The sequence below is a fragment of the Symphalangus syndactylus genome, chromosome 16 (assembly GCF_028878055.3).
Source record: "Symphalangus syndactylus isolate Jambi chromosome 16, NHGRI_mSymSyn1-v2.1_pri, whole genome shotgun sequence".
Taxonomy (NCBI): domain Eukaryota; kingdom Metazoa; phylum Chordata; class Mammalia; order Primates; family Hylobatidae; genus Symphalangus; species Symphalangus syndactylus.
In genome coordinates this window covers 76,576,737-76,648,825 of record NC_072438.2, presented here as the reverse complement: position 1 = coordinate 76,648,825, position 72,089 = coordinate 76,576,737, and positions in this window count along the sequence as shown.

Genomic DNA, 72,089 nt, shown 5'->3' with positions numbered 1-72,089 from the left:
AAGTATAAGAAATAACATGTATTCTATACAAAAGAGAAAAATTTTAAATGATATAGGAATGTGAGAATAAAAAATCACAGAATAAATAAATAAAGATAAAGGAGAGAAGTGGCAAATAAACAATCATGTAACAGGCACCATTCTATCTTGTGAAAGAAATAGAAAAGATGCAAGAATGTTGATAAAAAGAATAATTCACCAAGATGACACAGCAGTCACGAGTTTGTATTTACCCAATATAATAGCTTTACATGTGTAATAGAAAGGGCCAAAAAAATTAAAATATTTGTTGAAGACTGATACTATACCCCCAGAAATCAAGACATAAGGTGGAAAAAAAGAGTATGCAAGGATTTAAATACTACAATTATGAAAGTAACCCAAAGAGCTATAATACTCTATACCCAGTAAAAAGAGATTAAATATTTTTTCAAGCAAAAATCATGATTTACCATATAATTATTTATATTTTCATAAATAAATCACTATAAACTTTCAAAAAAATCTATAATGAAAACCATGTTTATTCTATAAAATAATCATTTTTTAACTTCTATGATAAAATTGAGGAAATAATAAAATACTTTACCTAAGCCCATATAAAACTATTTCTGAATAATTCTTTATTAGATGAAACATTAAAACTAAATGAACATAGCTTTTCACTGAAATGATCACAAATGATAATTACATTAACATAAATAAAATGTGAAGTATAAAATGTTACAGAATAAACAGAAATTTAATAACAGAAACAATTCATCAAATAAACAAATCTAAAAGAGAGGGACCATAGAGTAAATTAAATTTAAAATAAGACAGTAATATGAAAATATAGATTCAAATATTCACATTTATGTGACTAAAATGGAAAAATTTTCTAAAGCCTATCAAAAACCAAAATTGGCTCCAGGAATTATAAAATATTCTTAATAAACCAAAAATAAATGAAAATACTTAAGAATGAAGAATGTAGCTGTTGAAAAATTATTCAAAGCATAGAAAACCTGACAAGCTACCTAATCTAATGCATTTGAACATACTTATGTAACTCAATTACCAAAATGAGACAAGGTCAAACCACGAAAATTTATACACAGATACACACACACACACCCACTCATACACTTTCACTAATTTAATATCACATAGTATTTCCTAACAAGCAATCACAATATGTTAATGACAAAAAGCAATAAACCTTTATTTCCAATAAATCTGTGAGTTGGCTGGTCAATTCTTCTGAACTGGCACAGGCTTGCTAAGCTCAGCTGGGCTTGTTCAATTAGTTGATGGGGCCGGCTTGTCAAGACAGCCTAACCTAAAAGGGCTTGGACACTACAGGTGGACTCAAATTCCAGCAGACTAGTTCAGGCATGTCCCTGTGTTAATCTGTTTTTATGCTGCTGATAAAGACATACCCAAGACTGGGCAATTTACAAAAGAAAGAGGTTTAATGGACTCACAGTTCCACATGGCTGAGGAAGCCCCACAGTCATAGTGGAAGGGGAAAGGCGCATCTCACATGGTGGCAGACAACAGAAGAGAGCTTGTGAAAGGAAACTCCCCTTTTTAAAACCATCAGATCTTGTAATATTTATTCACTATTACAAGAACAGCAAAGGGAAGACCTGCTCCCATGATTCAATTACCTCTCACTAGGTCCCTCCTACAACGTGGGAATTGTGGGAGCTACGATTCAAGATGAGATTTGAGTGGGGACACAGCCAAACCATATCAGTCTCCATGGTGAAAATCATAATGGGAAGGAAAAAAAAAGATAGCATTACCTAGCACTGAAAGTGTTTTTTCTAGGACAAAACTTAATTGGTAAATTTTTTTATGTATTTTAATAAGAAGCAGATAGGATTTATTTATGATGTTAATGCAAGTTGTCAGGAAAAAAATGAATCAAAGTTGAATCTCAAATTTTGGCTTCAGAAAACAGATATTGACAAAATTTGTGGTAGAGTAGGAGAAAAACAGCTTTGGTGATTTGGTGGTGATGGCAAAAATAAGATTTTGTTTCACACATGTTAAGTGAATATATCAATAAGCCAGTTCATTAAATGAGTCTAGAAATCAAAGTTAATCCTGAATGAATTTATGTGAGAATCACTGTATTTCCATATTAAATACAAACTAAAAATTAAATAAAAGGTCAATGTTTTGGTCAGTTTCTTTAGATTTGTAAAATAAGAAATTTGTAAAAATTTAACAGGTAAAAGGAAGTGTCACTACATCCTTATTATCATCATATTTTTGGAGATAAAAATAATAACTGTACACTGCAGATAAGAATATGGGTGGAAAATAACTACAAAATTATATTAACACAAAAATTATTATTCCAACTGAGTTCAATTGAATTGGATCTCTATAATATTGATATAAGAATTCATATTTATTGAAACCTTGAAACATAAGGAATCTTAGCAAAAAGCAAGGGTTTTTATTTTATTTTATTTTATTTTTTGAGATGGAGTCTTGCTCTGTTGCCCAGGCTTGAGTACTGTGGTGCGATCTCAGCTAACTGCAACCTCCACCTCCCAGGTTCAAGTGATTATCCTACCTGAGTTTCTGGAGTACCTGGGACTACAGGCATGCACCACCACACCCAGCTAAGTTATGTATTTTTTAGTAGAGGCGGGGTTTCACTATATGTTATCCAGGCTGGTCTCAAAACTCCTGACCTCAGGTGATCTGCCCGCCTTGGCATCCCAAAGTTCTGGGATTACAGGCATGAGCCATCATGCCTAGCCAAGTGTTGGTTTTTATAGAAAGCTTAAGTGCTGGTATAGCCTAGAACTAATACGGTAACCACAAATAATACTATACCTGAAATAATCAATGCATAAATTGCATTAAATGGCATCCTTAGACAACTAAAAATAAGATTCTGGATCATATCAACCTATGCCAGCAAAGAAGCTTAACCTTTCGTAGAGGCAGTGTGGTATACCGGGAAAAATAACTACTGTGTAGAGATAAAAAACAGTGACATTTTCAAACTTGGGGTCCTGTTAGCATGTTACTGAATTTTTCTGAACATCAATTAATGCATGCACACGTCTAACAATGGGAAAAACAATAGTTGTTTAACCTGCTAATGTTGGATTTTTTCAGTCGCTTATGTTTTAATCTTCTACATGTTAATGTAAAAGCTGCTAGAAAAAGTAAATACACAAGAATATCTAACAAAAGCATAAGATTCTTTCCAGTTAGAATTAGAAGGCTGAAACGTCTTGGAGACAACTAGCTAGACAAGAAGTTATCCAGTTATTGAAGCAACTCAATAGCAAAAGAATGTGCTTCATTTGTTCTTCTGGAAACTAGACTCTGTGGGTTTGTTCTCCTGTTTTGCAAGAATGAAGTAGAATACTGAATACAGCAAATACTAAGGAAAAAAATTTAAAACTATTCTGGAACTTTATCCATAAGGGATATAGATGTAACTGATTCACAAAATGTATGAAGGTTACTCTAAACCAATGAGAGCTGTAATCAAGAAACCATTTGCAGGTATCTGCAGCTGGGATGACACAATAATCTTTCCAACATGTTTATGTAAATAAAATATAATCACTATCTGTGGGAAGTGAAAAACAGTTTGGGGGAGGAAGTAGACTAAATTATATTTTGAAGAAACACATGGGCATATTTTTTTTACTGATTTATTGCCACCATACAGATGGTCTGAGATGAATCATGGCAAAAAGAAAAAAAAAAAATTATAGCATATCCTTGAAGTTCCAGCTATTTTTTTTCCATTTTGATAATTAATTGTTCATGTCCTTCACGAAAAATAAATACAAAAATTCAAAAAATATTTCCATCCATAGCATTAAAATCTTTATAATATTATTATATTTGTTTCAATTGCCCTTGCCTGAAAGTCAAGGTGAATAAAAATAAAACATGCTTAATAAACAAAATTTAAAATTGGCATTTTTAACTATTATAGAAAGAATATTTCAAAGGAAATAATAATAAACTATATTCACAATATTAAATAAATGATATATATATGAACACATAGGTGTATATACTTATATAAGCATTTATATTTGGTGTATATGTACACATGTACAGTATATACACTATATACATATATAAAATTTCCAACTATATATAAAGTGAGAGCAATGTATTAGCTTTTTTTTTTTTTTGGTTGAGGGAGGGGGTGCAATAATGGTACTGTTATTAGGGTTTTCTTTTCAAGAAAATAAATCTAAGAATAATGTAAATTACTAAGATAACAGAAATATTTAACTGTATAGGTTATTCTAAACATTTTTTTCTGAAACTGAGGCAGAAGAATAGGGCCCGGAGGTGGGGAACATAAGGCTGATCCATGCTGACTTTCTAGAACTAAGTCAAATGAAAGCACTTCAGCAATGACAGGAATGTGAATGGCTTTGTAACTTCACGTTCATCCTCTCTATTTACATAGACCACAGACACCAAATAACATCTTCTTTATTTACACTTTGTAACTTCACATTCATCCTCTCCATTTACCTAGATCACACACACCAAGTAACATCCTCTCCATTTACAATAGGGCACTTTCCGAGTAAATGACCCTGTGACTTCACTTCATTCTCTTCATTTATATAGACTATATGCCAAGTAACCAATGGGAAATCTCTTGAGTATTAAAACCTCAGAAAATTCTGTAAGCAGGGCTCTTAAGACCTTATGCTCGGGACTGATACCACACTGTGCAGTGTACTTTCATTCTCAATAAATCTTTGCTTTTGCTTTTCTCGCTTTGTGCATTTTATCCAGTTTTTTGTTCAAGATGCCAAGAACCTGGACACCTTCTACAGGTAACAAAACTACTTATGAGTACAGAGAAATGTTATATTGGTTTTTACTATAAATATAGAATATATTAAATTGAAGTTAATAAACTTGTATAAATAAACCAGTATGCATGTGTAAAGACATAGTTTCTTAAATAATATTGTTTTAATGTATACAGCTGTATTGCTTAGATTCCTTTGGAAACTAGTGACTCTTAAAATTGATATGAATTTCATATTTTTAGAGAAAATAATTCATGGACATTATTTAATTTTAATTTTTTTCTGGATACTTTCAGCTTAATAGTTTTTACATATGATCTCTTGAACTTGTCACAAAGTGATGTGTAAAATATTTTCTAATTTCTTTCTTTAACTGAATTTTATTGTCTCATGTAAGCACGCATTTGTAACACAAAATCATATTGAAAAGATGTTGTGTCATACGGTCTTGAATGTTCTAGTTCAGGGGTTCCCAAAACCCAGGCCACAGACTGGACTTGTGTGGATCCGTGGCCTGTTAGGAACTTGGCTGCACTGCAGGCTGTAAGCAGTGGGCCAGTGAGCAAAACTTTGTATTTACAGCCACTCCCCATCACTCACCTGACTTGCCTGAGCTCCTCTGCCATCAGATCAGTGGTGGCATTAGATAATCAGCTGCATGAACCCTATTGTGAAATGCACGTTGGAAGGATCACAGCTGCATGCTTCTTATGAGAATCTAATGCCTGATGATCTGCCACTCTCTCTCATCACCCCCAGATGGAATAGTCTAGTTGCAGGTGTAAACCCCAAAAATCTGAGACAGGTCCCATTTAATTCAGAAAGTTTATTTTGCCAAGGTTTAGGACACGTGTCTGTGACACAGCCTCAGGAGGCCCTGACTGTAAGGTTACCCGAGAGAAAGGGTGAGAGAGAGAGACCCAAGGTCCGCAAGTAAGTTCATTAGCCTGTGGGGCTGCTCCACCACTGTCAGAGGAGGCAGCCCTGAGCTTACAAAATGAGTGGTTTGTATGGGAGAAAGAGACCCTGGGGTTGTTCGTCAATTAACTTTACCACATATCCTCTCGTGACTGGCTTACAATATAGGAATTTACTAGAGGGTGTAACTTAGGTTTATCCATGTTTCTCATGACCTCCTCCATGCCATTGGAGGGCTGTAAGCAAGTCTGGTGACCTTGCTGTAGTGCCTAGATAAGGGTCCAAGAATGCAGCTGCAGAGTATTCAGGGTAAGGGTCAGTGGCATTGAGTTGGCAGAAGGTGGGGGGAGTGGGGTGTCGGGGATGTCCTGGGGAAGCTTGTCCCTAAAACTGACAACCTGTGCCCAAGATGGTCATAGCACAGTTTGGTTTTATACATTCTAGGGAGACAGGAGATATCAATCAACATATACAAGATAAACATTGGTTCATGCGGTTGCTGTGGCTCAGGCCTGTAATCCCAGCACTTTGGGAGGCTGAGGTGGGCGGATCACAAGGTCAGGGGATCAAGACCATCCTGGCTAACACAGTGAAACCCCGTCTCTACTAAAAATACAAAAAAAATTAGCTGGGCATGGGAGTGGGTGCCTGTAGTCTCAGCTACTTGGGAGGCTGAGGCAGGAGAACGGAGTGAACCCAGGAGGCGGAGCTTGCAGTGAGCTGAGATCCTGCCACTGCACTCCAGCCTGGGTGACAGAGGGAGATTCTGTCTCAAACAAACAAACAAAAAAAATGAATCATGATACCTATTAAATGCAAAAGCTAGTGTCAGATCAGTTTTTTAAAACAGTTTCGCTGTGTTGTATTATGCAATTGAAACATTCACACATTGTTGGTGGGAGAGGATGTTTATTTAACCATTTTTGGCGACTTATCATGTGTAATAAATCCAAGCATATACCCACCCTATGCTTCAACAATGCCACTTTTATATCTTCTCACAGGAGAAATAAATGTATGCGGTGACAAAATGATATGTAGGATGATTTCCTAGCATTTACACATGATAGTCTCACCACTGCACTCCAGCCTGGGAGACGGAGCGAGACTCGGTCTCGAAACAAACAAACAAACAAACAAAACATTGGTTCAGTCTGGAAAGGCGGGACAACTGGAAGCAAAGGTGGGAAGACTTGAAGCAGGGAGTGGACATCCAGGTCATAGTTAGATAAAAGAAAAATGGTTGCATTCTTTTGAGTTTCCGATTAGCCTCTCCAAAGGAGGCAATCAGATATGCATTGATCTCAGTGAGCAGAGGGGTGACTTTGAATACAATGGGAGACAGTTTGGCCCTCAGCAGTTCCCAGCCTGACTTTTTCCTTTAGCTGAGTGATTGGGGCATCGAGATTTATTTTCCTTTCACACAGGAAAACAAGCTCAGAACTCTCATTGATTCTCAATTATGGTGAGTTGTATAATTATTTGATTATTTATTACAATGTAATAGCAATAGAAATAGAGCACAATAAATCTAATGCACTTAAATCATCCAGAAATCTTCCCCCACCCAGGTCTATGGAAAAATTGTCTTCCATGAAACCGGTCCCTGGTGCCAAAAAGTTTAGAGGCTGCTGTTTTCGTTGAATAAAATGGCTTATTCTAACTAAATCATTTAAGGAATGATTAATTACAAAAAAAGATAAAAACTTTGAAATATGCTAATTGGTTGAGAAGCCAATTTCTTGAGGAAAAATGAAGGCAATCTCACGCCTGTAATCCCAGCACTTTGGGAGGTCGAGGCGGAAGGATCACAAGGTCAGGAGATCGAGACCATCCTGGCCAACACGGTGAAACCCCGTCTCTACTAAAAATACAAAAAATTAGCCGGGTGTGGTGGCACGCACCTGTAGTCCCAGCTACTCGGGAGGCTGAGGTAGGAGAATGGTGTGAATCCGGGAGGCGGAGCTTGCAGTGAGGCAAGATCACACCGCCGCACTCCAGCCTGGGCTACAGAGCGAGACTCCGTCTCAAAAAAAAAAAACCAAAAAAAAAGAGAAGGCAATAGAGGTTGTGCTAGTACAGAAGTACACACCTAACCACTCTATATTTTCATCCAGCTACGCATAAGAAACAACACAAAGCACTCAACCAGGAAGGCTAAGTAACCTCTAAGCTTAATTTAATGAAATACACAGTGAAGCCTCTTTCACAAGAGAATTAAAGTTGTTTGTTGCATAGCTAATAATGATGCATGAGGGAAAAAAATAAATTTAATTAAATCAATGATAACACTTTTGGATATTTTGAAGAGTAAACGTAAGAACTATTCATTATCTAATTTTTCCCTCATTTTATGTTACATTTTCTTTTTTGGAGTGGTAGAAACTGTGTTTTTATTGCAATATAAATAACATACACCTGACTATTTAAATCATTTTTAAGTGTACAGTTCTGTGGCAATAAGTACAATCATATTGTTATGTAACCATCACGAGGATCCATCTCCAGAGCTTGTTTCATCATCCCAAACTAAAACTTGCATGCATTAAACATCAACTCCCCATTTGCCCCTCTCCATCCCCTGGAAACTACTGTTTTACTTCCTTTTAATGCAGCAATCTTATTTTGTATACCCAACTTACATACATGAACACACACACAGAGGCACACACATTCCTACGTAGATGGATAAATCTATTGTCTACTTGCATCTCTGCTTTAATTTTCCATAAGCAATTCAACCACAACATATTCTAATGAACCATATTATCCGTGTTGTTTACCATTTATATGTATACCCTGTCTAGGAAAAGTGCATTGACACCTAATTAGGTGTCAAACCATTGTTCTTGGTGTCTTCTGAGCTTTACACATACAGCCAGAATCTTTCTCCCTCCCCAATTAGTATGTTGAAACTGTAACTTCTAGTATCTCAGAATATGACTGTTTTTGAAGGAAGGACCTTTAAAGTGGTGACTAAGTTAAAAAGGACATTTAGGGTGTGGCCAAATCCAATCTGAATGGTGTCCTTATATGAAGAGGAACTTTGTACGCCAAAAGTGATGTTAGGATTGTGCATGCATACAGAGAAAAGGTCATCTGAGCACATAGCAAGAACGTGGCTATCTGCAAGCCAAAGAGAGAGGCCTAAGAAGACACCAAACCAGTTGACAGCTTGATCTTGAATTTTCAGCCTCCAGGACTGTGAGACAATAAACTTTTGTTATTTAAGCTATATAGTCCATGGTATTTTGTTATGGCAGCCCTAACAATCTAATACAGTAGATTACTTTTATCCCTAATAATCAGCAAGTAAAGCTATTTCCTCATGCCTTTCAAAGTCATATCTTCCTGCGAAGGTGCCACAGTAACCACACTATTATAGGATTACCTCACTGGACATCTGAAAAACAGGTGCCATTTATTAGCTTTCTTGCCTCTAGTATCAACCACCATTTGTCACATTGCTCCCAGAGTTATCTTTTGATGGTACATGTTTTCTCATTCATGTCTAATCAGAATATTTCAATGATTCTTTGTCTACTGTGAAAACTAAGTATCTTAGCATAAGAAGAGAGCCTCTCAGTTATTATGGTTAGTCAGGAGGCACATCTAACTTTGAACTTGTTTCAAATATAATCATCTGATTATACCAATCACCTGAGACACATATTAAAAGCAGAATTCCCATGCCTCATCCCTGGAGATTCAGCTTCATTAAATCTGAGTTGTGTATTGGGAATCTGTATTATTAGCAAACTTTCCAGTTGATTTGTATTATCAGCCAAGTGTATAAGCCATAAAGTATAATATATTCTTGTAGTACATTTCCAAACCATGTTACTTCACTGAGAGTTATGTAACTTTACGTTTTCTAAATCGAATTGGTCCTTATTGAGGAATGAAGTATTTTCTTTTTTTTAAAGCAAAGATAACTTAATGCACTTACCTAGATATAACATAAATGTCATTAATAAGACAAAAGCAAACTACATTAACATTGCTAAATATTAGAGTTAATGTGTAAATGACCCATTAAATTTGATTTGAAGGGCTGTGGTCAGTAAAGATGATCAGTTAGCAGAGGCACTGCATAGAAGTAAAAGTAAAAAGATAATGGGGACTTCTCGGCTCTATTACAATAGCAAAACAGTCTTGAAGATTAAAATATATCAAAAGCTCTTAAATGTAAGTAGTGTTTTCTCCAGTTAAAATTGAAATATGGCTGAAGAAAATGAATGTGTTTGTGCCTGTGTGTGTATGCCTTGCATTAACATGAAACTTAGATGTTTTTCTAATTCTATAAAATCAAATTACATTCAAAATACAAACTACGTTCTGAGTATTTTCCAAGATTATAAATTGGTGAAACTAGTTTTAAATCTATTGCTAAATAATAAACTCATGTTTATGAGACTGCTTATTTTATCTTTAAAAATTTAATAAAAAGAGGATAACATAGTGAAAGTTTCTCTACTAAATACTCTTCTTTCAGAAGGGAATGATGGTTGCATTTTATCTCGTTATATTAAATCTTGAAAAGTTATTCTCACACCTAAAATGTTAGAAAAGTATCAGAAAATACAACGATTATATTAATTTCTTAAAAATGTCACAGAAATCCAATTTGTTATTTGAGAAAATTAAACTGGAATGTACATGCTCAAACTACAATAAATAATAAGATACAAAAATTGTGCAAGTACAAACGGGTGCAACAATGAACGTAATATAATATTAAAGCACTGGCAGCTCTAAAACATTAAAGGTCATTATGAAAATGTATATAACAGTGAAAAGATAAGTGAATAAAATGTGTTTGTACAATTATTATGTTTTTAATGTTATTTTTAAAAACTGTTGATCAAATTATTTAAAATTCTAAGTCATTGTTTTAGTCTGTTTTTTGCTGTTACACAGAATGCTATGGAGTGTGTAGTTTATAATGAACAGAAATATATTGGCTCACATTTCTGGAGGGTGGGAAGTGCAAGATCAAGGGGCTGGCATCTCATGAGGACAGATTTGTTCTGTAATCACATGACAGAAGGGAAATAGAGGGCTAGAGAGAGCAATAGGGAGCCAATCTCACCCTCTTATATTGGCACCAACCCACCATGAGGATGTATCCCTCAGGGCCTAATCACCTCTTAATAGTCCCACCTCATAATACTGCTATGATGACAATGAAATTTCAGCACAAGTTCTGGAAGAGACAAACATTCAAACAATTGCAGTTGCGCATATTGAAATGTTTGTACAACTGGAAAATAGGTTGTGAATATGGAATTCAAAGTTCTTGTTTAATATTTCCCTTTATTACATACATCTGGAGGCATATATTCGTAATATTTTAATTCTGGAATTGTTCAAAGTCACTTGAAGGGCTCATACAAATGTAGATGCTCAAGTTGTATTGTTAGGTAGTGAGACAGACATTAGCAGCCAGAGGGGCTAGCAGAAGAGAGCAGAAATGCTGCCACTAAGACAGCCCCTGGCCCATCTAAGTTCAGCCCCAGAACTGCCCTAACTCTGCCCTTACTGATGGAGTTTGTGTTAAGTTCTGTGGCCAGCACATCCTGTAGAAGGAGAAACAAAGGTACAGATGGACTTTCCCTAATTGGCCAGTGCCCAGTAACCTGAAACTGAATCTTCCAGTTGACCCTAAGCTCATTTTACCCTCATTATAATAAGCTTTACACGTAGTTTTGCTCCCTGAGTGGGCTTTTCTTAATGAATTATGTGTAAAAACATGCGCGGTTTAACTTTAGTTACATAACTGCCAATCAAATAACATCAAACTGTCACTCAGACACAGCCTGAATCTTAATTTCTCCCAACAAATCCCATAAAAGCACTTTGAGCTCCGTAAATTGGTGCTGATTTCACTTCGCAGAAATCAGCCCGTTCTTCCTCTGAGAGTGCATTACTGTGCTTCAACAAACTTTGCTTTGAACTTACACTTTGGTGTTCATCTGCAGTTCTTTGCTCACTGTCACAAGAACAGAGATTGCTGTTTCAGAGCTCCAGCTCTGTTGATCTCATTGATTAAAGAATCCATTAAACGCAGAATTCCCGGTAACAGTATGACTACAATTAATTAAACATAAATGTATATCTAAGTTTTCTTTAAAGAGATTCCTCACTAATTGTGCAGAACGATATTTTAAATAATGCTTTTTTTGTACATATTAACTGCCATTTAGTGTCCATTAACCAATAATGTATCTAAATGAATCTGGTATAGCAAAATAAATAATTCTCCTAATAGCAATTAAGTTGAGCGATTTTTACCACCTGCAGTAGCTAAATTTTATAAAATAGGTATTTTTAAAAATCTAGTATATTTAATATATTTTTTTTTTAAATAAACTATTACCGTATCCTGGCAAGATGTATGCAAAGTGTCAACACAGTTGATTACTAGGTGGTTTATTCTTAGCAACTCTGTCCTTTTTCTAGAAAAATTTCTCATTTGAATATAACATTCAATGGGTCTCATTATTATTATGAGTATTCAAGTTTCACTGTAAGACAACAGAGTAAATTACATGTAACTATCATAAATTTGATCTTTTTAGAATTTGTGGTTATTAATAACACAACAAATCATTATTATCAATTTGATTGCAGGCATCAAAAGCTCACTTCTAATGGTTAAAAATATCCTTTGGTGTTTTAAATTTAAAGGCCCAGTAATCGAATAAACTATCATGGCAGCTAAATAAACAAGTAAATAAAGGCCCAGGAATAAATCCTCAGTTACAGCCAGATGTAGGAAACATTACCTGGGAGTTTCCATTCTTGGCTCTGCCTTAGTTGTGTTTACTTTCTTTATTATCGGAAGGCCAAGTTAACCATTCATAACTCCATACTTCTATCTTACCTTCCCATTATAGTACCACATTCCATTATAATACTACATTGTATGATACTAACTCTCAATATAAAACAACAACAAAATGCAACTTAACTTTATGTGTTCTTACTGGCCCAGCTTTATCACATGATGATTTCTGAAACTTATCATTGTAGCTCAATGAATACATGCCATAATTGGCCAAGGATGAGGCTTATATTCAAACTGCAGCAAAGATTGAAGTCATCTCTATGTGAACGTGGATTGAGATCAAGGTGTTAGTGTAGAAAAATGCAGCCAATCTTTCTCACAGCAGAGGGAAAGATCCTAAGCAAACATATAAACAAATAAACCTGCACTTTACATATTTAGTTTAAAGTATTATATATATATATATATACACATATATGTATGTGTAAAAATATATATAGTATATACTTGTAAACACAGCCTGCAGTAAGATTTTTTTCCCCCTGAAATACATTATTTACTGAAGTTAGTTACTGAAATATTCAGAAGGTTTTCAATAGAAATAGGCAGATTCTAGCAAAGTTATATGATCATGACTGACTTAGAAATTTAAAACAATTCTAATAAGCAGGCTTGAACATTGTAATATGCCACAAAAATGTGAGAAGTAAATTTTTGCGAACTGCCCTTTGGGTATATTCACCAATGTGTTCTCTGTGATTCCCTTTAGAATCTATATGCCTTTCAAGGATATTAAAAGATTTCATCATAGGTTATTACCTAACACCAACTCTTCAGTCTTCACAGTTGATGAACAGTGGTCAGATAAGATTTGTGTTTCTGAAGAGTAAGGGTGTATATTATTAAGGTTGGTTTAGTATAGTCACTTTGGGTTAACACAATTTTCCAAGATGGTCTATAAATCAAGGCAGGTCAGCATATATGAAGCAATCAAAATGGGCAGTTCCTATTTGTCTCAAACTGCTAGTCTGTGGAGTGGTAACTTTTATTTGTACCAAGAGTGTTTGGGGAATGATGTTTCTGGCCTGTGAATCTGTATTCCCTTACCGATCTATTTATCTAGAAGATAAATGTATTTATTTCAAGATAGGTGCCTACTGCCCATTCACAACCATCTATTCCATCCATGCTGTTATGAAAGGAGGAAATTCTCATGACCTGCCTTGCCACTGCCCCACTTCTGCAATAAGGATATGATAGGAAGAGTGTAGTGAGCAATGAGAAAAGATACGAGAGAGACCATATGTTCCTAGATTGTAGCTTGGGCCAAAAGACATCACCCTCCCTTCTGTGATCCAGTACCCTCCATCAGGTCTCTCTTCTTCACCACAGTGAAGGGCTAAGTTCTCTAACAGGATTTCTGGGATTATGTTCTCTTCTATACAGAGACAAGCCACCAAAATGTCAATGTGGAAACATCAGTTAAATTGGGTATGATTCTCAAGCCTACTTTACTGCTATAGACTAAATATTTGTGTCCCTCCAAAATTTTTGTGTTGAAATCACAAACCCCAATGTGCTAGTATGAGGAGATGAGATATTTGGTAGGTGATTAGATCAGAAGGGGGAAGCCCTCATGAACAAGATTAGTTTACTTATAAAAAAAGATACCAAAGAGAGCTCTGTCACCCTTTCCACTATGTGAGGGCACAATGAGAAGGCGGCCACCTATGAATCAGGAAGCCTGCCCTCACTAGATTTCAACTCTGCTGGTGCCTTAATCTTGAAGTTCCCAGCCTCTGGAACTGTAAGAAACAAATTTCTGTTATTTATAAGCTTCCTAGTATATGTTAACTTGTTCTAGCCTCCTGAATGAACTAGGGCATCTACAAAAGTGAATTTTGCTGAGAAAACCACATTTTCTTTTTAAGCCTCAGTTTCCATGTGGGTATTATAGAAAATAACCATGGTAATTTTTGCAAAAGATGGTTTGCAAAATGAATGATCAAATATATACATGGCCTTCAAAAATTTCCTGCACGCAGTACGTACTCTAAGCTAGGACATTCCTGTGATGTGTAATTTATTGAATCATTGTCAATTCTTCAGCCTGCTCTAGTTAAACTATACCTTCATATTCTTAATGTGGTCTATGGCATGTAGAGTATATATCCACACCTCTTTGCACGTGGGATTGAACATGTGACTTATTTTGGCCAACAGGATATCAGCTGGCATGAAATAAGCATACAGTTGAGATATATTTGCAAAGTTGGACTTGCTGTATTATATTTCAGCAACCTACCATGAGACGAACATGTCTCACCCTTGGCCTCAGAGTAAGATAATATAAAGCTGGTCATACAGCCCAGGTAGCTGCTGGTCCAAAAAGCAGACTGCACTCAAACTTGCAGCTTGAAACCTAGAAACTGAAGGCCAAAGATCAGAGGCTGGAGACAAGCCTAACATAGTGGATTTGAAGCCAACCTGCAGACTATTGAGTGATTTGAAGCCACTGAATTTAGGCCTCTAAATTTTGCCACATCTCTTATGGTTGAAATATAATTTCTCTCTCTCTCTATCTCTCTCTCTCTCTCACTCCTTCCCTTCCTCTCTCTCTCTTTCCTTCTCCCACTACATTTATCTAATGCTTAGTTTGGCTCTTTAGTCTTTACTTCATATAACTTTTATCAATAAACATGCAAGTTATTATATTGGCTGTAAAGATTAGTTGCAAACCATGCTAATTTAAATTTTAGAAAAATCATTTGGAAAAACAATAATTCAAATAATTTTGGGGGAAATACAAATTCCAAATACACACACATATGTGTGGTTTTTTACATGTATGAGTTTATATGTAAAACATATAAGTATATTACAAACACACATATACAAAATTATTAAAAATATGTTTTTACTTTTTATTTGGCAAAAGAAACAGTTAAAAAACATTGAATTATTCTCAAGAGTGGTTAAAACTAAATTAGCAATTTTCTATGTGTTTGTTGGGATTTGTTTGTTTTGCATTGTTTTGGTTTTTCTTAGCAGATATCAGTCCATGGCACCTGCACACACACACACACACACACACACACACACAATGCTCTAATGTATAGCCTTACCAACTTGTTTTTAAATGAGAATGTCAGTTAAGGTAGTAATCATCAAATTCTAAAGTTTTTGAGAAAGTCTTGGAGTAAATATCCCTATAAAAATGCCATGACTCTTTATTATTATTATTTTTATTATACTTTAAGTTCTAGTGTACATGTGCACAACGTGCAGGTTTGTTACACATGTATACAAGTGTCATGTTGGTGTGCTGCACCCATTAACTTGTCATTTACATTAGGTATATCTCCTAATGCTATCCCTCCCCCCAACCCCCACCCCACGACAGGCCCCAGTGTGTGATGTTCCCTGCCCTGGGTCCAAGTGTTCTCATTGTTAAATTCCCACCTATGACTGAGAACATGAGGTGTTTGGTTTTCTGTGCTTGCGACAGTTGGCTCAGAATGATGGTTTCCAGCTTCATCCATGTCCCAACAAAAGACATGAGCTCATCCTTTTTTATGGATGCATAGTATTCCATGGTGTATATGTGCCACATTTTCTTAATCCAGTCAATCATTGATGGACATTTGGGTTCATTCCCGACAGTGTGGCAATTCCTCAAGGATCTAGAACTAGAAATACCATTTGACCCAGCCATCCCATTACTGGGTATATACCCAAAGGATTATAAATCATGCTGCTATAAAGACACATGCACACGTATGTTTATTGCAGCATTATTCACCATAGCAAAGACTTCGAGCTGTGACTCTTTTTAAAGTATCTAACCAGTGAGAAGATTTCCCTTTAATCTGGCCAGTGCACTGTAAGAGAACAGAGCTCCACTTGGGAGTTGCACTGCTCTGGTGCACATGCTGGTTGTTGCTATAATACTTTGATTTCCTCAGTTAAACAATCATAGTGCACCCTGCAAACAAATGTGGACAGTTATATCACATCTGTTGCAGGTCATATAGTTCCCAAAAGACAAATCACACTCCTTTAAACTGTTTTGCTTTGATCCTAGGGGTTCAGGGATCAGAGAGAACTGGGGCTAGTGCTGCTATCATCTTTTCCTTCTTGGCTAATTGTATGCCATAACTAGTCCAGGTATTAAAAACAACTGAGTGGAATGGGACTATATGTTAAGATAGTGAAGGCTTCAGTTAATTTAAGCTGATTTTCTTAGTAAACATACAGATGCTTGTGAAAGAAACTCTACACGTTTTATTGTACTGGATTTTCTCATAAAAGTTTTGTTTGTTGATTCATGTGCATAAGAGTAGAAGCCATGGACTTAATTTGCTTTTGCATATTTAATTATATCATGTTTTTAAAATATTATACTGGCACGTCTTATATATTAAGAAATACACAATGTTGAATACAAAATGCATACATACAAGTACATAATGGATATTCTTCAGTGAAAAACTGTGTCTGGAACAAAAATTTAAGGTAATTAAAATAATGTCTTTAGACAAGCACACAAGACATTTATTTGTACAAATGGGGCTCTCCGATTACCACAACCTGACAGACGCTCTTAAATATCATAAAGCTAAATTACTTGAAAGTGCACTTAATATTCTTAACATAATATCTTATCTTATTCATTTTTAGATTATTGTACTATCCAATAAATTACGAAGCTATACAAATTATATTTTACCTAAGAATGATGCTGAGCAGAGTATTTTTTATTTCATAGAATTTCTACACTTTTGGGGGTCTACAAGGAGAATAATGATCCTTTTGTGTAATTAAAATTTTGAAGAGAAAGCATTTTTTAAAAACTTTGTCTTGATATCTGCCAAAATAGATTTTCCCCCTTTGCTTTGAGTAGATACATCCACTTACAAAACTGTGAGACCACAGAAGAGTCACCAAATTCTACAGTACTACTCACTTATTTCATCATTTAAAAAAGTGTTACCATGTGATCTCCAAGTTACTTTATGATCTTAAAATTACACTAAGAGGTTAACAATCATACATTTTTACAACTTTATCAAACATACAAATTTACAAGAATAATTCTAGGAGGCTATTTCAAAACAGATGCCTTAAAGTATAATGTTATTTATTTGATTTATATAAAAATCAGAATATGTTACCTAGTTCAAATCTTTAGGATTAATTATGTGCATACAATTATAAAACAAGTGGCCACTTTAATCATTATGCCAGCTTAGATTATATTTACTACTGTTTTCTGTTTACCAAAGATTTTCCTAACTGTGTAGAGCTTGTAGAGAGAGTATCTTGGTGAAAAATTCTATTATAGTAGATGAGGTAACAGGAAAGATATTATTTGACCAAATGTATGCGTATATGGATATTGTATAAATATTTGTATCAGTTTCTGCATAAATGTATCCATATATGCATATATTTCTAAATATCATTTCTAAGTATTATTTTGTATTTGGAAATTATTTCTTTTTTTATTAGCTGACTGTATATTAGCTAGTCTAATTTTGTTTTCTAGCAAGTTTGCCCTCATCATTCAAAACATGATGCATAAACTTCCCGAATTCATTTTCTCTTGCATCATTTGATATATTATTTTGTTTCTTGGACTGTTTCAAACATCTAAAAAATGAAAGCAACCAATCACATAAAGACAACCTTCATCAACATGCCACAGTTACAGATTCTGCTGACTGATGAAGCTGGGAAAGCAAATCTAGCTTGCTCTGAATGCAAAACTGCCAGTACTCTCAGTCCTAATACTTCTACTTTTAATTTATTTTATTATTTAATCTTAATATTGGCTTTGTGTAATTCTTTGTGCTATATATACCAATACATAACCTTGTTGTGGCAGTGTGTCATTGTATTCATAACTCATATGTAAACACGTTAAAAGTAATATGACCTCGGTGGTCTAATGGTATTCCTCCCACATCCCAAGATGGGATGCTGCATTTTGCCTACTTACAGGAGATTAGCATGGCAGAAATACTGGAATGAATGAGCAGTCTGCATAAAAAGAGTGATTAAGAGACAGTATAAGATGACTTCATCTCTATGAGCTACAAACATAGGAAAAAATTTTAGAAACTATAAAAGAAAATTCAGAAAATATGAAAGAAGAAAGAAGATTTTTAATTTTTTTTGGTTAAAGCAAAAACATAGCACATGAAGAGATGGAATTAATTACATCATGTGTAGAAACAACCTTTATATAGGCCTTCTTCTGCCTATTTTATGTTTCATTGTTTCTGACAATTGAGCTTCTTACTATAATCAAGATTTAGTAACGTGATTTGAATCTTAACTAAGGTAAACTTTTAAGATTTAAGATGTTTTGACAATGTTTCAGGCATACAAATTGTACTTGATGAACTTATATATAACCACATTTATAAAATACTAACTTCTGTAAAATATCTAATATTTTAAGTAAATTTTCATTGAAATTACTGTAAACCAATATCTTAAAGAATTTGGGAAATATCTTCAAATTTGTTTATATTAGTTATTTCAAGAGACATCAAATATATTCAATTCACCTCTGTTTTTTTCAAATTTTATCTTTCTAACAGATTGTGAAATGATAGCTTCTATTTCAATTTTTGTGCAAATATTTTTTTTTTTTTTTTTTTGAGACGGAGTCTCACTCTGTCACCCAGGCTGGAGTGCAGTGGTGCGATCTCGGCTCACTGCAAGCTCCGCCTCCCGGGTTCACGCCATTCTCCTGCCTCAGCCTCTCCGAGTAGCTGGGACTACAGGCGCCCGCCACCGCGCCCGGCTAATTTTTTGTATTTTTAGTAGAGACGGGGTTTCACCGTGGTCTCGATCTCCTGACCTCGTGATCCGCCTGCCTCGGCCTCCCAAAGTGCTGGGATTACAAGCGTGAGCCACCGCGCCCGGCCGGTGCAAATATTTTTAACCAGGGATTTAACTGTTGGCTCATAACTTTCAATAGCCAGTTCATTCATGTTGTTATCAAAAGCATTAACACTTCATCATACATTCAAGAGAGCACAGAAATGTGTTGAAAGATCCCAACAATAACAACAAAACTGTATCTAGTTTGAGGGGATCTGGGTTGACTAGCTGAGCTGCACTTGCTAACTCTGGTTCTGATCTGTTGTATTTAAGGTTTCATATTAGTAACGTGAATTATTATTATATCTTCTTTGACTGTACATGCATATCAAATATATAATATGTAATGTCTACTCTATTGATTAAATTTTTCAGAGACAATATATCCCAGAAGTAAATATTTCTGGAGTGGTTTTAAAATATGATTATATTGTTAGTTTTTATTCCTTTTGTATATATTTCATTATAGAGTCTCTGAATATATTCATGTCTTATTAAATTTCAAGAAGACTTTCATCTCTGGTTTTATTTTACAAGAAAGTATGTAAAACTTATATTCAATTAATTATGTCAACTTAACCTTCATAAGCTTTTATTCAGCTCAAGAAGCCAAATTGCGTCTGAAGTCTTTTTCCTACAAATGATCACATTTACTGACATCTATTTGTTTCCTCCTTTCCCCATGTGCTGTTTTTTTTCAATAAAGTGAAAAGTCCCCAGTCACTCACAGTTAAATAATTTCCTCCTAAAGTAGTCAGTATCAATCAATTATGATAAATTAAAACTGACAGGAGATAAATCAAGGATGGATGCATGGGTGAAACCGAAAAAACAAAACAAAACAAGAAAGGCTTAAGTGGAAAAGAAGTAGGTACAAGCAGCTGAAATAAACCAATTATTATGAAAAAGACAAAATCAGCATTGAAAATTCAGTGCGATTATGTACACACACAAATGCACGTGTGCACACACACACACAGATACATATAGTTATACTTTAAACTCCAAAATGTTTATATTTTGCTATTTTTGGTATAACTTAAAAATCAATAGGATGTAAGCTTTGTTTCTTTTTCTTTCCTATAAAATGTATCAACTTACTGCATCTACTTTCACCTGTTCCTAGGTCATATTCTTATACACTTTATAAATAACCTTAGTATTTGGACTAGCCTCTTGTCTTTTTCTGATGGTTTCTTTTCAATAGGAAATCAATCATCAAAACATGTTGTACTTTTATGCAAAACATTACTATTTCCACCACCAAATATATTTTACAGTCATATGAATACTGTACTTTTTTCCAACATGAGAAAAATATTATTTAAAAAGTAAATCAAAATTAGTCACCTACATAATTTTTTAAAATGTGTTTTACAAATTATTTTACTGTCTTGTTCAAATGATGCAGGTTTAACTGAGTGATAGAAAAGCTGAATAGAATTATAACTGATGGATTTTACACTATGAGTAGTGATAAGCATCAGTGCCGAAAGTGGGAAGGAGCTGCTAAAAGTTTGTAATTGGTTCTTGTCTTAAATTTGTTCCAGCAATTGTATGAGCATATATATATAGTACTTGTTCATCACATGTACTGAATAGGTGTTGATAGCATGGCACCTGCGCAGAGGCAATCTGTATAAGAAGATTGTGACACCAAATCATTTTAGCAAGTAAATAGAATACATTTTAGTGTCTAATATATTTTAAAGAGATAATTCTGTGAGTATAGAAGAGGTATCTGTGATTTATAACAGGCTAAGAAAAACTAAGGTTTTTGTAAACATTATGCTAAAATGAGTCATCAATGTGATGTTCCTGCACAAATGTAATTTCTATTCCGTTTAGCATTAGCTAAAATGTTTTTAATGATGGCACTAGTTTATATTTTAGTGTTTATGTTTTTAAAAGACTTCATTTTATGTATATTTTCTGAGATAATCTTCCTCAAAATACTGTTGGGAATCATTAAACTCCTTTTAAAGATGAGTGAATTGCATCTCAGTAAGTTTGTTTGTCTTGCACTTGATCTCATTAATAGTATTTTTGTCTCTTAGTTCAGTTTATATTACATGCAGTGACATAAAGCTGCATTTTATTCTGCATGCCATGATTTTGGAAGGTTGCAGAGAAATGGAGAACATTCAGAGGAAAGTGACTAGGGTAGTCAGGAAGACGGGAGTACAAAAAAGCTTTAAAATTTAGAAAAAAAGGTTTTTCATTTTTTTCTACCTGGACACGTAGTTCTCAGCTTCCTTGTCTCAATGCAGCTGTGCAACTTTGTTGCTCTCTCTCTCTCCCTGAAGCTCTTTATTTTCCTGGTTTATTATGCCCTGCTAGCTATGCCTGTGTCTTTCTGAATATCTCTCCTCTTTCAGCTTATAGCTTCCTGTTCTGTAACGCATATGGATAAAGCCATGTGAGAAGATTCTAATGAGTTCTAAACTTTGGATCTCTAAAGTATCCAGAGCTTTCTGTGTCAGTAGAACAACCCTTCTTCCCTTTGTCTGAGAACATTGATCTTCTCTTTCCTGAAGAATTTGTAATAGTTTCCTTCGAAATGGTTTCCTTGCAAGGAACTGCTGCCAATGCTTCCTGGGACACGCTCCTATCACGTCTCACTGTTCCTAGACCTATACTCAGTAACAAATCTCAGCAAGGCCCACAAGGTAAAGAGTTGCTATGCATATCAAAAAATTGCAAGATTTTGCCAATGTATACTGACCAATATCTAAAAAATGCATATGGCCACAGAGTCTAGAGACTTTGAATCATGGCAGAAGGAAAATGTTGCAGCTTAATTATATTGATTTGGATTCACTAATCCGATTCTGAATTCAATGTGTTAACCTGAATGGCTGGGGACAAATTTAAATGTTTGATTGATTGCTTGACTGAGACTTGTACCCACAGGGAAACTTAAATAAAGTTAGAATGTCAGAACTTCCTTGATATCCTGTAGAGGAAAGTATCCAGAGGTCTTTTGTGCAAGCTGCTCCTCCACTTGGCCATGAGAACCAGGTGATGGGATTCATGATCAAAGTAGAGGTGACAAATAGGGATGATTTATTGAGACTCTGGCTGACCTCTATTGAAGAATCACAGTAAAATTTTAGAATTTTAGAATAATTGCCTTTGAAATTCAAATTTCAGTAGTAGAGAATGAATGCTTGAACTGGAGACAAAAATTTACCATGTGACCTGAGCTGCTCTCATGAAATGAGTGTGGTCTGACTCACCTGACCATAAATTTGTGTGTATTCTGCAGCACACCATTATCAAATGAAGGCAAATACATGAGAATCCTTTCAAGCACTGCACAAAGAAACAAGTGGGTTAAGCATGTGGCACAGGGGTTCATAGCTCCTCCTCCTCCTCTATTGCCTCCTGACTCACCTGCTGTAGCCTAGTGTAGAATTCACAAGGACAAATTGACAGAAGCAATTCAATGGGGAATGGAAAATATTTTCAGCAAGTAGATAATACGATATTATTTTACAACAAAATGACCCAATTTCATGCAATAACAAATATTAGCTCCAAAAAGGTCATAAAGATAAAAATATAGATCTTTTACAAGAAAAAGGTAAGAGATATTTCTGACATTGGATGATGTAAAGAGTTCTTAGATACTTTGCTGAAAGCATCATCGACAGAGAGAAACAACTGTAAACTTTCAAAAAGTTTTCATCAAATTTAAACCATGAATCTTTCAAAAACTACCCATAAGATCACGAAAAACAAGCCACAGACAGGAAGAAGCAGTTTACAAATCATATGTCTGATTAAAAAAACTGGTATTCTAGGTGAATAAACAAATGCTACAACAAAATACAAATGAGACAACACACTTCAGTTTAGGCAAAATATATAAATAGACTACAAAATAATATACATGAATCCTGAATAAGCACATGAAATGATGCTCAACATCATTGGTTATTAGGTAAATGTAGATTAAAACCCTGGTACAGCCACTAGAATGGCTACCACAAATGACAAGCAATACTAATTCTTAGTGAGGTTTTGTAAAACCTGGAGCCCTCGTGAATTTCTGGTGAAAATTTAAAATGGTGCACCCTTCTTGAAGATTAGTCTGTGAGTTTCTTAAAAATTTAAACATAAAACTTAGTATATGACCTATCAATCACAATTCTAAGTATTTACTCAAGAAATATAAAAACATTTTCATATCACTACTGAGTATGAATGTTCAAAGAGATTTTATTCATTGCTGAAAGCTGAAAATTATCCAAATATCCATGAACCATTGAATGGATACCCAAAATTTATTTATACATACGATGAAGTACTATTCAATACTTAAATAGGTTACTCAAACATGCTGCAACGCGAGTGAACCCCAATAAACAGGATGCCAAGTGGGAGAAGCCAGATACACAGGAGGACATATTGCATGGTTCTCTATATATATAAATTTCCAGAAAAGGTAAGAAAATAAAAAATACAGACAGAGAGCAGACCATAGGTTGCCTGGTGCTTGGAGTAGGAGAATTGACTACAAATAAACATGAGGAGCTTCTTTGGGTATGCAAATCCTCGTCAACTGAAGTGTGCTGATTGCTGCATAACTGTGCAAATTTGTTAAAAAGGATTAAGTATTAAAGTTATAATGGGTGAATTTTAAGGTAAGTAAATTATACCTCAATGAGCTCAAGGAGGAATAGTAAATTTATAATAGACCTTATTTGCTATCATGATATTTTGTTCAGCATTTCTTCTGACCAAGCCATTTGTTTAACAGCACGTAAAGTGTGGCAAGGAATAATGCCTGGGATTTACAGGTGCTTACCAGCCACAAGCTCTGGCATGAGAGAATAGTGGAATTGCCTTAGGAAAGATAATTTATAACACTGGTCGGATTGGATATGGGAACAACAAGCTGTAGGCCTGGGTTGTTGCACTTTCAGATGTAGATACAGCGTTGTTTCTCCAATAGTCACAATTTACAGTTCCAGTAATCAAAAAAAGAGAAGGGCTCTTCTCACCATTAAGGCCATTGACCCACTAGTGTAATATATGCTTTTCCCATCCCCATAACTTCAGACTCTCTTGGTTTTCTCCTTTAAAAGAGGAAGTATTCACCATGAGAAGCAGTAACAGTCCTATTTGCCTGATCACTTCCATGTCCTCATTTCAGTGGATCAATAGGGGTAAAGAAAAGGATTATAGACCTGGCTGCCTTCCTCTCAATGAGAAATAAGATGATTGCTAAATAATGGAGGTGATAGAGAATATATATGAAATGTAAGATTCCCCTTAGAGAATCTCATAATACTGCCATGTCCTGTTATTGAAGGTGATTACCACAGGAAAACTGAATTGATAATTAGAAGATGGTAGTTGAAAGTACCAGTTGAAATTACATAGTAAGTTGCAGAAGCAAAAATTATAATAGTAATCCGTATATCCTTGTTATTTCATATAAACATATATATACTATATATACATATTTTATATACTATATATATATATAGCATTTTATCCTCTTTCATTCTCCTACCATCCAATATAAGATGCATTAATGGTAGTTAACCTTATATATCAGTATTTACATGTTAGGGATTCAAAGGAGTGCAGAAAAATGAATATCACTCAAAAGTGACTTTGCGTTCTTTTCTCAGGAAGAGAGCTAATTCATTTTTAGATATATAAGATACGGTTTTATCATGTTAAGTGAAGAAAAGTTTGTTCTTGTGTATATTTGAAGTTAAATATTATAAAATAGTTGTGCATAGATGCTAAGTTGACAAGGGGTGTTTCCAGGACTGATTTTCTTTGTGTAGTTCCAGGTTGAAACTGGCCAACAGAGGAATTTTGGGTGATATTTGGAAGACAGGAGTGAGGAAAAGTTAATATTTATGCTTTGAAGAATAGTGGGCATTACCAAGCACTGTAGCTACTTGCATTGTTACTGGTGTGCTAATTTAACTCCTAGTTGTGAGACACACAGCCTGTATTTCCTTCCCTCCTGGGTAGATCTCCTCCTTCAGCTTTTCAAAGTCCTGTCCAAGTGTGTGTAGCTCCATGATAAATAGCAAGTGTTTATTCTGCAAGACACCTGAATCATTGAGTTTGGAGACAGAGAGGGACAGAGATGATTACCAGTTGTCTTTGTTCTCCCAAATTTCATGCTTAGTGTTTTTTTTTCTCAATTGTTGTTCCAACTAATTTGTATCAACTTCAGGTTCAATGTTAGAGGCAAAGGCAACAAACTTAGATTTATTAATAAATGTTCAAGATCTTATTTCTATAATGAATTCCTTAACCCAAACCTTTCTTTGTTGTGCTGATTGTGTGATCAAACCCTGAGGAACACACCGCATATATTACTTTCAAGAGAAACGGTGGTTGTGGCAAAAGAAAATGAAAGTGTCTTCTGGTAATCTTTGAGAGGTAGAAAAAGACTAAAAGATTTAAAAATATAAGGGGGTCAGTTGTTACTAAATAAAAGTTTTCAAAAAATGGCACCAAGGCTTCTTAATAGAGAGTAGATTTCTCTGGTGATTAGTGATGTTGAACATTTCCCTGCTAATTCACAAGGTTCAGTTGCCAAACCTTGAATTCCCCAGTGTTCATGACACACCACATTTTCCAGGGATCCTCTCAGCCTGTAAATTAACACAGCAGAGAGACCTGTTCTAGTTCATTCTTGCCCAATGTGGGATTCCTCTAACGTACATTTGACTTGGGATTTACATATTCGTCTGTCCAAGACTTCAAATCTCCTCTGTAATCTGAGGCTCTTCCTATTTAATACTTCCTTCCCTTTCTCTTTTCGTAGTTTTTGAGCTGTCTCTAAAGCCCCTCCCTAATTGCCTTTGCTCACTCCCCTTTTATCCTTTAAGGAAATACTCTCTAATAAGTCTCTTGCTTGTCTCATTCTATTTGCCTAATTCTCAAAAGACATGAACTGACACAGGGGGATGGATGATTTTTAAGTCTGTGTAAAGATCAATAACACCTCTCACGCTTTTTTATACTATCCCTATAAAAAGAAGAATTGAATTCAGGCATTTAAACATCCTTTCCTCAGCCAAATACAAAGCAAATAAAAATTCTAATTGGTTTCTAAATGACAAAGGAAAGGAGATCTGGTGTTTAGTGCGTTCCAGATTAATGGTTAGCTCCTTTCTAATCTCCTGATATTTAACAAAATGTTTTAATATCTTCTCACTTGTAAACATAAAAAGATAATGAAAAACTACTAGATATTTTAGTTAATCCCCAGATTCCATGTATGTAGTCTGACCAGTCAGACTGAAGCAGGATAGGTAGTCAAGAAAATGACCATGTCCTCGGGATGCAGTGACCTTGGTGAGCATAGAGCCCACATGATAGGCCTTAGCATTCACATTGTAATTGAGCTCACTCGAACAAAGCTATCTTCAGTAGGGACTTTCCCTTCTAGAGAGCATGTGCATTTTGATCTCACCTGTCCTCAAACTGACCCGTTGCTAATTATAATAGTAAAAAATACACCCATGGCTGGAAATTTAAGATGCTAATGAGACATGTAACATGTAAACCGGCATGTACATCTACTGCACATGTGCACCCAGAAGACCACTCAGAAAATGATTCCTAGCAGCACCTCTCTCCACCTCCTTACGAATAATAATGTAAAACTCTCATAAAGGGAGTTTCTCCAACAACAATCCATGCTGTTTCACTCTTACAAGCAGCCTGTCCAGAAATATCTCTCTCAGGGTGCACTGTAGATTGTGCACTTAACTTACAAAATATTCTTTTCCTTTTGCAATGAATTACTCTATACTGTAATTCCTTTGCTTTCCTTTAAATTTCCTTTAAATGCTTTTAAACTAAGAAGACAAGAACCAAGGTATCACATCAGCCATCAACATGACTGCCATGCTGTGAGGAAGCTCAGGGTAGCTTGAGGACAGAGCGATACCTGCAAAGACTCAGCAGTTCCAGCCATCTTAACCTAGGTGCCAGCCATATAAGTCAAAACTCATCTTGGACATTCTAGCCCCAGCACAGAATACATGGAGAGAAACTGAATACCCAGGTAACAGTCAGATTCAAGACCCTAGGCTTATCTGTCAAGCTATCACAAGCATCTCCAGCCATTGTAGATGCCTACCTGAGGACTTATGCTGATAAAAGGTAGCTGTCTCCACCATGCCCTGCCTGAATTCCTGGCCTATAAAATTATGAGCATGCTGAAATAGCTATTGTTTTATATCCTAAATTGTGGGATGATGTGTTTTGTAAAATATGCCCTTAAGAAGGAGACCAAATTAGGAATAGACTCAATGATTACCAACAACTGAAAGATTATATGTTCAGGAGAATCTTACAGGACATTTCACATCTGTCAGTGATGTTTGTATTAGTTTGTTCTCACGTTGCTAATAAAGACATACCTGAGACAGGGTAATTTATAAAGGAAAGAGGTTTAATTGACTCACAGTTCCACATGGCTGGGAGGGTCTCAGCAAACTTACAATCATGGCAAAAGGGGAAGCAAACATTCCCTTTTTTACAAGGCAGCAGCAAGAAGTGCTGAGCAAAAGGGGGAAAAGCCTCTTACAAAACCATCAGATCTTGTGAGAAGTCACTCACTATCACTAGAACAGCAGCAGGAGAGTAACTTCCCCCATGATTCAATTACCTCCCACCGGGTCTGTCATACGTGACATGTGGGGATTATGGGAATAATGCAAGATGAGATTTGGGTGGGAACACAGCCAAACTATATCAATGTTTTTGTTAGTTAATATTTAAGAATACTTCAACTCCTATATTAACCCAATGAAGCCTTTTTTTAAGTGTCCTTAACTTCCATTTATCTCTATGCAGATGTCTTTAATGATATCAATAAAGAACAAACTCTTAAGGGTTAAGTGAGATATCTTAACCAAAATACATGTTTAGTCATCAATTGTTTAATTTTAGTGGGCTTGAATATGTTTTAGTTCAGTAGCACAGAAGACTGGAAATAAAAAAGCAGTCTAAAATGAACATTCAAAGCCATGCATTACAAATTTGCATTTTAAAGCAAATATCAAAAAATGCTGAAAATTACATAGAAAGAAAAGCCATTATCTACTTCCTTTTTTAAAAAATAGAAACATGTTGATCAATATCATTTAAAAACTGGTTCTCAGTTTCTCAAATTTGAGAAACCATTCTTAGAAAATCAAGGACCTCATACTAATATTTGTTATATTTACTCAGAGCACTTTAATTCAGGTTAAAATGACATTAAAATAAGGCCAGAAAAGATCTTGGATGGGCGTGGTGGCTCGCGCCTGTTATCCCAGCACTTTGGGAAGCCGAAGTGGGTGGATAACCCGAGGTCAGGAAAGTCCAGCCTGATCAATATGGTGAAACCCCATCTCTACTAAAAATACAAAAATTAGTCAGGCGTGGTGGTGTGCACCTGTAGTCCCAGCTACTTGGGAGGCTGAGACAGGAGAATTGCTTGAACCCAGGAGGCAGAGGGTTCCGTGAGCTGAAATCATGCCACTGCACTCCAGCCTGGGTGACAGAGCAAGACTCCCTCTCAAAAAAGAAAAAAAAAAAAACTCATATTAAAAGGGAGGGAGGGGCTGCTTATTGTTTGGATTGTTATTTATTTAAAATGAAAAATATATATATTTACTATATATATACATAAACATTTATATTATATAAATATATTTGTATAAATAATGTTATGTAATAAATATATCAATATAATAAACATATATTTTTATTATATATCTTCAATATGTCAAGTATTTTCTATGTGCCAAACATTTTAATCCTCAAAATAATCTTACAAAGTAAGTTTTATGATCCCTTTTGTTCAAATAAAGGTCAGTTATTTCAAAGACATACAGGATTCTACTCACTTCAGCTTCTAAGAGGAAAGTAAGTGTTTCGTGTAGATTATCTGCTTTTAAAATTTTAGAGCCCTGCTTTCTGAGGCACGACAGCTTTTTTTCTATTTTAAAAAGCTGTATCCTAGTTTTTGTCATTTTAACCATTTGCAAAGCCTTTTTCTTTTCTCTTGGGATTGCATTTCCTAGTCATTCTCAGCTGTAAACTTAATAAGGAGATTCCAGGACACAAGGGTCAGGGGTATCTTGGGGTCCCCAGGTGACTGTAAAAGATGTCAGCAACTTGTTAATAGAAAGAGAATATTAGCATCCTCTTCCAGACTTCCAGAGACATGACAAAGCTGCTTAGGAAGCACAACTCAAATAATTTATTGGAATAGTCACAATATCCCAAATAACTTACACTTCCATAATTGATGGAAATCAATTTTACATTTATTTCTCCTAGGGTCCAGATGCAATCTGAACCAGAAATGACTATTTAAAAAATTTTCCATACTTTTCTAGCCTTAGTTAAAATTATGACTACTTTGTAAAAATGCATAAACAAAGTTAATAAACCTTTGTCAGACACACTCTGGAATTCACTTGACATGATGTAACTAAACTGATTGAGTTAAAGTTGATTGTTGCCTCAGAATATAAGATCAGTGTTTAGCACATGTGCAAGATTTTTTAATAGTGTAGCCTGCTATTCTTAACTGACATTCTCACATATATGACTCACCCAGTAAGTAGTGTGAGAAAAATGAAATATAACACTGGTTAAGCTGAAACCACTCCAACTAAAAATATTTTAATGAATCTTTTGTGTAACGTAACCTCAAAGGTTTCAGAATTTTAATTGGGGCTATTTGCTCCAATAGACTAAAAAAGCATTGCTATTATTTCTTACGATCCTTTTCCACCTTTTCAAAGTAAAAGAACTTAGCGAACATTGGACTTATTTCAGATTCAGTGTCTGTTTTAGAGGTGAGACAATTTAAGAATCACTCCTGATTGGCTTCTCTCTGACAGAATGAAATCAATGTTAAATGACCAGCTTACACCAAGCTGGCAGCCTCAATCTAGTGGGCCGCGATGGGGACAGCATGAGTTCTTTCAGGCCGTCCTTGCCAGCTGTGAGGAAGCGTACTTCCTGTAGTTCACTGTTATCCCTGAAGCCTTTTAAGAGTGTAAACGTAGGACCACAATGAGTTGAAACCTTCTATTTGAGCGGATATCCTGGCAACTTGTCTTTACTAAATCTGGGTCAGATTTCTTCTACCTTTCAAAAGGGGCAAATTAACCAAAGATATTTTATTCTATTCATACCATATTGTTCATACTTAGAGTGGTTTGGATTCTCAATACTGGTCATATTTAAGCATCCTTCTCCATATGACTAGTGAGGTATTTTTATCATACAAGATAAAATGTGCTGGGACTATTCACCCCATCTCATCTCAGTATCTACTTACTTGAAATTCCAAAATATCTCTGCCATGACTCATGCCTAACAAGAAAATAAAAAGGAGGAAGCAGGGCTGCTGCACTGATGAATTTCCACACTTCATAGCTTCTTTTGCCTAGTACAATATTGATATATGCTCTAATGTACATATGCTATTCCTGGACTGTACATATTATAATTTTTTTTTTTTTACCCATTAGCAGGAGAAAAGAGTAACACTGAGTTTTAGAAATCAGGTAATTCCAGTTATACATTATTTTGTTTGTACCATCCCAGATACATCTATAAATAGTTGCATACAGTTTTAAAAGGCACAACATTGCTCATCTTTCAGCATGCAAATAGAACAAATTAGGAAATAAATGTAAGCAAAATTTGATTTAAGAACACTTGGGAAAAAATCCTTTAGAATACACATAGTTGATTCCGGTAATTTTCATAATCAAGTTATGTTTCTAGTGATACATTTAACATTTGAAACAGATAATTTATTTTTGTGGAAAATAATACTGAACTGAAATTCTTATATCTACATCCTCGGCTTAAAAATAGTAAAATAATACTGTGTTTACCCATGAAACTAATTCATTACTTGCTGCTTTGGGAAGTCCATATTATAATTATTGTAACAAGGTCATAGCTAAAGATTAGACTGCAGCAAAATTATTTTATTAGGTTGATGCAAGAGTAATTGTGATTTTGCCATTACGTTCAATGGCAAAAACTGCAATTACTTGTGCACCAACCAATAAAAGATAGTTCATTGTTGAGTTTTCGTTTTTAAAATCATTGTAATAATCACACTCTTAGAATTCCACCTATGAATGGCTTGATGGCAATTAGCAGAATTTGAATTGCCTTTGTATTTTCTTTTTTGTCAAGAAACTGACTAGAGTAGTTAATTTTAAGTGCTTTCACCTAATTATAGTGAAGGAGATAGACTAGAAGGAGATAGGAAGATAACACCAGCATTACCAGTCTTCCACCAAATAAAGGTCCACTTCCAGCTAGCACACTTCACGACAAAGTCATGACTGATGATGCTATTTCACTATTTAAGTCATGAAAAATGATGCTCTTTTTAAAGAAACAATTCAGAAAAACAATGTGGTCATTTTGTACAGCCAAATGTTTTCAGGAATCTTTACACTGCAATTTCATCACAGTGCATTAGACCACTTTGGGAGGCCAAGGTGGATGGGTTACCTGAGCTCAGGAGTTTGAGACCAGCCAGGCCAACATTGTGAAACCCTGTCTCTACTAAAAATACAACAAATTATCTAGGAGTGCTGGCGGGTACCTGTAATCCCAGCTACTCCGGAGGCTGAGGCATGAAAATTGCTGGAACCCGGGAAGCAGAGGTTGCAGTGAGCTGAAATTGTATCATTGCATTCCAGCCTGGGCAACAATGGCGAAACTCTGTCTCAAAAAACAAGAAACAAAGAAACAAACAAACAAAACCCAAGTGCATTAGACATCATTCTCATTCCTAAAAAACAATTGTGTAAAGAATTCCTAATAAAATAATTTGCATTAATTATATATAGCATTTATATTTTATATCTGTGTATCAATACCTGTATCTTTAATATATACATTTATATATGGCATGATGTACATTTTAAAATTAATAGAGACTCCAAAACATAAGAGCAACAGCTGTCTTAATTTCCTAGGGATATCATAATAAATTATTACAAACTTAGTGGCTTACAATAGCAAGAATGTATTCTCTCATAGTTCTGGAGGACCAAAGCCTGAATCAAGGTGTTGTAAGGGTTGCTTTATTCTAGAGAATCCTTGGGCATATCTGTTCCACGTCTTGCTCTTTGTTTTTGGTGACTGTCAGCAATTCCTGGTATTTCTTGGCTTGTGCATGCGTCATTCTAACCATTGCCTTTGTCTTCCCCTGGGCTTCCTCTTTGTATATTTCTGTGTCTTGTTTTCTGTCTCCTTTTAGGATACTTTCACTGAATTTAGGGCCTACACAAAGTTCAAGATGATGTCCTCTAGAGATCCTTAACTTAATTACATCTACAAAGATCGTATCTCCAAATAAGTTCACATATACAAGCACCAGGGTTTGGGGCTTGAATATGTCACGTTGAGGCATCTATTTAACACACTACAATAGTGCACAGGAGGACAAAATCACTCTTTATAACAAAACCATCAAATTGTCAGGATGGACTCACAATGCTGAATATTCATGTGTAAATTCTATTTGCCTGCAGAACTGCCTACATTGTTTTAAAGCAATACCAAAGCAGACTGTACTTTTTTCCTCTGTAATCCTGAATTCAGTTCCAGAATTCCATAATGTTTGTGTTAGTCCATGCATTGCTGTAAAACAATACCTGAAGCTGAGTAATTTATAAAGAGAATGAGTTTATTTGACTCATTGTTCTGCAGGCTGTATAAGCATTGCACCTGCATCTGGCCAGCTTCTGGTGAGGATTCAGGAAGCTTACAATCATGGTAGAAGGCAAAGATGGAGCCAGCACATCACACAGTGAGAGAGGTAGCAAGAGAGAGATGAGGAGGGGATCCCAGACTTTTCAAACAATCAGATATCTTGTGTACTAATAGTGAGAACTCAGTCATCACCAAGGGAATGGAGCTAAACCATTTATGAGGGATCCGCCCACATGACAAAACAACTGCCACTAGGCCCCACCTCCAACATTGGGGATGACTTTTCAACATGCAATTTGGAAGAAACAGAACATCTGAACAATATCATTGTCGCCTTTGTCATCGTTCATTATTGCCTTGTCCTTGGACAATGCTATAATATGAAATCATGTATCGCTGGAACTATGCTAAACTAAATAACCCTATAAATAATCTTTTTAAGACAATGATGTTTAAGAATATAAAGGAATATTAACCTGTCCAAGGTTGCACAATTACTAGCAATGGAACCAAGATTTAAATGGATATCTAATTGGAGTCTGAGAGTAATCACTATGCTGTACTAGGAACACTTTGTGTTTACATTTCAGTGACATAAATATTATTTTGACTACATTTTATGGTCCAAGAGATCAAAAAGTACATCAAGTACATTTTGCCTATAATTCTTTCTGCCCTAAAGGGGGGAAGGAAACATTAGGCATAATTACAACTGCCAAATAAATTTTTATTTTTACATATGCAATTTGTCTAAAGAAACTTTTTAGTTCCCTGAAACCATTATGGATGGTGGTGGTAATACAATATGTAGGAGAAATTTATTAGGAATGTGTGAAGGAACTGATGTGGCTATGCCTCCAAAAATGGTAAAATTAGGGAAAAAGACAAACATAAAAGAGAGAATTTGGGGTTTCAATTTGATCTCCACGACCGTAAGTCCCTGGGGACCTTTGAGGTTCACTGAACTCTAGCAGAGTTCATTGCCCTGCATTCAACTGCTGTTGGCTGGCTTGCTGGGGGAGAATGGGAGAAAATAATGTAATAAGTGGTCTTTGCATCTAAATTGCATGATTCTCATTTTTTTGACTTACCAGCTAACCTGAAAAGTATTAATTAAAAAATATGTAATGTAATATATTATTCACCATTAGAATGTTGTTCCAGACACTGTTCACTACATTTCATTACATCTCATTCAGAAGGAAGCAGAATAAAAGGAAATTTCTTATTCTCATTGCACCGTTGTCCCATTATCAAAAATACCTTGAGATCTATTGAACAATAAATATGTTTTTATATTGTTTTTTTGTTTCTTTCCTAGAACTTTAACTTCAAATTTGCAAGTTTTTCATTAATATTATCTCTGGCATCATCATTTTTAAACTCTTCATGTCTGTTTATGCTGTTTACACCAATTTGTTCACACACACATTTTTTTTTCACCTTAGTTTCAGTATCAGGTTTAGATCCAGGAAAGAGAAACAGGTATCCTGGATCCTGCAGTTCAAAATGCCCCACTCTGACAATTCCCCCTACTTAGAGGGGGTAATCCACAGACCTAAGGAGATATGAACACTCACAGCTTGCATTCCTCTTTTAATTTACATTCCACGTACCTGAAAAGATGAAATTTTCCTACCAAATGATCTTAAGTTAATTTCCAGGTTACATGCAGACTTTTTCTCTGCTCTACTGAAAGGGGTAATCCATAGAGCTAAGGGAATATGAACACCCACAGCTTGCATTCCCCTTTTCATTTACATTCCACATACTTAGAACGATGAGATTTTCTTCCCAAATGATCTCAAGTTTATTTCCAGGGCACATGTGGACATTTTCCCTGGTCTATCATATGCAATGTGGATTATGCTCCAATGTGTGTGCATCCTTAGACTCAATGGACTGGCAAGGGAGTCACTTATGCAGAAGATTGGATGGAGAGTGAACATAATGTTTAGGTTTTCCACAGATGTTTATGTGAAGCCCTTGCTGGTACAGGATAGTGCGAGGAGTGAGAGTAGGAGGACAAGGGTTAGCAAAGAATCTGGTGCCCCTTTATGTGCTGCTGAGAGGTGACAGCATGCTGGCAGTCCTCACAGCCCTCACTTGCTCTCGGCGCCTCCTCTGCCTGGGCTCCCACTTTGGCGGCACTTGAGGAGCCCTTCAGCCCACCGCTGCACTGTGGGAGCCCCTTTCTGGGCTGGCCAAGGCGGGAGCCGGCTCCCTCAGCTTGCAGGGAGGTGTGGAGGGAGAGGCGCAAGCGGGAACCAGGGCTGTCCGTGGTGCTTGCGGGCCGGCTGGAGTTCCGGGTGGGCGTGGGCTTGGCGGGCCCCCCACTCGGAGCAGCCGGCCGGCCCTGCCGGCCCTGGGCAATGAGGGGCTTAGCACCTGAGCCAGCGGCTGTGGAGTGTGCACTGGGTCCCCCAGCAGTGCCCACCCACCGGCACTGCGCTCGATTTCTCATCGAACCTTAACTGCCTTCCTGTGGGGCAGGGCTCGGGACCTGCAGCCCTCCATGCCTGAGCCTCCCACCCCATCCATGGGCTCCTGTGCCGCTGGAGCCTCCCCGACGAGTGCCACCCCCTGCTCCACGGCACCCAGTCCCATGAACCACCCAAGGGCTGAGGAGTGTCAGCACGTGGCACGAGACTGGCGGGCAGCTCCACCTGCAGCCCCGGTGGGGAATCCACTGGGTGAAGCCAGCTGGGCTCCTGCGTCTGGTGGAGATGTGGAGACCCTTTATGTCTAGCTCAGGGATGGTAAACACACCAATCGGCACCCTGTGTCTAGCTCGAGGTTTACGGATGCACCAATCGACACTCTGTGTCTGGCTGCTCTGGTGGGGCCTTCGAGAACCTTTGTGTCCGTACTCTGTATCTAACTGATCTGATGGGGACATGGAGGACTTTTATGTCTAGCTCAGGGATGGTAAACGCACCAATCAGTGCCCTGTTGAAACAGACCACTTGGCTCTACCAATCAGCAGGACGTGGGTGGGGCCAGATAAGAGAATAAAAGCAGGCTGCCCGAGCCAGCGGTGGCAACCCGCTCGGGTCCCCTTCCACACCGTGGAAGCTTTGTTTTTTTGCTCTTTGCAATAAATCTTGCTGCTGCTCACTCTTTGGGTCCACACTGCTTTTATGAGCTGTAACGCTCACCGCAAAGGTCTGCAGCTTCACTCCTGAGCCAGCGAGACCACGAACCCACAAGAAGGAAGAAACTCTGAACACATCCGAACATCAGAAGGAACGAACAACTCCAGACGCGCCACCTTAAGAGCTGTAACACTATGCTTGAGAGTGGAATGTTGAGCAGTCCAAGTGTGCTAATTGAATTTTTTTTTTTTTGGTTTGTAACTTTTAAATATCAGTGCATATGAAATATAGGTGTTAATTTGTTCTTCTGGCTTAGTCCCCACAAATGTTAGAGAAGGGTTTGCTTACTATTATGTGCATATTTTTATAAGTTTTATTATTCTTCCATAGAATAAATAAGATAGAAAATTTTCTCTGAGGCTGTTCTTAGAAATAAAACCTTACAATGGATTGTTTACCATATGACAGTTTCCAAATGAATTCTACTTTGCAATCACTCATTTCCCAGAAATTAGTTGATCTCACATCTTCAAGAAGAGAAATTGTTATAAATCTATTTATGTGTCTTGTCTCTATCTAATAATCCATTTATTTATCATTGTTGTATCATCAAAAGATCAGTTTATAAATTTATCTAGGATAACAAAATATCTTCTTTATCTTTCTGAGATTTATATAAATTAGTAATATAATTTTAAGATTTTCTTTAATAAAAGTTTTAATCTCATGTGTATGATTTTTAAACAATAAGCTGATAACCCAACATATAGAACTAGGAAAACTTGATGGCAAATTTTAAAACACTTTTCATGCTCACTTGGAAACACTGAATTTAGTAGTTAAATGGCCTCTATCACCAAAAGATTACACTTTGAGAGTGGGTTTCCTGCAGTTTTAATATTGTGACCAATGGAAATTTCCTACTACAAGGGTCCCTGTTTTGTCTGCTTCCAAATGGGTTTTTCTGCTTTGTAGAGAAGGCGTTTTCAGAGCCATTGTTTATTTTTAATCTGGAAATATGGTTTTAAACATAGAAAGTTGCTAATTCTGATGTGTTGTTTCTTCATATGTTATAACCGAATGGTTACTCTAAACCAGAATAGTTTCATAAAATGCTCATAGTATATTTCTAAATTGATATTCAAAATATATTTTACTAAGAAGGGATTTTCTTTAATATTTTTGCTTTTGCGTGACATCACAAAATCTACCATAAACTAGGAGTTTTAAAACCATACATTATCTAGAAAAGAATCCTATATTACTGAAAGATTCTTGAAATTTCACTTGAGAATGTTAGTTTAATATTTTTATTTGTAGATAAAAAGTGGAACAAAATTTAGACAAATCAGGATTTAAGCTACCACTAATCCAAAAATCATGCCAGAAAATATAACATATATAAACATTTATTGAAAAATCAAATATAAAATTTCTTATGAGTACAATATATTTGAAAAATCAGAAAAGTCAGTAGTGTCTCTCTAAATTAATCAATGGTTGAGTTTTCATTTCTTTGCTACGAGAAGACTACTGTACTATGTCTGACCAAACAGATCTTATTGATTTGAGCTCTAACAAATCAGATTCAAAGATCATTTAATATGACATCTTATAATTCAAATAAAAGAAGCTGGCACATTAAACTTATTAAAATAGATATACATTTAAAATGAATTAAATGTAATATTTGAAGTACATATGTGCACATGTGTATATGTATATACACACACGAATATACTCTATGTATATATATGCACATATATTTGTATATTAATAAGCATTTCTATATAGCCATAGAGAAATAATTTTAGAAAAACTACAGATTCTCACAGTTGAAAAGAACTATGAAGGTAAGGCAATTCTATTTGTCATTAAAAGATATTATCAGTATTACTAATCTAGGAAAATGCTATGAAATGTAACACTAATTAGGCAAAATTTTACTACATTTTTTACTAGGTTTTATGGAATATAAAACACTATGTATTTCAAACATTGTATGAAAAGATCACAAGCAATCTGGCGATTTTATACATAGGCTGACTTTTAGGTCTTAGCTGTCTTAATGCAGCTATATACAATGAACACATGAGCAGCTCTGTGAATTCATTGGTATTATGTACATTCAATTCATTTATTCATTTAGCTATATGTTTGACAAATAACTTTAAATATAACTCTAAATTACATGTAATTATAGCTAGCAAAGGTGGATAAGATTAGAATATGAATTGTGAAGAAATTTTAGAAATAAATACATAATTTTACATTGAGTATCATTAGCCTATAGTTAAAGATACTTAAATATTACATTTACCAAACTGACCACCCCGGGACATAATGGCTTAGGTTAAGCACTATTTTTTTCTAACTAAAATAATGAGGGGGTTTAAGATTCGTGTTTAACGAATTATGCTGCGGCAAATTCAAAATAGAATTATTATTAAATAGTGGTTTCTATACAAAATATATATAAGGGGGTCATGAACTTGCCAGAGATGAGCTTCAATTCAGTCCTTAGCTTTCAAGAAGCAAGATAGAAGTGAACAAACTGGTGTGTGTAACAATATACAGTGTCTATAAGACTACGGCAAATCTACTTGCTCAGGAGAAATATGAGCAATCAATCCCAACAAAAAAATAAATAAAATAAAATTTATAAACCAGAAATAAGTATTTTCAAATAAAATCTCCCTATTGCATCCTAATCATAAGTAAAATAATTGGCTGTTTCTTTTAATAGCAGTAGATTTACACAAACACCTAATTCAATAGCTGTAATTATTTGGGGAGAAATCAGAAAAAAAAAAAGAAAACATGACATGATGCAATTACTCACTTTTGTGATTGTCTGAACTATTGAACAGTAGATTTCAGATTATGTGGAAGAGCTGATAAACAGACTAGCCTTGGAGACATGCACCACGAATAGACTTCTGTCAGAAGGGCCTTAGATGGATAGATATTGGGCAGGAGGGAATTTAAGATTGTATTCCCTGGCAAGTAATTGGAATAAAGCAATTCTATGCTGGCAGATAAATATTGACCTATATGAACTAACAGACAGTCAAGCTCGGAATAGAGTTGACCTCTTGTATGGAAATTAAATAGTCTAGCAAAGATGTGTGCCTGAATGAAAAGCTATCTGACACTGGTTCAGTGGGTATTGGAGTGAATGCCTGCAAGCAGGGCCAAAATCTCCTGAACATTTCTTCTAATCCACCTCATTGTACAGATGAATGGGCGACTGAGCATTCAAAAGTTTTCTATAGATACCATAATCACAACCATTTTAACTAAAAACGTTTTAAGCCAAGTGCAATCATATAGCTACTACCTTGGCCACTAAAAATAAAATAAAAAATAAAAGTACCCATGTAGTACTTACAATTGAAAAATATTCTTCTTATAATATAACTTCTTATCTAATATAAGAAATTGCAGTTATTTTATTTTATTTTACCACACTTTCCCAACTGCAAATGTTATACCAAATTGTAAGTGCATACTAAATTACCACATGCTTATGTGTGATTATAAAGATTGGCAGCAGTCTTAAAAAATAAGTGCAAGCTAAAGATTTATAGTAGTTTATCTGAAGTCCTGCTGTCTAGTAATGACAAAATAGGTGTTCAAGGTATCAGTTAAATACAGATCTTGAGTCATCAAAATATTTTAGATGAGTATCAGATATTTATGTTTTCTCCATAGCCTCAGTACATGCAGATAATATACTTAAAATGTCATTTAACCACTTAGGAAATGTTTCTTTAAAGACAACTTAAGAGATTATCCTTCCCCCAGAGTACACCATTTACTTAACAGTAGATTCCACTAACCATCTTTTTCTGTAGTAATAAAATAAATAGCCTCTGACAGAATTAATAATAATGAATTGAAAGAGAGGGAGTAAATCAGCCTATATACCTTATACTCAATTCAAAATATTTATTTGGATACACCTAGAAATATTGCTGTTAAATTTATAAGTAATAAAATTATAGAAAAATGAGAAGTCGCTAAATCTCATTCACTGAAAAAAGTATTTAAAAGGCCTTCAAGACTATAAAATATTTAAGAAATATCTTAACATGTATTTTATAGTGTACCCAGCAACTGCAGCATGTATACAGTATCAAGGATCACATTAAATATTTATCAAAATTGAAAATATGATTTACTGTGAACAAGACCAAAACAATATTCAAAGGGTTGAACATCGTACAGAATGTCTTCTTTAATCATGATGAAATTAAGATCAAAATTCAGTGCTAGACAACTAAACACTACCTTTCTTAACAACCACTTAATCAAAGAGAAAATCTCAAAGAAATTTAGAAAATATGTTAAGCAAATAATAATAAAAATATAATACATGAAAGCATGTAAAAGACAGAAATCCTCATAAGTAAAAAGTTTTTGAAAATATTCATAAGATAAAAAATTCCAACAAAATAGTACAAGAAAAGAAAAACATACGTAAATTTGATGAACTATATGAATCTACACATACAAGAAGTTCAACAAACTCTTACAACTCAAAAACAAAAGAAAAAAAAAACACCCAATTACAAAACTTGGCAAAGGATGAGACAATTCTCCATAAAAGATACATGAATGGACAACAGGCACATGGAAAGCTATTCAGTTTCAGTGATCCTAAGAGCAAGGCAAATCAAACCCACTCCATACCCACTAACATGACCACAGTGGAAAATTGAAAAACAAAAAGGAAAATAAGAGTTAGTGCAAGTACTGAAAAACTGGAACCATCTCACATGGCTGGTGAGAATGTAAAATGGTACAGCCATTTTGGAAAACAGATTGGTTGTTCCTCAATAAAGTTCAAATAAAATTACCACATGGTCCAGCATTTCCTCGTGTAGGTAAACCCAAGCGAATTGAAAACAGTTGGCCAAACACAGACTTGCACTTGAATACTTACAGCAGCACTATTCACAATAGTTAAAAGGTAGAAACAACTCAAATGTTCATCACTGGTGAACAGATAAACCAAATGTGCTACATCTATATGGTAGAATAACATTCAACTCTCAGAAAGAATGAAACATATACATGCTACAACATAGGTAATCCTGAAAAACATTATGCTAAATCTGCTAGACAAAAACTTGACATAATGATGCTATCATTTATATAAAATATTCATAAAAGGCAAAGCCATAGACACAGACAGCAGGTTAGTGACTGCCAGAGGCTGGGGGAGGAGCAAATAGAAAGTGACTGCTGAATTGGTTTTGGTGTTTTTTTGGAATGTGATTAAAATTCCTGGAATTAGATAGTGATAATTGCTGAAAGACATTGGGGATATACTTAAAGCTGCTGAATTGTAAACTTTAAATTTCTTAAAATGGTAACTCTTATGTAATGTGTATTTCACCACAGTAAAAGAAAGTCTGAATACTCCTATATTTACATTACAAATCTCTCAAAGAAAATCCAGCCCCTAACAGATCCAGTGGTGAATTCTTCCAAATATTTAATGTTTCCATTGGAAAAAAGATAGCATACTCTTTCCAACTTATATTTGAGGCCAATATAACTTTGACCTAAAAAAACTACAAAGATATCCCAGGAAACTAAAATTATGAAACAATGTGCTCATATTGAAGTATCTCCAACACAAGTGAAATAATATATATTTTTAAAAACATAATACCAAAAGATCAGTTTATATTTATTCCATGAAATCAAGGTGGATTTACAGGTTAAAAATCATCACATAACAACAACACAAAAGGTTAAAATATGATTATATCAACAAGGAAAATAATATTTGACAGACTTTAACAGACATTCATTTCAGATTAAAAAAAAAAAAACTTGGATGATGCTGGAGGCCATTATCCCTAGCAAACCAACACAGGAAGAGAGAAACAAATACCACATGTTCTCACTTAAAAGTGGGAGGTAAATGATGAGAACTCATGAACACCTAGAAGGGAGCAACAGACACTGGGGCCTTTTGGATGGTGGAAGGTGGGAGGAGGGAGATGATGAGAAAAAAAAACTAATTGGTACTAGATTTAATACCTGGGTGATGAAATAATCTGTAGAACAAACTCCGTGACACAAGTTTACCTATGTGACAAACCTGCACTTGTACCCCAAACTTAAAAGTTTTTTTAAAAAGCAAAAGGGAATAGAGGAGTACTTTTTGATTCAAATAAAGAGTTATTTACCAAAAGCCTACAGGAAACATAAGCAATGGAAAAATAAAATTTTCCTCCTGAGATTTGGAATATAACCATTTCTCCTCACAATTAGACTAGAGAACTTAGCCAAGCAAATCACAAAATAACAAGAAATTGTAGGTTATAAAATGGAATAAGGAAATAAAACTGGCATTACTTGCAGAGAAAATGACTACATGTTTTGAGAACCCCAAAATCTGCAGATAAACTGTTAGAATTGACAAGGCTATTTAGCTTCCTGTGAAGTTTATATACAAATATCAATTGTTTGTTAACATAAGAGCAATAAAAAAACAAAGTGAACATTATTAAATGGTACCATTCACAACATTATACACAAAATCAAATAATCGTAACAATGTAAGAAATCCACAGACACATACACACAAAATAATTATTAAGAGAACATTAAGATTTATATAGATAGAGGGATATTCTCTGCTCATATATTAGAAGATTCAATAATGGAAATATGTAAATTATTGCTATATTAATGCTAGATACAAATTAAATCTAACCATGATAATAACAGCCGTCATATGTGTGGTGTGTGTGTGTGTCTGTGTGTGTGTGTGTGAGAGAGAGAAAGAGAGAAAAAGAAAGAGACAAAGAGAATCTGTGGTCTGATTTTAAAATATTATATGTATAAAGACCTGAGAACAAAAAAACTACTTGAGCAAGAACAAATTTGGAAGAATAATATGAGATATTAAAAATTATTATGAAGCTACTATACATTTGACATCATACAGATGCAAGAATAAAAACCAATGGAATAACACAGACAATTTAGAAATATTTCCATCATGGCCGGGCACAGTGGCTCACGCCTGTAATCCCAGCACTTTGGGAGTCTGAGGCGGGCAGATCATGAAGTCAGGAGATAGAGACCATCTGGGCTAACATGGTGAAAACCCATCTCTACTAAAAATATAAAAAATTAGCTGGGCGTGGTGGCGGGCGCCTGTAGTCCCAGCTGCTCAGGAGGCTGAGGCAGGAGAATGGCGTGAACCCGGGAGGCGGAGCTTGCAGTGAGCCGAGATCACGCCACTGCACTCCAGCCTGGGTGACAGAGCGAGACTCTGTCTCAAAAAAAAAAAAAAAAAACATCATATATGTGCATTTACTTTATAACAGGTAGCATCATTCATACAGTCAGGGGAGAACTAGCTTTTACAATAAATGGCGTGAGATCCACAGTAAATCTAAATAAAAAAAATGTGAAACTATCTCTACTTCATACAATAATCCCCCTTCCTTATGTGTGGCTTCCTACTCTAGAATTTCAGTTGCCCATGATGAACCTCCATCCAAAAATATTCAATGGAAACTTCCAGAAGTAAACAATTCGTAAGTTTTAAATAGCATGCAGTTCTGGGTAGCATGATGAAATCTCATGCTGTTCCTCCCAGCATGTGAATAATCCCTTTGTCTGGTGTATCCACAATTTAGATGCTCCCTGCCCATGAGTCATCTGGGAGCTGACTCAGTTGTCAGGTTGACTGTTGCAGATCATCACAGTGCTTATGTTCAAGGAACCATTATTTTCATTTTATAACGGCCTAAAAGTGCAAAATTAGAGATTCTGGTAATTTGGATATGCCAAAGAGAAATTGAAAAGTGATTTCTTTAAGTAAAAAGGCAAAAGTTCTGACTTAAGTAAAGAAAAAAAGGTATAGTTAGGTGGCTAAGACATATGGTAAGAATGAATCTTGTATTTGTAAACTTGTGAAGAAGAAAAATAAAATGTGTGCATAGTATATAAAGGGCTCAGCACTATCCACGATTTTAGGCATCTCATGAGGGTACTGGAATATATCCCCTGCAGGTAAGCGTGGATTACTGTACCACACATAAAAATGTATGGCTCACGCCAGTAATCCTAGCACTTTGGGAGGCCAAGGCAGGCAGATCACGAGGTCAGGAGATCCAGACCATCCTGGCTAACATGGTGAAACACCGTCTCTACTAAAAATACAAAAAAAATTAGCCGGGCGTGGTGGCGGGCACCTGCAGTCCCAGCTACTCCGGAGGCTGAGGCAGGAGAATGGCATGAACCCGGGAGGCAGAACTTACAGTGAACCCAGATTGTGCCACCACACTCCAGCCTGGGCGACAGAGCGAGACTCCGTCTCAAAAAAAAAAAATTAATTCAACATCTACTGTTTATCTAAATGTGAAAAGCAATACACTAAAAGCTTTCAGAAGCTAATAGAAAAATACTATCACAGGCGTGTGGTAAATCAATATTTTGTAAAATAGGACACAAAAGTCCCTATCATAACATAGAAATAGAACAGGATAAATTACATTAAATTAAGACCATTTGTTAATCAAAGGGATCGTCAAGAGAGTGAAAATGCACATCTTAATATGAGAAAAGTATTCGATATACATATAACCGACAGGGTTTTCATATGCAGAAAACGTAACAAAACTTCTTCAAATCACAGCAAAAACAATCAACCAATAAAAGAATAGTGGAGGAAAGAAGTTGAATGAACACTTCACCATATTTAAATAATCAAAAAGGAATGGCCACTCATCTTCATTTGTGTACTGATATGGTTTGGCTCTCTGTCCCCACCCAAATCACATCTCGAATTGTAATCCCCATGTGTCAAGAGAGGGACCTGGTGGGAGGTGAATGGATCATGGGGCGATTTCCTCCATGCTGTTATTGTGATAGTGAGTGAGTTCCCATGAGATCTGGTGGTTTAAAAGTGTGGCACATTCCCCCTTGCTTTCCGTCTCTCTCTCATGCCACCACATAAGACGTGTCTTGCTTTCCCTTCACCTACTGCCATGATTGTAAGTTTCCGGAGACTTCACAAGCCACGTAGAACTGTGAGTTAATTAAACCTCATTTGTTTATAAATTGCCTAGTCTCAGGTAGTTCTTTATAGCAGTGTGCAAATGGACTAATACAGAAAAGTGATACTGGGAGAGTGAGGCACTACTATGAAGATATCTGAGAATGTGAAAGCTACTTTAGGCCTGAGTAATAGGCAGAGGTTGGAACAGTTTAGAGGGCTCAAAAGAACTCAGGAAGATGTGGGAAAGTATGGAAGTTCCTAGAGACTTGTTGAATAGATTTGACTAAAATGTTGATAATGATATGGACAATGAAGTCCATGCAGAGGTGGTCTCAGATGAAGATGAAGAACATACTGGGAACGAGAGTAAAGATCACTCTTGCTATGCTTTAGCACAGAGGCTGGCAGCATTTTGCCCCTGCCCTAGAGATCTGTAGAACTTTGAACTTGAGAGAGATAATTTCAGATATCTGGCAGATGAAATTTCTAAGCAGCAAAGCATTCGAGATGTAACCTGGCTTTTTCTGAAAGCATAGTCATACACATTCACAAAGAAATGGTCTGAAATTGGAACTTATGTTTAAAAGAAAAGCAGAGCACACAAGTTTGAAAAATTTGCTGGAGAAATTCAAGCCACCGGCTGCAGAAATTTGCATAGGCAAAGAGAAGCCAAATGTTAATAGCCAAGACAATGGGGAAATGTCTCCAGGACATTTCAGGCATTTTCACAGCAGCCCCTCCATCATAGCCCTGGAGGCCTAGGAGGGAAAAATGTTTTGTGGGCTGCTCCCACGTCCCTGCTGCTCTGTGCAGCCTTGAGACATGGTGTCCCTTGTCCTAGCCACTCCAGCTCCAGCCATGGCTGAAAGGGGCCAAGGTACAGCTTGAGCCATTGCTTCAGAGGGTTCAAGCCCCAAACCTTGGCAGCTTCCACATGGTGTTGGGCTGCTGATGCACAGAAGACAAGAGTTGAGCTTTGGGAGCCTTTGCCTAGATTTCAGAGGTTGTATGAAAAGGTCTGGATGTCCAGACAGTAGTCTGCTGCAGGGATGGAGCCCTCATGGAGAACCTCTCCTACAGCAATGCACAGGGGGAAATGTGGGGTTGGAGCTCCCACAGAGAATCCCCACTGGGGCACTGCCTAGTGAAGCTGTGAGAAGAGGGCTACTCTCCTCCAGACCCCAGAATGATAGATCCACTGACAGCTTGCACCAAGTGCCAGGAAAAAAACTCAGGCTTTCAACACCAGCTCGTGAAGGCAGCCATGCGGGCTGTACCTTCCAGAGCCACAGGGGTGGAGCTTCCCAATGCCTTGTAAGCCTACCTCTTGCATCAGCATTCCCTGAATGTGAGACATGGAGTCAAGGGAGATTATTTTGGAGCTTTATATGTAATGACTGCCCTGCTGGATTTCAGACTTGCATGGGGTCTGTAGCCCCTTTGTTTTGGCCAATTTCTCCCATTTAGAATGGAAGCATGTACCCACTGCCTGTACTCCCATTGTACCTTGAAAGTAACTAACGCACTTTTGATTTTACAGGCTCATAGGTAGAAGAGACTTGCTTTGTCTCAGATGAGACTTCGGACTTGGACTTTTGGGTTAATGCTGGAAGGAGTTAAGACTTTAAGGGACTGTGGGGAATGCATAATTGTGTTTTGAAATGTGAAAATTACATGTGATTGGGAACGGCCGGGGGAGAATAATATGGTTTGTCTCTGTGCCCCTATCCAAATTTCATCTCAAATTGTAATCCCCACATGCCGAGAGAGGGACCTGGCTGGAGATGATTAGACCATGGGGACGGTTTCCCCCATGCTGCTCTTGTGATAGTAAGTTCTCATGAGATCTGATGGTTTAAAAGTGTGGCACTTCCCACCTCACTCTCTCTCACTCTTGCTTCCATGCAAGATGTGCCTTGCTTCCCCTTTGCCTTCCACCATGATTAAAAGTTTCCTGAGGCCTCCCCAGCCTTGTAGAACTGTGAGTAAGTTAAGTCTTTTTTTTCTTTATGAATTACTCAAATAGTTCTTCTTTATATTTTAGTCATTCTGGTGGGAGCATTTCACCATGAATTTTTTTTTAATTTAGTCATGGTGAAATGCTCCTACCAGAATGACTAAAATTTAAAAAGATGGAAAGTAATAATTTTGGATGAAGAAGGAAAGCAACAGGAAATCATATGCAGGAGATATCATATATTAGTAAAAACACTTTGAAAACTCTTTCCATAAAATTTTCACATAACAGAATTGTGTAAAAACTGCTAGATACATAAAGGTATACTCTGTATGACTCCATGTATATAAATAAAATGACAAAATTAATCTGTTTTGATGGCAATCAGAAGAGTGCTTGTTACTGGAAACTTAGGTAGTGTTTAGAGAAAGAATCATTAGTGTCTATGGTTCTGGTAATATTCTAATTTTTTTATCTAGATAATAGTGACACAAGTGTGTGTATTTATTTTATGAAGATACATCAGTCTGCACATATAAGTTTTATGTACTTTTCTTAACACATATTTTAGTTTAATTAAAAGCTCCCTAAACAAATGGAAATGAAGGACAAGAAATCAAATATATTTCTTGCAAACAAATTATTGCTATTTATTATGGAATACTATTTGTATTTTTTCTCTAGGACCTAAAATGAGGTAAAAGTACAACAAAAATTATTATTATTATACAACAATAAATATTTTAATTCACTTCCCACCTGTAATATTCTCATTGCATAATAAAAATGAAATATATAGATAAAAGTTAAGTAAAATTAGGCATATATTTTGAGAATATGGTTAACCACATTATATGTGTTTATTAAAAGGAAGGTTTTATGAATTTCCTTTTCAATTTTAGCTTTAAAAATATGATGCTAATGATGCGAATCACACTTATTAAAATGCCCTTAGAATTGTCAAAAATACACGTTGCTCCATTCTTAACTGCAGGTATATTAACGCTATCATAACTGAAATCATCCATCTTTTAGTAAACTAAAATTACCTCTGTTTTAATTATTGTATATGCAGCCAACTTTGTAGATCTCTATTTGTTCATGTTAACAGGCATGGATATATTATAGACAAGTAACTTTCTAGGGGAATTAAATATACGTTTGAAACAGGAAATTTAAATCATCCATGAAATTAAACAGTGCTTTAGGGTGGAAAAACTATTCAATTATGGATTCTATCCTCCTGTCTTAGATTCTCTGTTTAGAGCTCCATGTCAAAGTAAATAATGTCTTATTCTAAAACAAACTCTTAAGAAGTTTCTTTCTTATAAGCACTTCCCTTTAACTCACACTATCCCATCATGTAATGCCTGTGCTTTGACTCTTCTGGTAGGACTTTCTGCTGCACAATTCTGCTTGCTTTCTTTGCCATATCTTGTTATGATCCTGTTGGCCTCCTAAAATTCTGTTCTATTTGATTTTTTTTTTTGCTTTCTTTTAATCCAATATTTAGTAGGCTTTTTAATAAGGAATGAAGGAAAACAGAAAGAAAAGAAAGATAGTAAAGAAGCAGAGAAGATATTAAGAGATATCTTTTTGTCTTTGTCAATAGTGATATAAAAATAGAAACCTTGTTTTTTGTCATCTGTCTTGCCCTGAGGTAAATGTGATATTCATTTAACACTTTCTAAGGGTTGGAGTTTGTTGCAGATATTGTTTGTTTTTATTCTATTTGAATATTTTCTTAATATTAACTATAAAGAGTTGATGTAACAAACATAAACATAAAGTGGAAAATCTTGGTGGAACTGTCTGCAAGTTTCAATATGAAATAAATGCTAATAGGCAATAGAATAAAAATGGAAATAGGGCTGATCCTCCCTAGCTACTCATTAAATTTCCTTCAATCTTGTCTAGTAAGGATAAATCCACTCAATTCTTCTATTCCCCCTGTAGGCTTGTGGCTTGTGCTCCAAGATCCCCAAGAATTATCTTGTGCTGTAGAACCTATTAGGAAAATTGTTAGTACAGATAATATTGCTTTAGTTATTTAAAAGATTGTCAGATAAAATACATATCTTAGAAAATATGACTTGGTTTGGTCTCAATCCTTACACATCTTCTTTTATTTTTTTGTGTGAGAAAGATTTTCTGATATTTTTGTCAGAGTAAGGAAGAAGCTTATAAAATTCTCTTTAAATTAAAATTTGAAATATTCAAAGCATTAGTGGCATGTTTACAATCATTATTCCATAAACTATTCATGAAATTAAAGTTTATTAAGAATTTCTAATAAATCAAATGCCTATGTTGTTTTCAATCCAAGATATTCAGAGTCATAAATTAAAGCAATGACTAATTCTCCTAAACAGTTTTAAGGAAGACTATCAGGGAAGGATCTCCAGTGTCAGAGGAAGAATCTCCTAGGAGATATAAGAAAGAATTAAAAGAATTGGTAGATATTGTTGTGACTAAATATAATGATATAAGAAAAAATATAATTATAAATAATACTAGTAAAAATATTATCCAAGCAAGCTCAAATTAAGAATACATACTGCCGGGCGCGGTGGCTCACGCTTGTAATCCCAGCACTTTGGGTGGCCGAGGCGGGCGGATCACAAGGTCAGGAGATCGAGACCACGGTGAAACCCCGTCTCTACTAAAAATACAAAAAATTAGCCGGGCGTGGTGGTGGGTGCCTGTAGTCCCAGCTACTCGGAGAGGCTGAGGCAGGAGAATGGCGTGAACCCAGGAGGCGGAGCTTGCAGTGAGCCGAGATTGCGCCACTGCACTCCAGCCTGGGCGACAGAGCGAGACTCCGTCTCAAAAAAAAAAAAAAAAAAGAATACATACAAGTGATGTATAAGTGATTTAGTAGACAAAATGTAAGAGGTGAATGTGAATATCATGAATTTAGGTTCCCAGTAGACATTCCTGAGGAGGAAGTGCAGAGTCTGAGAGGGGACACTGGTGAGAGCTGTGATGAAGAGGTAAATAGACCTCAGATTAGAGTGATGACATTTTGTTCAAAACAGTTTCAAGAGTGCTGAAAATAAAATTGGTTCATGAGATGGTATTTTTAAGAAATACATGAGACGGCAAAAATCATACCTAAGAAAGGAAAAAATTTCTAGGTTTCATTAAGTTAGAAAATACATTATTTTAGAACTTTGAAGTTACATTTAATGAATCTGATTTGCCTTCTTTTGCAAAATTGCATATGGCAAATAGTCTATGTATTTAATTGATGTTGTTTAGTAATAATAGATATGAGTTAAAGCAATAATAATAAAAGCTGATACGTAAAGATTAGTATACAGACTAGATTCTTTGCTTTCTGTAAGATCACTGCCACACGGCTTTTCGAAGATCGTGTAAATTGGTTAAAGAGAATTTTATAAGATAAAGTTTACGAAAGCATCTCCTATTAAGCTATAGAACACCATTTCTATCTATTTAGTCATATATTTTTATTATTATTATTGCTGTCCTGGTCTAATGAATTGAACATGCCTCTGAAATACTAATACTGCTATAGTGGAACATTTCCCTTTTAATTCAAATGTGTGGTATTTTTTTCTGCAACTTTGTGTTTTTAGACAGAAAGTCCTTATAATCATACACTGTTTATATCATTCATGTATTTTTTCTCTATTTACAAATTTGGCTATGTGCCAAAAAGTTGGGTAATGGACATATATTAGTTCCAAAAACATTACTTCTTTTGGTCATACACACATATGCGTGTACACACAAATGTGTGTACACACAAATGCAGCATGTGTAAAATGGACATTTAATGATATTATCTCAAAAACTTTGTAAAATACATATCAGCTTTAATAATAAGATACGTTAATTTCAGGCACATAATGAAGAAATTAATTTTTTTAAACTAGTGTGTGTGATTATTTAGTTTTCAGATATACATTATTTTCAAAAAGTGACGGTTATTCATTTTTCTAAAAATGTATGTTAAAATTATACAATTTTGAAATGAAATGTTTTTGTCCACTCAACTAAAACCAATTTCATTCTTCAATATGAGAGAGTAGTATATCATTTCAAACATCTACGCACATTAGGAGAAATTATTAACCTAAGAGTCCAGGTGTTATATTTGATGATGTCTTTTATTAATCGATATTGGCTATATTTTATATGTGTTAAATACTTCATAGCTTTAAAAGCACCTAAATGTTATTGGTGGCTCATGTATATGGTTTTATGCACTCTGAATGAACCTTCGCTTATTAGTTTCTTATTGTTACTATAACAGGTTATAACAAACAATACAAATTGATTATCGAAATGTTTTGGAGGTCAGACATCTAAAATGGGCCTAGCTGGGCTACATTTAATGTCTAAAGAGGGCTGGATTTCCTCCGAAGGCTCTAGAGAAGAATCTTTTGTTCATCTTCCAGATTCTAAGGGCCAATGACATTTTGTTGCTTGTGGTCCCATCCTTCATCTTCAAAGTCAAAAGACAGGCAGTGTCCTTCTCATGCTGCCATGCCTCTGACTCTCTCAAAGTTAGCTGTAGTCTAATGCATTTATAAGGATCCCTGTGATTACATTGGTTCTACCTAGATAATGTAAGACACAATGCAACGTAAAGTTCAGCTGATTAACAATCCTAATTCTACCTTCAAGCTTAATTCTCTTTTGGTATGAGACTAACACATTCACTGGTTCTAGTTTTTAAGATGTGAATGTTTTGGGAGGTGAGAAAAAGCATTATTCTGCCCTCCATGCCTAACAGTGTCTAAAGGTGAATCATTAACAGTAAATATAAATAAATAATTGTCATCCAAATTATGGCAGTGATAGTGAAATTGAAATTGTCACAATATGAAACTTCATACAATGTGAAAATAATATATAATTTCATAACACTTTGTTATATGCTATGTATTGCATGTTTATTCTTAATGAAAACAGTTGTATAATATTAGATTTAATCTAATGCTTTACACTGTTGGTTGGAATGTAAATTAATTCAACCATTGTGGAAGAAAGTGTGTTGATTCCTCAAAGACCCAGGACCAGAAATATGACTTGATTTACCCAGCAATCCCATTACTGGGCATATACCCAAAGAAATAGAAATCATTCTATTATAAAGATATATGCACAAGTATGCTCATTGCAGCACTGTTCGCAAGAGCAAAGACATGGAATCAACCCAAATGCCTATCAGCAATAGACTGAATAAAGAAAATGTGGTACATATACATCATGGAATACTATGCAGCCATAAAAAGGAAGGAGATTATGCTTTCTGCAGGGACATGGATGGAGCTGGAAGCTATTATCCTCAGAAAACTAACACAGGAACAGAAAATCAAACACTGCATATTCTCACTTATAATTGGGAGCTGAACAATGAGAACACATGGACATAGGGAGGGGATAAACACACACTAGGACCTCTCAGGGGATAGTGGGAGGTGGGGAAAGAATTAGGAAAAGGAGCTAATGCATGCTCAGCTTAATTGCTAGGTGATGTGTTGACAGGTACAGCAAGCCACCATGGCACATGTTTGCCTATGTAACAAACCTGCATATGTATCCCAGAACTTAAAATTAAATAAGATATTAGATTCAATCTGAATTATGGAGTTTCAATGTCTGAGCAGGAAATGGCAGAAATTTTTGGATAAAATTTCTTATGCAATTTCATCAATGTTTCAATTTATCCATGGAGTAAAGTAAATTTTATCTTTGGTTTTGGGTGCCCAATCAAAATAATATTTAAGGATTTTTAACCTGTCCATTATTTTTATCTAGCCACATACACATGCATACATATTTAAAAAATCCTTACCATCTCTGAATTAATCATACACCAATGCCAATAATAAGTTCAAACATTTGACAGGATCAGGATAATTTAGTTAATGTAAAAGTAGTTTTTGAGAAATAATTTGTATCAGCCCATGCTCAGTGAGGATAATTGAGCCCTCTACTTATTTTATAGTAAAAAGAAACTGGTTACTGAAAATCTTACAAGAATTTAAGAAGCATACCTTAAAGAAATCATGTATGAAAAAATATATGAAGGCTTGGATTAAGAAAAATCATGGAAGCAGCAGCCTCAAGGTTATGGAACTAGACTCTGAAAATCTCAGCCTGAATTACTGCTTTTCAGAAAATAATAAAATTTTCAAGAACTTTTGAGAAAACTCCCATTATGTATTTCAGTCTGCAGCACCAAATGAAAAGTGTTTAAATATACCCAAAGAAGTCTCTGTGAAATTTCAATATGTCCTTATACCTAGCTGAAACTACCTCAGAAAATAATAGAAATAATAGCTTTACTTCTTGTTTATCTTTCCAATTTCCCATGACTTTATTTTCTCATTGCCAAATTCTATCCTGAAAATACAGGGATAGATATTCTGGGAAATGGAATTTTCATGTTTTAATGTAAAGTGACTTAAAAAGGTCTGGTGATGGCCCCAGGTGATGGTACCAAGTAGACTACAGATAATCCAGAGCATGGTTATATTTTAGATATTGAGAAGGTGCTAGGAACATAAGCATGGTCAAGACAAAACTCCTTGAGTGTTGTTTTCCTCTCTCTCTCTCTCTCTCTCACACACACACACACACACACACACAAACACACACCACTCACTTTCCAGTGGGGAATGAGTGGATAATTAGTAATTAATAAAAGTAGAGTTATTTTATAGAGGATAGAACACAAAGGGCCACCTAATCAAACCATTTGTGACTGCATAGTGTAGTTGTAGGGTGATGGAAATATGTTAAGTGACTACAGTGGCTGGATATGAATTTCAAGAATAGTGGCACCTTGGAGATACCATGTGGAGATTGACTTGAAAAATGCTTTAGAGTTGGCAATTTGAAGATAGGGCTCCAGTAGCAGGTTGGGTTATATGATCATTAACTGAACAAAGAGTTAATGGTTAGAATTGTTACCTCTTCTTAACTGTTCTCAATTAAAGGAATAGGTTTTAAAAATTCATTAAATGAGGAGAAAATCAGTCAATAATGAATTGAAGGTCTGTAACTTGGGAAGTTTGATGGGTTGGGATGTCATTTCACAAAAGGAAAAACAGCAATAACAAGTATGAAAAAAGAGATAATTAATTGAGTTTTGTGCACGGAGGTCTTCAGGAGCTGGGGAAAGCTTCACCTAGAGTTTTCAATTTGTGGTTAAATCTAACATCTGTACTTTTTAATAAGGCTCTGGACTGGAGATATGTAACTAGTAGACCCAAGAAAGAGATAAATAGCAACATAATAATAGTGGCAGACTTCAATACTCCACTGAGAGCACTAGACAGATTATCAAGACAGAAAGTCAACAAAGGAATAACGGACTTAAACTACACTGTAGAACAAATGGACGTAACAGATGTTTACAGAACATTCTTTACACATAATGCAGAATTTACATTCTTCTTATCAGCACATGGAATATTATCTAAGGTAGACCATATGATAAACCACAAAACACATCTCAGTAAACTTAAGAGAAAAAGCATATCAAACATCTTCTCAGACCACAGTGGAATAAAACTGGAAATCAACTTCAAAAAGAACTCTTAAAACTAACAAACACATGGAAATTAAATAATCTGATCTTGAATTATTTTCGGTTAACAAAGAAATCAGGATGAAAATTTTAAAATTCTTTGAGATCAATGATAATATTGACACAGGTTATCAAAACCTCTGGGATACAGCAAAAGCAGTGCTAAGAGGAAAGTTTATAGCATTAAATGCCTACATCAAAAAATCTGAAAGAGCACAAATTGATAAACTGTTACACCTTAAAGAACCAGAGAAACAGAAACAAACTAAACTTAAAGCCAGCAGAATAAAAGAAATAATGATTAGAACAGAACCAAATTAAATTGAAGCAAAAATACAAAATTTAAATAAAACGAAAAGTTGGTTATTTGAGAAGATAAACAAAATTGACAAACTATTAGTTTGATTAACCAGGAAAAGAAGACAGAAAATTCAAATAAGCTAAATTAGAAATGAAACTGGAGACATTACAACCAATACTGCAGAAATACAAAAAATCATTCAAGACTACTATGAACACCTTTACACATACAAACTAGAAAATAGAGAGGAAATTGATAAATTCCTGGAAACACACAATGCTGCTAGATTAAATCAGGAAGAAATATACACCCTTAACAAACAAATAACAAGCAGCAAGATTGAATCAGTAACTTAAAAAATGCCAACAAAAAATAGCACAAGACCAGATGGATTCACGGTTGAATTCTGCCAGATATTCAAAGAAGAATTGGTAACTATTCTACTGAAACTATTCCAAAAGACAGTAAAAACAAATCCTCTGCAAATCATTCTATGAAGCCAGTATCACCCTAATATCAAAACCAGAATTCACAACTGAATTCTGCCAGATATTCAAAGAATTGGTAACTATTCTACTGAAACTATTCCAAAAGACAGAGTAAAAAACAAGTTCTCCCCAAATCATTTTATGAAGCCAGTATCACCTTAATACCAAAACCAGGAAAGGAGATAACAAAAAAAGAAAACTACAGAACAATATCTCTGATGAACATAGATGCAAAAATCCTCAACAACATACTAGCTAAATAATCCAACAACTCATCACAAGGATAATACCCCATGATCAAGTGGGTCCATCCTAGAGATGCAGGGATAGTTTAACCTATGCAAGTCAATAAATATGATACGTCACATAAACGGAATTAAAACAAAAACCATATGATCATCTCAATAGATGGGGGAAAAGCATTTGATAAAATCTAGCAGCCCTTTATGATAAAAACCCTCAACAAACTAGGCAAAGAAGGAACTTACCTCAAAATAATAAAGGCCATCTATGACAAATTCACAGCCAAAATCATACAGGATGAGGGAAAGTTGAAAGCATTCCCGCTGAGAACTGGAAGAAGATAAGGATGCCCACTTTCAGCACTTCTGTTTAACATAGTACTAGAAGTTGTAGCCACAGCAATCAGGCAAGAGAAAGAAATAAAGTGCAAAAAAGATGGGAAAAAGAAAGTCAAACTATCACTGTTTACCAACAATATGATTGTATAGCTAGAATATCCTAAGACTCATCCAAAAATCTCATAGATTTGATAAAGGAAATCACTAAAGACTCAGGTTAAAAAATCAACCTATACACCAACAACGACCAAGCTGAGAAACAAATCAATAACTCAATCTCTTTTGCAACAGCTGCAAAAAAAGAGAGAAATACCTAGGAATATAGAAATATACCTAACCAAGAATGTGAGATATCTCTTCAAAGAAAACTACAAAACACTGCTGAAAAAATTCATAGATTACACAAACAAACGGAAACATAACCTCTTCTCATGGTCTCATGGATAGGAAGAATCAATACTGTAAAAATGACTAAACTTCCAAAAACAATCTACACATTCAATGAAATTCTCATCAAAACATCATCATCATTTTTCACAGAACTGGAAAAAACAGTCTTAAAATTTATGTGGGACCAAAAAAGCACCCACATGGTCAAAGCAATTCTAAGCAAAAAGAACAAATCTGGAGGCATCACATTACCAGACTTCAAATGGTACTACAAGGCTATAGTAAACCAAAAGAGCATGGTACTGGTATAAAATCAGGCACTTAGTCCAAGGGAACAGAATAAAGAACCTAGCAATAAAGCCAAATACTTATAGCCAACCGCTCTTCAACAAAGTATAAAAAAACATAAATTGTGGAAAGGATACCCTACTTAAAAAATTATGCTGAAAAAAACCTGACAAGTCACTTGCAAAACAATGAAACTGGATTCCTATCTCTTACCTAATACAAAAATCAACTCAAGATGGATCAAATTGCCGGGCACGGTGGCTCACGCTTGTAATCCCAGCACTTTGGGAGGCCGAGGTGTGTGGATCACGATGTCAGGAGATCGAGACCACGGTGAAACCCCGTCTCTACTAAAAATACAAAAAATTAGCCGGGCGTGGTGGTGGGCGCCTGTAGTCCCAGCTACTCGGAGAGGCTGAGGCAGGAGAATGGCGTGAACCTGGAAGGTGGAGCTTGCAGTGAGCCGAGATCATGCCACTGCACTCCAGCCTGGGCGACAGAGCAAGACTCTGTCTCAAAAAAAAAAAAAAAAAAAAAAGATTGATCAAATAATTAAATCTAAGACCTGAAACCGTAAAAAGTATAGAATAGAACATTAGAAATTAGCCGAGCGAGGTGGCGGGCGCCTGCAGTCCCAGCTACTCGGGAGGCTGATGCAGGAGAATGGCTTGAACCCCAGGGGGCAGAGCCTGCAGTGAGCTGAGATAGCGCCACTGCACTCCAGCCTGGGCGACAGTGAGACTCTGTCTCAAAAAAAAAAAAAAAAAAAAAAAATAGAATATAACATTAGAAAAGCTTTTTTGGACATTGGCCAATGCAAAGAATTTATGACCAAGACTCCAAAAGCAAATGCAACAAAAACAAAAATGAGTGAGACCTAATTAAACTAAAAAGCTTCTGCACAGCAAAAGAAATAATCAGTAGAATAAACAGACAACCCACAGAGTGGGAGAAAACATTTGCAAACTATGCCTCTGACAAAGGACTAGTATCTGGAATCTGCAAGGAACTCAAACAGAACAGCAGGAAAAACTCACATAATTTCATCAAAAAGTTGGCAAAAGATGTGAACAGACATTCCTCAAAAGAAGATATACAAACAGCCAACATACATATGAAAAAATGGTCAAAATCACTAATCAACAGAGAAGTGCAAATTAAAATTACAATGAGATACTACCTTACTCCTGCAAGAATGGCCATACTTAAAAAGCATTATAAAACATATGCTATTTGTTTTATGATTTGTAAATTATATTGTAAAACATGTTATATGTTTACAATATAATGTGATATTTATAACATATAAACATGCATGTTTTATTATATATTTTAAAAAATAAAATTATATATTTATATATAATGTTCTATTAAACTGTACTCCATAAGAAAACTAGTGAGTATTCAAACTATATTCTTAAAGAAGCATTCTGACTCCAGAGACCAAGAGGAATCTCAAAGACAAATAAAAGAGAGAAAGATAAAAAAGATCTTTTCATACCAGATGTAAGATAAACTACAAAGTTATAATTGAACTGTGATTTTTGAAAAAGGCTAGAAATATAGGACATATAACATTGTAAAAAGACAAAATGTATATTTATTATGTATGAAATTTTCTACATCAAGGGTGAGATCTCAGATTTGCACAGAAAACATGAGTTATGCATTCAGCTTTGCTTAGGAAGTTGACAACACATTCAGAAAAAGAACGTAGTTAGGCTCCCCTCTCACATCAGCAAATAAACTTCAGAAGAATTTTTTTAAAAAAGGATATAGAACTTATCAGAAACTCAAAGAATTTTTAAATATCAGTATTTTTAGCAGAATTTTTAAATAATTTTTAAGAGAAACTATTTTAGGTTTGATTATTTTGAATAGTTTTAAATACAACCTTTACTCTTTTAAATATTGTAGTAATATATTTATATCACAAAATTAAATGTCTGGAGGATCAATTTCTGGAATTGTTTCAGAAGCCAATATCTGAAAATCTCTGATTTTGTGGCATTTCCTCACACCTCCTGCATCATGGTTGCTAGTTGTAGCTATTACGTTCTTGTTTAAAGCAACATTAAAATTTTGAAGCTACATGGTTCCTCCACTTTTCAAATGGATGCAGAAAGAGACAGCAGTTGATCATGATTAGCGTAAGCAATTAGCAAGATCGAACTCATTAGGGAGACACAAACCTTAACATTATAATGAAAATATAGATAACACACAGTGAACTGAGTTAAAAATCAATGAATGATAAAATAGAAAAATACACACAGAATATTTAAAAGAAAAATTAGAAATAAAACTTGTAAAAAATTTCATAAACATAAGGAATATAGACAACAATAAATAAAAAGCGATTTCCAAAATCTGTAAACAAAAATTCTTATAAATTCTCATAAAAAAATAAAAAGCTTGTAATCATTGGTAAACAGAAAGTTACAACTCAAACTGGGATTAAAATCTTCACATTTTTCTCATAAGTGTGGCAAAAAATAAAACAGTTCTGATATAAAGTGCAAGAAAATGGGATTTTTATTACATGATTCATCTGGGACTGCACAGTGGTAAAAAACTGTGAAAACGTTTTATATGATTTTTTAAAAACCTTGAAATTTTAATTGATTTTTCTCTTCCATCTCTCAATTCCTTGTAGAAATTGTAGAACTCTATGGTAGGAATAATAATAATAGCTAATATTTATTGAGCATTTAATCTGGGCCAAAACTATTCTGAGGAATTTGCTTATACAAATTACTTGATTTCCAAAACTATATCATGAAATAATTCCTAACATTGCCTCATTTTGTGAATGAGGAAATGGCAGACACGTTAAAGCAGCTTACCTATGTTCACAGAGTTTACCAATGGCAAATAGTTCTGATTCAGAGGATCCAGGGTGCAGATTCCAAGATCTTCACCATTTCATTACTCTGTCCCTTTAATGTAAGAAAAATGTGCTAATAATGGTGTACATGCAGGAATATCATTTTGTATACATCCATGCATATCTTTTTACATAAAAAATTGCAAACAACTTTTTTGTCTACTAAGGGAAGAATGACTACTGTTAACTTTCTTGTAGAAAATAATGGAGTTATTTTAAAATATTCACTAAATGAAAACCAAGTGAATAAAGGGCAAATACGTAAATATTAAACATAAAAACAAAATCACACAAGCATGCACACATGTACAGGGGAAATGAATTCACAAAATTTGGGAGCAATTTCCTTTAGGGAAAAACTAAAATTGGTAAGGTTTTCATGTTTTTGTCATTGTAATTTCATAATTTATAAAGAATTAATAGGAATTTTTAAATATAGCATTTACTGTTATAATATTAACAAACCACCACAAGATACTGAGATACAAATTCTTAAATATTGAGGAAAATGGGAAGAAGGCTAAGAAGTGAGAGGAAAGGAGCAGTAGCAATTGTAGTTGCTTCATATAATTATATTACTTATTCTTTAGCATGCATGTGCATTGTTTTTTGTAGTATTAAAAATACCATTTGCACAGCAACGTGAAAGTATGTCACTGAACTTTACACTTAAAATAGTCAAAAGACAAATTTTCGTGTGTGTATTCACTACAATTTTTTTAAAAAATAAAACCAATAAAAACATGGTTAAAATAGTCTTGTTTTAATTAGATTTTTCCATCCATCTATCTGCATATGTGCATCAGAGCAGTCTAGAAAAAAAATGTCATTTTTTTTTCTGAATTACTTATGAGCATTATGATTTTGGATATTATTTTCACATTTTGTTAGGTTGTGTTTTTCTCTCTTCTTTATGCTTTTCTATGTTCTTTGAAAAGTTTATGATGAGCACATATAATTTTGAAAAATAAACTATTCGAACATTAACAAAAAAAGTAAATGAATTATCCCAAATGCTAACCTAAAAAAAAATAGACCAATAACCAAGTACAAAAATAAAATAATTCTCAAAAAAAGAAATATATATTTTAAATGTTGCTTTTTTTGTTCATGGCATTACTTCTAAACCTAGAATGAGTTTTTTTTTTTTTTTTTTCTCCTCTCAGATAATTGAAGATAAAAGATGCCAAATTCCTAAAGCTTTGGATGTGGAAGCCAAATGTTCAATATAGTTTCAATTCATTTTCTTGATTGAATTAAATTTGGCCAAATACCTTCATCATAAAATCTCCTCAGTTTTGTAATTTTTCCTTTCATTTCTATGATCCAGGCTGAGTACTTTTTTCTATCTTTTGTAGTCTAACAGGTATCTAACCATCTGCTGGCAGAAAAAAAAAAAATGCCACTGATGATGAAACTTAAATGGCACTTAGTTGCTTTCAGTCTAAAACCTAAAGTGTTCTTTTTATCATATTCATGATAATGTTGGCTTTTCACATTTTTAAGACATATTTTGATTCGTTCTCAAAATGTTCATTTCACTCCAGCCAATATCAATTGCTTTTGAAATATTCTTCAGACACATGATAATTCAATTACATTTTTTTTTGTCCCGAAACCACAATTTACCTCTCTCTCACCTTCCATTTTCCTTCTGTCCCAATTCGGAAGACTATGGTGAACATTAAAATTTAAATAAGGTCTTCTCTGTCTGCTATGAAAATAGTTCTTCCTTCTTTATGTATATCCTTTGTAAGTTCTCACCACAGTAGTGTTTAATACAGGGTCTGCTTATATACTCATCTTTTATTTACTATCTACTCTGTCCTTTAGTTCCCTAAGGAGAATACAACCTGAGAGCAAAGGTTGTGATGTATACTTATTTATTTTTCATGGCAAATAGTATAGTGTTTAATACAGGATTCATTATTTCAATTCTTTAAAAAATACTTCTTTTTAATGTGAATAACCTCTAATTTACTTTTGGTGTACATTAATTCCATCTACTTCAGGAGCCAAATTGAAATCAGCTTTTGCCATTAAGGTACCTGTTCTCAATTTAAGTCTCGCAAATATTAGTAAAAGAAAACAAAAAAGAGTAATCTCCAGTTTCAGATAAAGTGCAAATGGAAAAAAATTAAATGCTATTAAATCAAAAAGGTGAGTTGATATGTTTATTAAAAATAAAAGATGTCAGGCACAGTGGTCCACGCCTGTAATCCCAACATTTTCAGAGGCCTAGGTGAGAGGATTGCCTGAGCCCAAGAGTTAGAGACCATGCTGGGGAGTACAGCAAGACCCCCTCTCTACAAAAAATAAAAAAAAATTAAGCATCCATGGTGGCACACACTGGTAGTTCCAGCTACTCAGGAGACTGAGGAAGGAGGATCACTTGAGTTCAGAAGTTGAAGACTGCAGTGAGCTATGATCATTCCAATACACTCCAGCCTGGGAGATATAGCAATACCCCCATCCCTAAAAAAATAAATTAATTAAATAAACAAAAGAGTAGAGGAGAAAATTTTCTTTTACTGCCACACAACAAATACTTATTGAACATCTACCATATCCTGGGGAGCCTATTAGATGCTAGAGATACCAGGTACAACAGGTTAAGCATGACCATGAGTACACCTGTATAGAGCTTACTATAAAGTAGAGGGCTCTACTGGCAATTGCCCTGAAGTGCGACTAGTGCTCTCTAACAGTAAGTACAAGATGTTATAAAAGCAAAGAGGGGGCTTCCCAGAGAAATTGTGATTTAAGTCAATAGTTTTGAGCGTCCACCAAATAGAGGGAATGTGAAAAGTGAAGGGAAGTTTTAGGTAGTTTTAGATGACTGTAAGATAAATTGATTGAAGGGAGAGTGAGGTGATGGCAAGAGATTGGGCTGTCCTCTCAGAATTTTATAAAAACTGTATTTGCCACTACTGTAGCCCACGGCATCATGATCTCTTCCATACATCTATGAGATAACCCATACATCTGGGGGATAAAATATTTATGTATTTTATCCATTATATATATGGATTATAGTTCATTTCTAAAAGTTGTCCAGTATTTTTACTTAAATTATGAAAGCCCTGTGTCCATATGTTATATCTTTCCATTTACTATACATATTGTATGGAAGCCATAGTGATCTTTCAACTTCCAAAATCAATGGGGTCTTTCTCTTATTTTTTATTTATATATTTTTATTTAATTATTAATATTTCGAGACAGAGTCTTGCTCTGTTGCCCAGGCTGGAGTACAGTCACACAATCTCAGCTCACTGCAATGAGGCCTTTCTCTTCTAAGAGACTTCATATTTACTTTTTCTGCATCCCAAATCCGTCTTCTGTCTTCATGTCTTTGCTGACATCTATTCATCCTTTTATTCTAAGCTTCAATATTTTACTTGTAATAGTGTACTGCATGGTGACCCAATGTAATGTACCTTATTTTGTTCATTGCTACATGATTATCATACAGAATAATGGCTGGCATATGTAGTAGGTACTCAATAAATACTTGTTGAAGTGGATGCCTGAAGGAAAGCTAGATAATGCTAAATGGCTAAGAGATGCAGGATTATAAACTTACTTGGCTGACTGTTGTGAGTTGACATGGTTTGTCCGTGTCCCCACCCAAATCTCATCTTGGATGGTAACTCTCACAATTCCCACGTGTCGTGGGAAAAACCAACGGCAGGTCTTTCCCATGCTGTTCTCATGATAGTGAATAGGTCTCATGAGATCTGATGGTTTTTTTAAAATGGGAGTTTCCCTGCACAAACTTTCTCTCTTTGCCAGCCACCATCCACGTAAGATGTGACTGGCTCCTCCTTCCTTCTGCCATGATTGTGAGGCCTCCCCAGCCATGTGGAACTATAAGTCCATTAAGCTTCTTTTTCTTCCCAGTCTCGGGTATGTTTGTATCAGCAGTGTGAAAACGGACTAATACATGCGTGGATTGGAGAATCTTAAACTAAAACAGAGGAAAGTAACTTGGAGACAGGGTAATTTCACCGAGTGAGAAAGTGATACTGGTAATAAAGTTCAACAAAATGGAAAATGGTGGGAAAGTATATCGCTTGAACACATATTCTAGACATATAAATAATTGTACCTTTAAAACAATTTGTTCTGAATAAGTGAGTCATAGACATGAGAGTCATGTAGATTTTCAATCTTTTGCCTTAAAAACATGGCAGATTGTGCCATTTTTTGAAAAAAGACACACATACACACAAAACAAACTAATGTTAAAGAAAGATACTGTGAACAACTCTATTTTAGGTTCTTGCTGGATATTTACATGAAATGTCCAGATAACAGTGATGTGTGAGGATATGCAGCTCAGAAGAACAATGTACAGCGGAGAGATGGGGCTGACAGTCATCTTCTGCTATGGTTGGTAGCTGGAAGCATGGTATTGAATGAGCTCTCTTGTAAATCAAATCCTAGGAGAAAGAAAATAAGAGTCCCAAAATGGTTAAATATGAAAAAGAAAGGAAGGAGAGACAGCCAAGGAGACCAGAACTGACTTTTGATCAAACTAGGAATAGCTGATATCATGAGCTGCTGCAAGGGATGAGAATGCTTGAAATCTGAGGACATGGTAAACAGACTCTAGTAATGTACAGTGCTAAGTTGGATCAAATGTTCATTTAATTTTTCACCGGGATAATTGGCAAGACATTTTTAGGTTATTTGAGGGGAAGTGGCTAAAACGTGCTGGGTTTAAAAGTAAGCAGAATTAGGGAACAATAGAATAAGACAAGTTTTTCAATAAGTCTACCTATAAGAAAGAAGAGAGAAAAAAGAAAAGACTCTATGTTCAATGTATTTTTGAAGAGGAAAAGACTTGTGTAATGTATTAAATCTTTATGGGAAGAATCTAATTAAGGAGAGGTAGAAGAAAATTGATAATGAAAAAGGGACATCCCACTGCTGAAGAAACAGGAATATGTGAAAAACATAACCCAGATGGAGAGATTAGGTTTAGAAACTAGAGAGAGGGAGGATTCAGGAAAATGTATAAGTTTGGTGGAAAGAAAATGTTTCCATTTATATCTACTGTCTTATTTTCTCCGAGAAGCAAACATTAATGTCACCATCTGAGAATGAGACAATGTTGGGTTGGTCAAAGATGATGGAAGACTGAACTTTTGAAATGCCATGTGTTACTGCAGTAGCTGAGTGGAATTGTTGGATTGACTTTTTAAATGTTCAATGTATTTAGCTAGTTATGATTATATTGCCATCAACATCAAAATGTTTAAAATGTTTCTATTGTGTAAATGTACATAAACTGAAGTAATTGCATAATGCAGAATGAAATGGTTAGTAGCATTACACATTCCTTGTATTCTTTATATCTATGTGAAAAATCTAGTGGGATAGTGTAAAACAGCAATTCTGAAGTGGGTAGGGTTACTTACAAAAGAAAGAGGCAGGCTGCTGTATTCAGATGACCAGTTTTGAAGAAGCAGATTTTTGCACTGCAATGAAGCTGATGTGTACACTTAAATCAACACTGTCAGGTAAAATTGATTTGCCCAGCTTCTCCCCTACCCATTTTAACACTCATATAACTATTTTTATAAATTTAAAGGCATATATTAAAATTATTGTCTTTAATATTTCCAGATTACATTAATATTGCAGTGATGTTTTAATACATTCCTTAAAAGAGAATTTAATATCTTCAATTTTGAAATAAAAGAGATTTTGAAAACAAACTTTGTAATTTTGCCTGTAAAATTCCCTGCTAGGTCAATATGGTCAGATAGCTATTATTGTTAGAGATCTATTCTTATCTAAATGAATAAATGAGTAATTATTGCATTCAAAGACAGTGGCATCATTATAGAATACAAAAATTAGCAAATAAATCCCAAACTCTTCAATATCAGCTTTTTATAGTTGGTGCAAGAAACTCTGATGGGAATAAAATACATCCAAGTATGTTGTATTGCTTTTGTTATTATGTTTCTATATCAACCTCCAGAGAAAGTATTATTATTAATAGTAGTTATTGCTATTGAAACTATATTGCCTTTCCAATAAAATATAATCCAGAAGTTTTGAACTTTTTAAAACTAGCCAGGAACAGACGTAATAATAGCAAAGTTACCTATGGTTTCCTATCCAAAAATCATAAAAGTAATTACAGGGGTTACTGCCCGTGTTAAATTCCCCAGCTGATTTTACTGAATAATATTTTTCTTTGCTTTCCCACAGCGCAGAATGGTTTTACTTTTATCAAATTTATAAGGAGGTATGAATTAGCCTTTGCTTTTAACAGACCAGGACCAATTTCTTGAAGCATTTGGAAGGGTAGGAGTCTCTGTGGACACGGATAATGGTTTACAGTATATGCTTTCATGTTTATTTGAAAATATCCACTCAAATTTGCTCAACTGTTCAATTATACCCAAAAGACACTGTTGAGCAGACAAAATATTTTATTTACAATTATATTAGTGAGTTTCAGCTGAAATATATAGATATATATTAGCTTCATGATTCAAGATTTTGTAAAGTTGATGGTTTTTCAGTTTTTGAATAGCTTGTCTACTGCAGTCATCAGTTCGGGTCTACTTGGGGTTGGATATGTATTCATGCCCTTGAATCAGGTTATTCTAAACCACGATTCAAAATTATCTTAGTAAAATTTCATCACTCGGTTTTATGAATATAGGTAGACCTCCTTTCTATATGCTCTGAAAAATGCCTGCTATTGTTTGATTTCCCATTTCAGATCTTTTTCTATGTGTAGGAGGAATACATTAAGTCTATTTCTTTCTTTCAGCATATGCTCTATAATATAAGGTAAGAAAAACAGACTCTCAAAATCTTTTTCAAGAATGTTTCACTGATTAGAACTGAACATATAAATAATTCCTCTTAGTATAAAACTAGAGATATGAGGACACTTCGTGGAATAAAAGGGTGAATTTCTTTCTTTACAGTAGCAGTTTAACCAAAGGGAACCAAGAACTGGAATGTGGGTTTGGAAGGAACACTTACTAGTGTATAAAGCAAGAGAGTCAGATAATTAGGTCAGGAGTTTGAGACCAGCCTAGCTGACATGGTGAAACCCTGTCTCTACCAAAAATACAAAAATTAGCTGGGCATGGTGGCAGGTGCCTGTGATCCCAGCTACTCAGGAGGCTGAGGCAGGAGAATCACTTGAACCTGGGATGTGGAGGTTGCAGTGAGCTGAGATCACGCCATTTCCCTCTAGCCTGGGAGACAAGGGGGAAACTCCATCTCAAAAAAATATATATATATATTTTTAAATTTGTACTGTATTTTACTGATTTGCGTTTTCTAATATTTATAATATTTTAGTAACATAGAACAATATTTACAATTAAATTTGCATGGTATATACATATATATATGTGTGTGTGTATATACATATATATATACGCACATACATACATACATACATACATACATACATACATATCTAGCTGACCTCACAGAACCTACATCTATTCAGTCTACCGGGAGGAAAAGAGATTTTTTTAAATGCTAGAATATATTTTACATGCTACGTGAGGGAACAACGGGTATTAAATGTGAGGGAGCATCTAGACATCTGCATAGTAGATTTTTAGGCACGCTTCCCAGTTTATAACTTTCATTATAAACTGGGAAGCGTGCCTAAAAATTATTTAAAATTTAAAACAAATTGCCAACAGATAAACTGTAATTATTATGATAACGTGAGTTTCACTCTATGAAGCAATAAAAATCTCATAAATCAGTGTTTCAAAATAATTAAATTTAACAAAATCACATTTTACTTTTATTGGTCTATTACAAACTTTAAAAAGTTTTATGTATCTCATTGCCATTTGTGCATATGTTATATATTGTTTGCAGGAATATATTTTTCTTGGTTTAATCAGATTATCATAATTAATTATTTGTATTTTTGTACAGCCATGTATGAATTTGATATCAAAAAATGGTTATGTCAATAAATATAAAATCTTGTGACCTCATAAGAAGTAACTACAGTCACTCAATGTCTCTACTGCATATGTATGTATGTGTAGTGTAAGTTTATAGAGTCATCAGCTCATACCTCCTGTGAAGTTAAACTTGTTGTTAATACATATTCTGTAATACTAAATAAAGCCACATGTGGATGATTTCTTCATGACTGATGCTTAAAACTACTTGCAAAATAATTTGAAGGGACATATAGATTCCTCTCAAGAACTTTCGTGTAGTGATTCCTTTCGTAATCTGATCACCATATGGTAAGAGGTAACTTTAGAGAAGATATTGTGCTGAATCCATCATTCTCTTGCAATTTATGTACTTTGCATCTTTCAGTAATTTGTATAGAGAAAAAAATAAATGAATTTCTTAAATTTTTTTTCTACAAGTTGTAGAAAACAAATATTTATGATCTATTACTTATATCGCATGTCTTGGCTACACCTAACCACTGTAATTCGATTTGTCCAGCATTTGTCCTAAGACCAATCGTTGCCATAAGCAAGAACAATAAATGCCTAATCTTCATAAGACTCCCGCAAGATAGATATGATCTTCACTTTTATCAATGGAGTTAACTGTAGTTTAAAGTCCTATGAAATTCCTACAGTTATTAATTTGCATTTGAGCTTGAATTAGGAAAAACAGACACCTGACCACAAAACCAGTTCAATGACTAAAGTGTATTCTTTGTATCATGGTCTCTCATAGTTTAACAGTATTTCTTTAATACCCCAGTAACTAGACCCTTGCTTTACTACTTAGCCAAAAAGTAATAAAGTTATTGCTTACTCTCCTTGATTTAATACTTGCATGTAAATCTACTTGACTGTATTGCTTAATAAATAGAATTCCATTGAAATCCCAATTAATAATCTTTTAACTTGAAATTATTTGAATTTTTCCTCAATGATATTTAATTTTTAAACTTTAGTTTCTCAAACTAAAACCAAACTGGGATTCTATACATTCATAAGCCCCTAAAATTTTTTTTATGACTTTTTTTTAGCATCTGTTTCATTTTGTTTTTCCAATTCAGAACGTTTCTTTTGGGTCTCTCCTGGAAACCATAAATTTCTGATTCATAGAGTGAGTATTTAATAAAGGTTTATTAAAATATATAAATACTAATAGTAATATTGCCACCCTAACAGATGTTAGTTTCCATCTACCACTTTATTTTGAGAAAAACTATGGCAACATTATTTGAATTGCAATGTTAATAATACAAATGTAAACCAAAGATCTTGTGGGGGATATAAATGTTAACTGTTTTGCTTTAATTAGATGTGGCAAAAGACCTTTACCATGAAGTACGTATAATTGGAAGGTAAATTATGATTCATAAAATGAAGTTGAAAAAGATGTGCCTGTCTAGAAAGTATAATAAATACAGATGGACTTCTATGAATTTTAAAGAGCAGTTTAATTTTGCTAATAAAATGTAATAGGAAACAAAATGGGTTAGGTGAATTATTTGATATTATGCATATGCTAGAGATATTAAAATTACCATGAGAACAAGAAAACTTTAATTTTTACATTTTTCATATAGTACTTAAAATCTAGTTTATACCATTGCCTTCATTTAGAGTGACAGTATTTATAGTACTGACAATCTGTTAATGTCAAAAGATACATGAACTCTGGGAGGCAATCTAGAACACTTGTTAATAGCACAGGGTTTGAAGTTAGAGTGAGGAGACCAGGGGTTCTCAAAATGGGATAAATCTCCTCCCTTGCCCTGGGGAACTTTGGGCAATATCTGGAGATGCCTTTTGTTGTCCCAACCTGGGTGGGGCATGAGGATGTTACTAGCATCTAGTGAGTAGAGGCTAGGCCAGGGATCCTACAGTGCACGATATAGCTCACCACGAAAATTATACAGCCTTACAATATCAATAGTATCAATAGTGCTGAGATTTAGAAACCTTGAGTTATAGTATACGCTGTGCTCTGCCACAAAGCGTTCATACTACTCAATTTCATGAAGACTAAGTTTCCTAATCTGTGCAATTGCGATTGAAATAACACCTATCTTAAAGTGTAACTGTGAAGGTTAAATACAATAACATCTGTAAGACAATAGCTGAGTATATGCATACAACAAAGAAATCAATTAATGTCTCGTATTTGTTTTTTTCCCAAATTGATTCCCACACGCGCCATACTTAAGATTTTCACAATCTTCACAGTTGCGCCAAAAAACAAAACAAAACAAACAAAACAAAACAAAATAAGGACATATTATCATGGTCTACTTATTAAAGATCTCAGAAGTTAATCACTCATTAAATTAAGTCCCTTCTGCCTCCTGAAACCACCATTCCCTTTCCATCCTTATTACCATCTTCTTCATTAAAATTCTCAACTTCTACTCACTTGAGCTCATTCCAAATTTACCTATGTATGCTCTTATGCCTCTCAAAAGTATTGTTGTTATTGGTTTTATAAAAAGACTTAGAAAATAATCAGCTCAAGTAAGAAGATATATTGAATGGAAACATATACCATTCAGCTAAACCGGTTGATCACTATGACCTATGCTTTTAAATATTTTGAATTTTTATTTTTAATTAGGCATGAATTAAGGATACAAGAATCAATAATGTGATGGATGGCAGAGCTGAATTTTGGAAACACATGTCTGTTATGCTGAAAATACCCAAAATATAGCTAAAGAGCTATGTATGTAACATTGACTTCTATGCAGGATGTATAGAGCTTGAAACAACGTCACTCTCACCCTAAGACAACAACAAAAACAAATAAACATATAAAAAATTTGGATAATCTGCAATTTCATAATTTTCTGGAGTACATCAAATAGCTGGGGACACAGGTTCCCAAACTAACCAGAAACATAAGAAAGGACAGGCACCTCCAAATAGAGAATTTGTGTTGTTACTAGCTTGCATGGTATTTATGCTGCTGGATGCCAGTAAGAAGAATTCAGCAAAAAGGTTTTATTAATCAGGAAGAGAGGGCTAGGCGAAAATTAGAGAACACTTTTATGTCATATACACTGGAGAAATTTCCAATTTCTCTCAGGTTTTCCTCCAAAAACAGCAACAGGTGTGCAACAAAAATTATTTGAGTATCTTAAGAAAGACTTGCTTGTGATGCAGGCTTTGAGGCAGAATGGACAGTGGCCAGTGTTGTAACGGCATTAACATAGACTGTTCTCCCCTAACTCCTTCACAACAAAAGCTTAAAACTGCTGAAAATGACAAATAATTTAGTATAAACAAAACAATGCGGAAAAAAGCTTGGAAGTTTCACACTGCTCTCATGTGACGCCCAAACCTACTGCAAATTATCATTTTTCACAATGATGTCATATTGGAAAAAAATATAGACATATAAAGCAGAAAAAGAGAAAAGAGATCGCAGAAGTAGTACTATACATATTTGTCAGTAGATTAAAATACAGTAGAATTCAATTCAATGAGAAAACGTAGTCCTTTCAACAGATAGCACTGAAATACCTTGAATATTCAAAGGCAGAACAAACAACAAAAACCACAAGCTATACAAAAACCAGCTGAAAATAAGGCATTGTCCTAAACATAAAACCTAAAACCATAAAATTTCTAGAATAAGCATAGAACAATGCATTTGTGCCCTGAGGTTAGTCGAATAGTTTTTAGGTGTCACATTGAAAACAATTGTTTAAATCTTAACATACTGGATTTTATCAATTTTAAAATAGTTTGCTCTTCAAAAACACAGAAAATTGAAAGATAAGCCATGGAATGAGAGAAAATAATTTCAAACCACATTCCTGTCTGTGAATTCTATGCAGGACTTTTTAAAAAAGCAAATCTCAATAATAAGAAAACAAATAATACTAAAATACTCAAGGCTACTCTTAAGGCAGAAAGTATTATAAAGAAAATGAATAGTCCAGATATGGGACTGTTGAAAGTATCATTTCCCCTGGGTTCTTTGCTGGTTTTTATGACCTTTTCTTTCGAACTTTAATTAGGCATAAATTGGGGATATAAGAATCAATAATTTGGAGGTGGCCGGATGTGAGGTTGTATCAGATACCCCTGCATGGATGCATCTACCCAAGAGCCACACTTTCAGTGGATAGAATAGTATATTGATGTATAGTTTCAGAAAGGAAACAGAAACTTTCACAAAAACTACTGTTCTCCAGGTACTAACCAGTACTCTTAAATCTCAACAAGAACATGAAATGTGTAATATTTAAAAGGAAATACACATTTAAGATTAGAAGACAATAAAAATTCATGGAGAACATCCCAAAGATGATAAGAAACACAACGACTCAATAGAAAAATATCAATAGATGAATAGAAATGAGGATAATAT